We start from the raw sequence: 70082 nt of genomic DNA on the forward strand, positions 1-70082 counted from the left end.
GTGCTCTCCGGCTGCGCGCGCCACGGCCGCGACCGGGAGGCGCTCGCCGTCGTCGGGAGGATGCTGGAGCAGGGCCTGTCGCCGGACGCTGCCACCGTGTCCAGCCTGCTCAAGTCGGTGGCCAACTCGGGGTCCCTCGACCACGGCACGGAGGTCCACTGCTTCTTCCTCCGGCACGGCCTCGCGCCGGACGCGTACACGGGGACGGCGCTGGTGGACATGTACGCCAAGTGCGGCCGGCTCGACCTCGCCCAGAGGGTGTTCGACGGACTGGAGCACCGGAACCTGGCCACCTGGAACTCGCTCGTCGCGGGGCACGCGAGCGCCGGGCAGTTCGACAGAGCGCTGGAGCTCGTGGAGACCATGAAGCGGCACCGGCTCGACCCGAACGTGACCACCTGGAACGGGCTGATCACCGGGTACGCCATGAACGGGCTGAGCTCGCAGGCGATGCTGCTGCTCCGGCAGATCAAGGCCGCCGGCGTGGCGCCCAACGTGGTCTCCTGGACCTCGCTCATCTCCGGGAGCTGCCACAGCGGCGACTACCAGGACTCATTCACCTTCTTCTCCGAGATGCAGCAGGACGGCGTCCAGCCGAGCCTGGTCACCATGCTTGTCCTTCTCCGGGCCTGCGCCGGCCTCGCCCTCCTGACCAAGGGCAAGGAGCTGCACTGCTTCGCGCTGCGGCGAGCCTACGACGGCGAAGTCGTCGTCTCCACGGCGCTCATCGACATGTACGCCAAGGCCGGGAGCCTGACGAGCGCCAAGAGGGTGTTCGGGCGGGTCCAGGGCAGGAACCTGGTGTGCTGCAACGCGATGCTCACCGGGCTGGCCGTGCACGGGCAGGCGCACGAGGCGGCGGCGCTGTTCCACGACATGTGGCGGTCGGGGCTGAAGCCGGACGGCATCACCTTCACGGCGCTGCTCACCGCCTGCCGGTCCATGGGCCTGGTCACCGAAGCGTGGGAGTACTTCGACGACATGGAGGCCAAGTACGGCGTGGCACCCACAACCGAACACCACGCCTGCATGGTTGACCTGCTGGCCCGGCGCGGGTACCTCGACGAGGCGATGGCCTTCATCGACCGGTCGCCGGCCGACCACGGAGCGAGCTCGTGGGGCGCGCTCCTCACCGGCTGCGCGATCCACGGCAACCTGGACCTCGCGGAGTCCGCGGCGAGGCACCTCTTCAGGCTGGAGCCGCACAACTCGGCCAACTACCTGGCGATGATGAGCCTGTACGAGCAGCACCAGATGTTCGACGAGGCGGAGAGCCTCAAGTACGCCATGAAAGCAAGAGGAGTGGACGCGAGACCAGGGTGGAGCTGGACGCAGGCCGGGCGGGGCGTCCACGTCTTCGAGGTCGACGGCGGGTCGTCGCCGGCGCACCCGGAGACGGCGGAGATATACGGTGAGATGAGCCGGCTGGTGGCCCAGATCAGGATGGTCGGGTACGTGCCGGACACCGGCTGCGTCGCCTACGACGTCCCCGAGGAGGAGAAGGAGCGGCTGCTGCTCTGCCACACCGAGAAGCTCGCCGTCGTCTACGGGCTGATCCGGTCGGACAGGAGCCGGGCGCCCGTGAGGGTGGTGAAGAACACCCGGATGTGCAGGGACTGCCATGAGGTGATCAAGCACGTTTCGGCCCTGTGTGGGCGGCAGATCATCCTCCGTGATGCTTCTTGGTTCCACCATTTCGTCGACGGCAAGTGCTCCTGCGACGACTACTGGTGATCGAGCGAGCACCGGAGCACTGGTGATCAGATGATTATAGCTCAACTACGATCTTACTTTTCGGGCTAATTGACATGAGAATTGGCCATGTCTGCAAAAGGATCAGGGTTCTTGCATATTGCCATTTCTTACAGGGGAGTGCTCTGCGCCTGGACGCAAGCCTTTTTAAGAGGGGACTACGGCGCCCGCACCTTTCATTCATTGCGAAGCACTGTACATGAAAAGGAAGAGATGCATTCGGTGAAGATAATGGGAGGAAGAAGAAAACCAGAAAACGATTACAATCTTCCGAAAGATGATACAACACAATACTTCAGTACCTAAGAGCAATTCTAGCAGATTCCTCATATCTGCGATCACCACTCATCATGTCAGCACCGCTGGCCCACAGGGCAGTGACGGCCAGGGCTCGCCCCCGCTTCCCAGGCCGGTACGGGCTCGCAAGGTCAACAGGCGAGTGGTTGGGCCAGAGTGGGTGTAAGACGGCCCGGCCCAGGCAACCACTTACTTAACCACTCGCCCACACACTCACCAGCCATCCAGTGGATCACGGCGGCGGCACCGGCTCTCCACCTGTTCCCCTTCTCTTGTATGAACCCTAGATCGATTTGAGACCAAGTGTAATCGCTACCACTCTGTACTCTTGAGAGATCATTGCTAGTGGAATATACAGATCCTACCCTCGCTCCTAACATCTGGTATCAGAGACATCCACCACCCCTTCATCGCGCGATCTGGCGCAGTTCGTCAAAACTCGCCGCCTTCGCCAAGCCCGTGTTCAGATCGAGGCCATGGATCCGACCATGAAGGAGTACATGTAGAAGATCACAAGCTCCATCGAGGAGTTCCGTCTGGAGTTGCGCAGCAACACGGCGGCAATCCACGCGTACACCACCAAGCTGGACGATCTGACGGCCTGGCGGCCCGATCTGGAGCGCCGCATCGACCAGCTCGTCGATGCGGTGGCGGATCTGCAACAGGGGCGGCTGCCTGCGGCGGCAGCGCCTGGTGTGGCGGTCAAGGAGATCAGCGCTTCTGAGTCCAAGCTGGGCGCGGAACCTGCGGCGATCTCGCAGCCACACGGGTCCAAGGACCACGGCGACGCATTCCTTCACCGGGAGCAGGTGCTGGCCACGCCGCCAGCGCCCCTCCCGGGCACTGGTCAGTATTCCCTTCAGTCGCCCGGTCCTGTCGCTTCTCCCTTTTCGCATGCTAGTCAACTGCTCGCGGGTTTGGGGCAAGCCCACCCTTCTGTAGTGTTTCCGCAGTTTGCCGGCGAGAATCCAAAGCTGTGGAAAACATTATGTGAGCAGTACTTCAACATGTCTGGCATTCACTCCACGTTTTGGGTACCCATGGCTGCCCTCAATTTCTCGGGCGCTGCATCTATTTGGTTGCAATCGGTTCAGAACAAGTTGTCTGACTTTGATTGGGAATCGTTTGCTGCCTTACTCTGCACGCGATTTGGTCGAGATAGGCACCAACACTTGATTAGGCAGTTCTATACTATTTGTCAGACCTCTTCACTTGCTGATTACATTGAGCGTTTTGAATCAGTTATGAATCACTTGGTTTCCTATGCCGATAACACTCATCCTTATTTTTACCTGACTCGTTTTGTCAAGGGACTACGAGCGGACATTCGTGCGGTGGTCCTGGTGCAGCGACCGCCTGATCTGGATACGGCGTGCTCGCTCGCCTTGCTCCAGGAGGAAGTCGCGTGATGCGCCTATTCTGCGGCGTCACCGCCACCACCACCACGTGCGGTGGACACGGGGACGCAGCCAGGCGGGGCGTTTCCCCTACCGCCACGAGCGACACCGACACCAGCGGCGCCCGCAGCTGCTGATCGCCGAGGACTCGACGGCGCCCACGCAGATAATTCCAAGGTCAAGGCGCTCCGCGAGTATCGTCGCGCTCGTGGACTTTGTTTCAAGTGCGGCAAACGGTGGGGTGAGGATCACACTTGCCCCACCACTGTCCAACAGCATGTGGTCGAGGAGCTGCTGGAACTGTTCGGCATTGAAGCCGTCATCGACAACGAGCAGCAACCACCTCCGGAGATGGCGATGGCCATTTCCAGGCACGCTCTGACAGGCGACACCTCTCCGAGGGCATTTCAAGTCCACGCGTGGCTCCAGGGCCACAAAATCCTCATGTTGGTGGACTCGGGCAGCTCCACATCATTTGTTGACGCCCACTTGGCTGCTAAGTTGGAAGGAGTTGTCCCTTTGATTCGCCCAGGACGGGTCAAGGTTGCTGGTGGAGGAGAATTACAATGCAGTGCCTCCATTCCTCAGTGCAAATGGTTTACTCAGGGGCATGAATTTGTGACTGACATGAAAGTTCTCTCGCTGGGTACTTATGATGCGATCCTCGGGATGGATTGGTTGGAGCAAAACAGTCCCATGACTGTCGACTGGAAGGGCAAGCATATAGCAATTCCCTCACCTGCTGGGGTGGTGCACATCCACGGCCATCCTTCAGCTTCCTCATGTCCTGTCATCAACAATATGCAGTTAGGCAGCCTGTGTCATCAAGGGGCAGTATCCCACATGGTGAGACTGTACCAGGTCACTTTGGGAGATGGTGAAGCACAAGATGCCACTCCGGAGTGCATTCAAGTTGTTCTTGATCAGTATCAGGATGTTTTTGGAGAGCCAGAAGGGCTTCCCCCAAAGCGCAGTTGTGATCATCACATACCCTTGATGCCAGGAGCACAACCTGTGAACATTCGGCCGTATCGGCACAAGCCTGAGCATAAGACAGAAATTGAGCAGCAAGTGGCAGAACTACTCAGGCAAGGGATCATCAGGCGCAGTGCCAGCCCATTCGCATCGCTAGTCATTTTGGTAAAGAAGAAGGATGGAACATGGCGTCTCTGCATTGACTATCGTCAGCTCAATGCGATGACCACAGTACCCAAATTACCAGTCCCAGTTATTGAAGAGTTGCTCGATGAACTCCACGGTGCAGTATGGTTCTCCAAACTTGATCTTCGAGCAGGTTACTACTAGATCAGAATAGCTGAGGGGGTGAATATAAGACTGCCTTCCAGACTCACTCAGGGCATTTTGAACTGCTGGTGCTTTCTATGGGCTTAGTAGGGGGGTCGTCCACCTTCAATGGTACAATGACTGACACTTTACATCCAACACTCTGCAAGTTCATGTTACTCTTCTTTGATGATATTTTGGTCTTCAGCCGCACGTTGGAGGATCATAGAGAGCACCTTGCACAAGTTCTTCAACTGTTGCGTCGAGATCAATGGAATCTCAAAGCCTCAAAGTGTTGTTTTGGCCAGCAGAAACTATCTTACCTGGGGCATATTATCAGTTTGGAGGGGGTTGCTACTGACCCTAGCAAAATCGCTGCAGTGTCACAGTGGCCCACGCCATCTGATGCTAAGGAAGTGCGCCGTTTCCTCGAGCTTGCCGGGTATTATCACCGTTTCATGCGCCATTTTGGAATCATAGCACGGCCCCTATTTAATCTGCTCAAGAAAGGAGCCCCATTTGTATGGACCCAGGCAACAGAAGAATCATTCCAGCTGCTTAAGCAAGGGCTCGTTACAGCGCCAGTGCTTGCCCTGCCCAACTTCTCTCAGCCATTCATCATCGAGACAGATGCTTGTGATGTCGGTGTCGGGGCAATTCTGCAGCAACAAGGTCATCCGATTGCATATATGAGCAAGGCATTGTGTCCCAAATTCCAGGGTCTGTCCACTTATGAGAAAGAATACCTCGCGGTGGTCGTGGCAGTTGACCAGTGGCGTCCTTATCTCCAGCACAACGAGTTTGTGATTCAAACTGATCAGAGGAGTCTCACCCACCTTGAGGAGCAAAGATTGACCACATCTTGGCAGCAGAAAGCTTTTACTAAGCTACTGGGGCTCCGTTACAAAATCAGATACAGAAAAGGTGCAGAAAATGGAGGAGCTGATGCCTTGTCACAAGCCATGCATACTGACCAACTTCACACGGTATCATCTTGCACCCCTAGCTAGATGGAGGATATCATCAGCAGCTATAATGCTAACCCACATGCTCAAAAGCTGCTCGAGCAACTCGCTATCAGAGCAGATCCCAAAGGGCGATTTTCTCTGGAACAAGGCATCCTGAGATTTAGAGGACAAATTTGGCTCGGGGGCGCAACCGCTATGCAGCAGCAGGTTATTGCCGCCTTCCATGACACCCCGCTTGGTGGCCACTCTAGGTTTCCGGTCACATGGCGTCGTGTGCGTCGACTGTTCGCTTGGCCTAAGATGAAGACTCACATACAACACTATGTCAAATGCTGCCCGACCTGTCAACAGGCGAAGCCAGACCGTGCAGCCTACCTAGGGCTGCTCGAACCATTACCAGTACCCAAGGAATCCTGGGAAATGATCAGTATGGATTTTGTTGATGGTCTACCACCTTCTGGAGGAGTGAATTGCATTTTGGTCATTGTCGACAAACTAACTAAGTTTGCTCACTTTCTTCCGTTGGCACACCCATATACAGCTTTGAAGGTCACCCTTCTCTATATGAACCAAGTGTAAAGGCTGCATGGGTTCCCTGGCTCCATCGTCTCCGATCGAGATCCAGTATTCACCAGTCACTTCTGGCAGGAACTATTCAAATATGCAGGCACTGGCCTCCGCATGAGCTCTGCCAATCACCCACAGACTGACGGGCAAACCGAGCGGGTAAACCAGTGTCTAGAGACATTCCTTCGGTGTTCCACTCAAGCATGCCCGCGCCGTTGGAGCTTCTGGATCCCTCTGGTTCAGTTCTGGTACAATTCTTCGTATCACTCTTCCATTGGAATGTCTCCATTTCGAGCAATGTACGGTCATGAACCTCGGCAGTGGGGGATCACGGCAACAAGTGCCTGCTCAGTACCAGCTCTGCGCTCTTGGTTGGATGAGCACGCAGTGGTACAGGACCTGTTGCAGCAGCACCTGAACCGAGCTTGCCAAGTTATGAAACAGCAAGCTGACAAGAAGCGTTCGCTCTGGGTGTTTGAAGTGGGAGATCTCGTCTACTTGAAGCTGCAACCGTACATTCAGATGCCCGTCGCTCCGCGGGCATGCCACAAACTCTCTTTCCGGTTCTTTGGACCCTACGGGATCATCGCTCGTGTGAATGATGTTGCCTACAAGCTGCAGTTGCCGGAGCATGCCCAAGTGCATCCGGTCTTTCATGTATCACAGCTCTGGAAGGCCCTAATTCCAGGTATGCAAGTTTCCAGCGATCTTCCTGTTCATTCTGACATTCCTGCGGTGCCTGTGAAGATGCTGGAGCAGCGTTGGCAACGTCGCTGGGGGTCCATGGTGGAGCAAGTTCTCGTTCGTTGGTCCAACCCAGCAGTTGTGCCTGATTCTTGGGAGGACCGTGCAACGCTCCAAGCTCGGTTTCCAGCAGCGGAGGCTTGGGGACAAGCCTCGTCACAAGAAAGGGGGATGTCAGCACCCCTAGCCCACAGGGCAGTGACGGCCAGGGCTCGCCCCCGCTTCCCAGGCCGGTACGGGCTCGCAAGGTCAACAGGCGAGTGGTTGGGCCAGAGTGGGTGTAAGACGGCCCGACCCAGGCAACCACTTACTTAACCACTCGCCCACACACTCACTAACCATCCGGTGGATCACGGTGGCGGCACCGGCTCTCCTCCTGTTCCCCTTCTCTTGTATGAACCCTAGATCGATTTGAGACCAAGTGTAATCGCTACCACTCTGTACTCTTGAGAGATCATTGCTAGTGGAATATACATATCCTATCCTCGCTCCTAACACATCATATGGAGCGCACACTTGGCTACATAGGCCACGGCGGATGCATGCAAACACAAAGTCGTCATATGCAAAAGGGGTTTGCTAAATCTCGGTCGACTAAGATTTAGTGAAGTATCACGTGCTCGACCGTTAGACCAATATATGTTGAGATTCGCTCATTGGTAAATAATCTATTCTTTTTTGAGATAAATTAATAACCTGTTCTTGAAAGCTTGTGAAAGGATCGATGTGGTTGACTAGGTGCGGGTGAGAGGGGGTAGGAGACTACAAAAATAAGCTTAACTTCGAACTTTAGTGAATTGCAAATAAATTTGCTGCTGTAGATATGCAAATAGGTGAGCACGCCTATATGGCAAGCCTACAATCTATTAAGCAAGGCAACAAGCATACAAAGCAAATTCAAGGAAAAGTATGCTAAGAAAAAAATGTCTAAAACATTCGGGAATAACCCAAACGGTGTGGAACCTTGAATGGCTTGACTATCAAAATACCAGCTCTGCACAATGATAACAGCCTCAGTTCCCAACAAATTTAAATCATCAAACTTGAAAAGATCAACTAATTTAGCTTTATTTAGGAACCTCATCAAGTACCCATTCTTCACATGTTGACACTTGCATCTCCACTTCCAATTCCAACTAAACATGTTATTGAAGCCTTGAAGAAACTGTGTTGGGGCCTGTGGCCAGGCTTTCTTACATTAATTCATTGCTAGCATCTTCCTAGTCCATCGTATATATCATCCGGGCGACTGGGCATGCATACTTGTGATGTGTGCATGTGAGCGGGAGTGATTCAAATAGATATATACATGCATTACAAGTAGGATAAATTATTCTCTTTTATTCTAAAAAGATCAACATAACGAACAATGACTAGTGTCTCGCATTGCAATCAATGCACACAATGGTAGACAAAACTTGCATGACTTTTTCCTTGGCACATGCATTTGGAATCAAATATGCTAAGATAACCAATTGCCTATCTTGAATTTGAAATGGTAAACATTCTCAATTTTAAAGGAACGGGTAGAAAAAAACAAGTTCAAAATTTCCCTAGAGCATGCCCTCCTTCACATGGAATAAATGTAAGTACCAAGAGAAATGGAAAATCAAATGGAAAAATTATAAATATATGGATTCACCAACATTAAACCATCAATGGGTAACACAGTTCTAGAACAAGAGAAATCTGGATCATACAAATAAACTTCAAAGAGTTTAGTAATACATCAACGGACTTGATTGATAGCGTTTGAGAAAATTTTGGTTCACAAAACATGAGCATTTACAACATCCAATACGTCTGGATCTTCCCTGCAATGGGTGCAGTGCTACTTCCTCATCTAAACCCAAAGATCATTGTGTGCTTATCTTCAATTTGTTCCTTCCAGGCGGTTATCTGAATGCTAGCTTGCTGTTTGGGGCAATTCTTTGTCTCAACCAGGCTCTTTCTTATGAAAAGTATGGGTTAGTTGATGCGGCGAATGTTGTTGTTAATCCTCGCACCTCTAAGATGAACATTGTGGCTATATACAAATCGCTTGAAAATAGATTTTGGGTCACTCAATTTTTTTATGATTGAATTCTGCTTTGAAATATGTGTTTTTTAGTCTATTCTATGAGCAGTTCTTTTTTGACTGACCACATACTTGGGTCAGTCAATTTCCTACTGGGTTGAAGCCCATTATATGTGCCACCAAGCCCTCCGCTCTCCCCTTTTGTGTTTTTAATGTTTTTTCTTTTTTATGTGTTTTTCTTTTGTTTTTTGTTTTACTTTATTACTTGATTTTTTTGTGGGGGTATTTTTGAGATGTTGGGTGAGTATAATGTAGAGACGCAAATATTATACAATGTGTGCGAAATTACACCATTATATGGTTGTTGTTTACATACTACAAAAGGTGCAATTTTAGTGCAAAATTGTGTGCAAGTTCATTTTAACATTTTTGTCATTATCTTCTTAAAGAGTAATATCAATGCCACTAATTCATTGTTCCTTATAAAATTTTATGATTTTAATTTTGATTTAGTTATTATTTCATTTTAATTCTTATTTAAGGATAATACCAATGACACTAATTCATTCCTTCTTAGAATTTGTTTTTGCTAAAAAAAACACTATCGTATGCTTATTCTTGCATATTATAAAAAAGGCATGATTTTTTTGCATATTGTGTGATCGTAGGAAATTTTTTGAAATTACCGTGTTCCCCAACAAGTGTGTGATTTGTAACTTAAATCATGTGATTTTCTCAATTGTCGAGTTATCTTACTATTCGGCAGAACATGTCAAATCATACTAAATGGTCATCATCTATTTATACCAAACACTTTTACTTATTTAGATTTTGTTATAATAAATTAACTTTATTTTTAAAAATAGTAATCATATAATTGCAGTGATAACTTTAGAAAGTTTATTATTATACAACCAAAATGTCTATCACTATAAGTATACAAATGCTTAAGTAGAATATTATTTTATCATGAAAATTATGTTAAATCTTAATCTTCTAGTTTGGATAGAACATGCGACAAAATCACATCCATGTATAAAATAATTATTCCATTTAGGGTTAACAAGACAAAGCACCCTAGGAGCTCTCTTCTTGACCCGATATTTCAAAGTGTTGGATCCACCTTGGAGGGCTTAGATCAACACATGTGACACATGGCCATCTTATATGTATTGCAATGTGCTCATGTATGTTGTGCTCATTTTAGTATTTTGTGGGTATATTGATAGAGTTATGGTAACAAATATTTATAGATTAGGATTGTCCGGCTTAGTTCTAACCAACATGACATTCTACAGTGTATGGATCTCAACAAGTGTATGTCCTCGAATCCCTTCCTCTCATTTCACTAGTTGGTACTACTCGTTTCCTGATATTTCATGTTCAAATATCCCCTCTTCAAGTTTTTGCTATTAAGCTCAAGAAACTTACAAATTACGAGTTTATAACTTTGCCTCTAACCATTAGAAACCAAACAAACCTTCATACGTCATCACCAAGGTGTTGGCTTTGATTGCCTTCTTTGTGAGACGATCAAACACAAACTTGCAGTGGAGGAGTTCCACCTCTTCCTGCCCAGGCCAGGAATGGAGGCGCTCACGCTGAATTAACAACTCGTGGAAGATCTCCTAACATGTATGGTTGTGGCGACTTTGGCGAGCGTCTACAACCACACTTTGACGAAACTTCATGATACCAGCGACGTAAATATGGATGGCGACGAGGATCGTGTGGTTTCCTTGTGGAAAGCAGAAGAAGATGAAACACACAGGGAAGAGCTCAAAAAGGAGGCCAAGTTCAGTACACATCCCCATTGGCCCATGATCCCTACATGAAAAAACACAAGAAGTGAGGGGGGACTCCACCCTATCTTATAGGGGATGGGAGACTCGAAGCCGGGATGGCGACATGAACCTTTGTGCTATCTTCCACCCAGAAAAGAGCCTCACCATGCTCCCTACAATGACCCAAGGATTCCGAGTCAACCAGATGGAAGGCCCAAACATAATCTAATTGCAAAGCTTTCTTTCCCTCCTTTCATTTACGGAAAAAAACATACCAATCAAGCTACTAGCTAGATGCATCTACCAAACCTCCAAATTTAAAGCCCAAATACAATTCATAGCTCTCGAGAAATGAAAAGACAATAATTCAAATATGTCGTAAACAACCATCTGTTTAACAATGTTCACTACGATCCTTCTATCTCTTGTAATGTGCATTTAAGTTTGGAAATAAAAGCTTGGGGCATGGTAAAATGCATCATGTATCAATATCATCAAAACAATTCAGTTGTTTTCTTTTTGTGAATTAAGTTATATATTCTATGTTTAGATAGCAAGCAAGCTTCATAAGAGGACTAAAATATTGTCGAGAGATCTAGATCCAAGATGCATGGGTGTGTGAGAATTTTTTGTCATGTGCGGCAAAAGAAGCTCTTCTAAAATTGGCGATTCAGGCTTTACCAACCTTCTGTATGAGTTGTTTCAAGCTCACTAAGGGGTTTGAAGAAAATTACAACATCTATGTCCAAGTACTGGTGGGCGGGATCACTGGATAGGAGAGAAATGCATTGGCTGTCGTGGGATAAAATGGCCACATCAAAATTTAAAAGGAGGCATGGCGTCCGAGATCTTGAGGTTTTCAATGATGCTAGCGACTGTTGGAGAACCCTAAACCCTAAACATGAGATCTGGCATGATAGATGGACAGTTGGAACTACTACAATTGAGGCTTATATGTCGTTTGTCTGGCACACCGGTTCATGTGGTGGTTGATTTGATTGAGGAGGATACTGGATGTTAGAATGAAACTTTTCTTCGGGACATATTCACTCCTTGTGAAGCGATAACCATTCTTAATATGCCACGGCCGAGGATTATCTGATCTTGGGCATGGGAGAAATCAAGGTTATTTTCGGCAGCTCGTGGAATGATGGAGAAGATGCGAGCAAATTATGCACATGCATCAAGTTCATGGGAGGGGGGGGGGGGAGCTGGCGGGTGGAAAGCATTGTGGAAACTCAAGAATATCCTGGCAGTTTACTTAGGCTTAGGCTGGTCATAATGGTAGTATCATAGGTAGTATCATGCATGCCAACTAGGCAAATTTGATGAGTTGGCATAGAATTGAATGAAGAAAGAGAAGGTTGAATATCATATCATGATACTGTATCATATTAAATGGTGTGCTATACTATGTGTCATGCATGGCAATAAATGAAGTTAGCTATGATACTAACTTATGATATTATGCACTACGGATGTAGTATCATACTATTATATGATACTCGCCATTACGACCAGCCTTGGAATTGCAACTTGCAACGGCGCGCGGCATGTCATGCAAGATGCGATCTGTGCAAAAAGTATGTATCAGTCTCAGATTCCTTTGCCATTCAACTGCTAACTGATTGACAGTGGAGTGATCATCAAAACGGACTGTCAGCAGGAGGTGAAGCTTTGGCAATCTGGGAGTGACAAGTCTGTACGATACCACCACATCTTCAGTTCTTTCGACATTTCAAGGGTTCAAACTTGACTTCACTAGGAGGAGCCCTAATGCAGCTGCAGCAAGAGAGGCTGTTGTTCAAGTTCCTAGTACATGTCATTGTTTTGTGATCCCTGGTCGCCTGAGTGTTCCTATTCAACCGGATATCAACTCGCCTATCACTGAATAAAGTGCTTAGCGGGCAAATTCTCAACAACACCACCAAAAAAGAAGCTTCTTACGAGGTGTACGCACTAGCTAGATATATTCTCGCCAATGTACCACTGTATGTAACCAGCACCACAATTTGTATACCAGTTAACACCATGTACGGGAGTCGCCATCTAGTACCAGCCGCCAATGTACATACAACTCATGCAACAGAGAAAACATCCACATCCATCCAGCTGCTGTGAATTTAAAGGCTAACAACAACATGTATAACGGACGAATAGAAGCAATCAGATTTGATCGCCCGCCGCCTTGCTGTGCTGGAACTTGACGACGACGCAGGTGATGTTGTCGCCGCTCCCACGGCCGAACGCGGTCTCCGTCAGCTTCCTGGCCGCCGCCTCGGGGTCCTCCTCCATCTTCACGAGCGAGACGGCGTCCTGCGTGGACAAAAGGTGGACACACGGTAATGTTTTCAACAATGAAGATGTAGTGCAGTACAAATCTTCAGGAGACAACTAGGATAAGTGGCAGAAAAATCTTGTAGATGCAAGTACGAGTGTAACATAGTCAGATACTCCCTCCGTCCGAAAATACTTGTCATCAAAATGAATAAAAATTGATGTATCTAGAACTAAAATACGTCTAGATACATCCCCTTTTATCCATTTTGATGACAAGTATTTCCGGACGGAGGGAGTAAAAACTTTGTTATGTAAAGCACAAAAACTTGCTGCAAAACGTATGTTAATAATCCTCATTCTTGTAAAACCAGTAAAATGACAGTTAAAAAAGGTGCTTAATATATTATGCTACTCCCACTGTATCAAAATATTGAACTGCAAAAAGGTTTATATTTTGATACAGAGGAAGGATTTGGCTTTCACAATAAAGAAAAATGTCAGCAAGGTTAAACGAATTTATGCAACAATCAATCCAGATGTAAATGGCATATTGCTTTCTTGAATAGGGAATTATATCTTGTGTACTCCCTCTGTAAAGTACTCCCTCCGTCCGAAATTACTTGTCGCATAAATGAATAAAAATGGATGTATCTAGAATTAAAATACATCTAGATACATTCATTTCAAAGACAAGTATTTCCGGACAGAGGGAGTAATATAAGACTTTTTAGATCACTAAAGTGTTCAAAAATATCTGCACACTGCCATGATTTTGTGGACCACATATTACTTGCATGGCAATCATAACGAGTCCTGACTACTTGTTGTTCACAAATCACCACTCCGCTACGTATGTGCCATAAATCCAACTAAGCTCCTATGTCCAACTGAGTTTATTCTACTCTGGTAGACCTTGTGAACAAAGGGATACCTGCACCTCTAAACAAGTAATTAAGTAGATAGTAACTAACCTCATTTGGAACCACATCCCACAGCCCATCACTAGCCAAAATCAGAAACTCCATTTCATCATCTATTTCTTGATCCTGACAATTTAATAAAGGGTCACACAAAAAACCTTGATCACTGATAGTTTGACATATAAGCCATGAAACAGAATATATATGTGTGTTTTTTTTTGCTAGAAACAAACACAAAGTATACAAGCACAAGTTACCTGAATCTCTGGTTCCGCGACAACAAATTGCTTCAACAAGCGGTTGCCAAACGCCCGAGACATTGCAAGTACACCACCAACCCTCCAAGTTCCTGAAAAGCCAACTTGCTACTATCAGATTTTCCAAGCCCCACACTCCAAGAAAATGTTATTTCTTCTGCTAAATAAATAGATAGACTACCCAAATGTTATCCAAATATAAACATATGTAGTTCAGTCAAGTTGGTTCTTCTGTGATGGATGCATGACTTACCAGCCCACATAACAATCCCACCAGCACTCTCAATTCGTTTCCTCTCATCACTTCTGTTCGGCTTGTGATCATCAGAGAGTGCAATAGCTGTGGATAAGAAAACACTATTTTACCAACAATTCAGCAGTATATACATCTGGATTGTTAACATTCACACTGTGCCAAAGAAGTAAGAATGTCCCTTGGACATCGCAACAAGTATCAAGACCTCTGATTTGCTAAGCTTAAGGAACTTTTGTTAGTGAAATTTGGATGAGATCAAGAAATAATTTGGCAAGTCCCAAAACACCTCTGTGTGGACTAGATGTTAATCGAGTAATCTTATGCTATGCATATTCAAGCTGGTGCATGTCCAACAACAAACTTCATCAGAAAGCCAGGTTGATAAGAAATGAGCAAAAATTGTTCCAGAAAAAGAAAGAGTGATCAGTGGTGGTAAGTTGACAAACATGTTTCATGCATCTAGGTTAGTGTTTTCCACTATATTGGTTGCAAAATTATTAGACCCACTACATATTGATCATCATAAATATACCAAGTAACTAATGGAAAGCTATGATGTATGCCTTCCCAGAGTGTATGGCACCGATCTTTCCAATAATAAAAGATGATGATGACTGAACTCAGTAAAAAGAGACATGTGCTACAAATTTTCACAAAATGAAAAACGTCACTATTCTTAATTTGGTGGAAACTATTTAAAGTAATTAGCATTTCACAACAACCATTAATTTGCATTCATAACAATATAAACACCAAATGATATATAGAGAGAGAGTCCTCCAAAACAAATACTTGATTGCATCAACACCGTAACTAAACTCAACTGTAAAGTTAGTGCCCTGAACCATAGACCATCCTACTATTATTGTACAGTAACCATGCTAGGCCGTGTTGTGCATGTGCCAACAAATCTAGCTGAATCAAATACTAATCAATGTACAACACATAAGAATCAATCACCTTTGCCCGACTTTGATATTACAGCCCGAGAGTCACCTACGTTAGCCACGTAAAGATGATTTCCAAGCAGAACTGCTGTCGATGCAGTTGACCCATCATCTCTGTGAGTGTTGATTTCAGAATCCAAGAAATCTGAATCAGTTTTTTTATATGTTTCACCTGCGAGTTACCACTAATTAGATAGTCCACACATGAAATATCAAGGAAATGTTGGAAATAGCATTAACAAAATTATACAAGTTACTTTTTGAAAAGAGAATCTTACTTATTGCTAATTTTGTATCTGACATGAATTGTGGGTGTTTCATGAGGTTCTCAAACAAGTGCTCCTTCAAATACTCAGCAGCACGTGAACCCCCATGACCTGCAAGAAAACAAATGGTTTAGACAAAGAACCATTGAGAAAAGATAAGAGAAGTCTACAAGAAAAAAGAATTGCTGACCATCAAATATTCCAAAGAGATTTATTTGTTTATCATCAATTTTAGATGATTTTATGTCAAAGAAGTCTTCCATGGTTGCCCTTTTTCCTCTAAAACTTGAATATCCACAACTCAAACTTCCATCATCACTGCAAATCAGTCAAAATCCAAAAATGCCTGTTGTTAAAATTTAGAAACTTATAATTGCATGTATAAGACAAGTAAAATAATTTTGCAAAAACCCTGATAGCAGATGTGTATAGCCAAAAAGGCTGTCTAATCGAAGTACAGAAAATAATCTGTATATGTTAATAGAAATTAGATGCATGTATTTGAATTAGAAGTTGTATTTTTAATAGATATGTGGTGTATGCAATCAGCAACTTGAATCAAAAAAAGGTAATTTCCATTTTTCTCAAACTATCCAAGGAAGGAGATTGAAACAATATTCTTTAAATAGCAAGACCAGGACCAAGAAATAGAATCACTAGAACCGAGTATGTTTAAAGAAATAAAAATTGCACAAATTTTAAGAAGATTAAGAAGACACATCAAGCCATTTGGAAAGAAAATTATCTTTAGAACCATTATTTACGACTAAACCAACGTAATCGACAAGATAATTGCAGCTGTTACAAAATGAGTTCAAGATTTATGAAGTTCTGCATTATATAAAGTACATTTATACAAGGAAATAGCAAGCTATTCCAGAACCCTGAGACGCTTCATCTCTACTTTTGGGCCATGCATGATTCCAGCAACCACACTCTAAGCTGCTCATCACCAATGTGGAATGGACTGATGTCACAAGAGAGGATGATGGGTGTAAAAATGGGAGCAAAATGTAGACAAGTCACCAACTAAATGAAGTAGATGTGATGGACTAGTCATGTTACCCTAGAAAAAGGCATATGATTGCTGATCCCACAACAATTCCAAGCAAAGTTGGCTTGGTTGAAGAAAGTAATACTGAGTTGAGTAGTTGACCCACTTTGATGAAGACATACCAATATTCTATTTCTATCTAGATATTGCACGAGCATCTATAAGATCTGATGATGAAGAAATATTGTATTAACAGCAAATGTTCCTTTTCAAGACATCATTTCCCATATGACATGTTGTTGAATTTTTTGGAGAATAACTTGCCAAAATCGAATTGAAACATTTTAGTGAAGCTATATTATTCGTATGGCCAAAGAGTAGTTCCATAGAGTACTGTAGAATTTAGACGTATCTCGGTAGCATGTTTTATCATTCTCAGTCGAAAAGCAGCTCCTATAATGTTTCTGTCAAAATAATAATAACGTATTTTCCTCTTTCAGAAGATGGCATATCTATGGAGAGCAGACCATGAAAACCAGCAAGCAACCACCTGTTAACGCCTTAACGGAAAAGATACAACATTATGCTTTGCAGCACAATTATGCCATTCACTGCTCTTTGTCTAAAAGCGAGCATCCACTACTCTTTAGCAGAGGCATGTGTGCATACTATGCAACAGGTTCACTGGACGCTACTGCCAGTAGGAAAAATCGCACAAGAGTTTTCGAATTTATGTTGATTCCATAAAATTGATGTCCTGGTTCATCCCAAGTCGGGAACAATACATAATTCTAAATAGGGAGAGTACTAGAATATTCCGGCCAGAAAAGGGCAGCGCGGACGTATTGGCAAGGTACACCCGCTGCCTTCAGTATTGAATCTAAATTGTCGTTTACCGGTATTTAGTGAAGCATGTATTTTCATTAAAGCATTTCTTTCTATTTTGCATGGGACCAGCCAAAAACCGCACGTAGACTTCGGCTCTAAAAAAATCTATGGTGGTGCCAAAACCGGTAGAGCTAGTCGAGCCGTAACCAAACAGACCTTCATAATCCCACAGAGTAACCACCAAGCTAACAAACTGCACGCAAAACTTCTTCCAGTTATGATCCTGAATGCAGCATATTGACTCACAGAAAGCTACATTCTGCATCACAAACACATGGTCATGCAATTACGTCCTAAGCTCTACCACACCGCGTTGCATTAAATACATCAGAACACAAAGCTGCACATGTAGAGCATTTGAATCAAACAGGCCAACGGTACTTCGCGCCAGCCAACAATACCGAGCATCGCAATCTGCGAAGCAAATGAAACCGAGGAGCGAGCGAGAATTATTACCTCTTGCAGCCGCCGCTCATGTAGCCGACCTCGTCGACCCTGTCCCTCTCCCTCTGCCTCTCCTTCTCCTTCTTCTCCTTCTCCAGGTCCTGGTCCTTGGGCACGACCAGGGCGGGCACGGCAGCGGCCACAGCATGCCCTTGCGTCCTCCTCGCCTGCTCCGGCAGCGCCAGCACCGGCGACGACGACACCTCCTCCTCCTCCTCCTCCTCGGACGAGTGCTCCGAGTCCACCATGGCCACGGCCGCAGCCGGCGACACGTCCATGCCGGCCCCCTCCTCCACCTCCATCCCTACTGCTGCTGCCGCTGCTGCGGAGGACACCTCCACCTCCATCTCCACCTCGACCTCCACCTCCACGACGCCGGCCCGCACCTCCCGCTCGGGCGAGGAGGCCTCCTCCTCGACCTCCCCCTCGCCCTCCTCCAACTCCAGCTCCAGCTCCTCCTCCAGCGGCTGGTGCGCGGGGGTGGCCCCGGGCTCCGCCATCGCCTTCCCCTTGGCCCGGAACCGGCGGTACTTGACCGGGTGCCGCACGCCCAGCCGCTTGTCGCTCCCGGGCTTGGACGGCCCCGCCCCTACTGCCGCCTCCCCCTCCCCCGCTCTCGCCGCCCCCGCCTCCGCTACCACCGCCGCCGCCGCGGACGCGTCCGTCACCGCAGATGCAGAGGGCGCGGGGGTATCCGGCGACCTCTCCTCCCGCTGGTGCTGCTGCTGGTCCTTCACGGCGCCATCGTGAACCATGAGCCAACCGCGGAAACCCTAGAAGCGGCACGCGCAGAGCTCAGATTCAAATCCGCATCCGACGAGCGAGCGAGCGAGCGATCTCGGGGCGCTCACCTTCGGGCCGGATCCGATCGGGCGGTCGGGTCGGGGCAGATCAGATCTACGGGGCGCGGCGGCGGCGGCGGCGGGGTGGGTGGGGGCGGGGTGGGGGGCGTGAGCTGGGGTGGGGGGTGGGGTGTGGAGTGATCGGAGCGGAGTGTCGCTGTGTGTGCGTGAGGAGGAGATGAGAGATGAACAAAAATGGAGGAGAAGCGGCGTTGCGCTACGCCCTCCCTACGCTCATGTATTTATTTATTTCTTTCGTGTATTTCTTTACGTATTTTATAATGTGTAGTACGTATTTATTTATTTGATTGTGTAATTTATTGTTTTTGCGTTTGTGTGTGCGTGGCGAGGGCGGGCGGCCGGGAGCGTGGTCGCTGGGGTGTGGGGCTGGTTTGTGCGGGTCGAGCTGTCAGTGGGGTGGAGTGGATTGGTCCCGGTGGGGACCGAGGAGTGAGGAGGAGCGTGCGTGCTCGTGAGTCACGGGTGAAACGTGGGCTGGTAAGGTAACTCTGGGTGGGCTACGCAGGAATGTCAGTGGGCTTTGAAGACGGATGAGCCACGCACCCCGTTTCGGTTGGTTTTGCTTTGCAGGCGCGTCTCCAACATTGGTTGGTTGATGATGTTCTACCAGCATTGCGTGATTATCTCCAACACAACAGGTGTTGCATTTCCTTAGTTGGATCTGCTCTAGCACACAGTTGTTGCTTCCAGCTTTTTTTTAGTCATCAATCAGTGTGATTCGTCATCATCCGAAGAAAAAAAGCAGGCGTTATACCTCTTCCAACAACATCGATGAGTATGAACATCTCCCCAATCGCCAATTCCAAGAGCTCCACTCGATTTACACATTGCCTCCACCACCAACAGTGGCTGCTGGTGCAAAGAGCATAGTGAGGGACGACCTCTAGCAGCCTCAAATCTAGGCAATTCTAGCGATCAACCCTTCGACAACCAAAGTCGCGAGGAAGAATACATGAAGAACGAGAGCAATCTCCAGAGCCGATTTGTGCAATAAAAAAGGCAACCTAAAAAAACATCACTAATCCTATGGCAAACACACCCTCCTTCCTCCATCCCCGACCGCCTGCGAAGGAGGGAGGGAGAAGGGTGGTCGGTGTTTACATCACAGAGTCGAACTCCTCAAGCTATAAGATACATTATGGAGGAAAAGGAAAAGAGGACGCAGGGGCGTGCTCGAAAAGCTCTTTCAATTAAAGCATCCTTTTTGTTGTAACTTTGATGATTAACATCCCCTTGTCTAAGAAAAAAGGAAATGGATGTCTATGACTTATGGGTAGGAGGGACTTATGGGTAGGAGGACGAGAATGAGCCAAAACAAATAGACGGGCTGCGACTTTGATACTAACCCTGTAAAGTCCGGGGTGATAACGAGCCAGGAATGATAAGCAAGTTAAAGATGGAATTGCAGTCAAACATGTATCGACACTAATGCTTCTTCGAGTTTGTTTCGAACATTCGACAAAAACACGCATGTTGAGCTAGATGTTTCATTCGTCATCTGATATCACCATTACATTTGTTTCCCGTGACTGCAGTATCATAAACAACCATCGCATAAGTTTTCTTTGTTTTCGTGTTTTCTTATCTTGGTACTGCTGATTTCACGTTTATTTCATAGGAAGACTACGAAGACAGAGTTTGTTCTCTCGAGGCGTGGTTTGAACAAACATCGCATAAATTTTTGGTTCCTTTCAAATAGTGACCATAATTTTGATGCTCCTCTAAAGAAAGTGTGACATTCTAGGGTCAAACATAAAGTTTCACCATTCAAAAGGGGTGGAAATATAAGACCCTTTCCAGATTTGGAAGAAATGGGGAGGGGATAGAGGGGGAAAGGTTTTCGGGGGTATAAATACCGGGAGGGGAGCCCTCGTCTCGTCTCTATCCCCTGCGCCGTTCCCCTCTCCCTCTCGTGACGGCTGCGCGCTTGAACCCCACACCCGCACACCCCCGCGCCGGACCGGACGAATCGCGGCGGCGGAGGCGGCGGCGGCGGCCGAGGGGCGGGGAGAGAGAGAGACAGGCGGCCCGGCGAGATGAAGTACGTCCTGGTGACCGGCGGCGTGGTGAGCGGGCTCGGCAAGGGGGTGACGGCCAGCAGCATCGGCGTCGTGCTCAAGGCCTGCGGCCTCCGCATTACCTCCATCAAGATCGGTACGCGCCCCGCCCCCTCCCCGCCCTCCCGCGCCCCGCTCCGGCGACAGAGAGACTCGGTACCGCCGCCGCCGCCGCCGCCGCCGCCGCCGGCCCGATACGTTTCTTTAGATTTCTTTTCCCCTCTTTTCCCGGGTTCGTTACACGGGGGCCGTCCTAGATCGAAATACCCCGGTTTTCGAGGGGATTCTGCCGTCCCCGGGTAGGAATTTCAGGCGAGGCCCGTCCCCCGTCCCCGTCCGCATTGGGGGGCCGCTGCTGGCGCGGCCCTGGGATTTTGAACGGTGCTGAACAGTAGCAGCGGCTTCACCCGGCACCGGCCAACCTTTTATTTCGCATGCCCGTGATTTGTCCATGGATCATATATTGACATGAATCAGGAAAAGGATCAAGAATTAGCCGGGCCTGGTCATCAGTGCTGCTGTATCTGAAGCTCCATCTGAAGGGTGCAAGGTGGCCAGGATAAGTTTAAAGAACCACCACTAGGTTTATCCCTCCATTTCTTGTTTCTGTGCGTTCCGGAGGGATTCTCGATGCGTTGTCGCAGCGCCACGGAGGCCCGGTTTAGATTTCTACCATTCCTTCCAGCATCCAACCATCGGCGATACACGGAGGGTACACGTTGGATAAACTCGGATTAGTTTGTTTATGCTATTCATCGTTTGATAGTTATTGGTTTCTAGTTAACTACACCCTTCTTTCTCTTGGCTCCTTGTGGCTATATTATTGTTTATATTATTGCCAGGAAGAATCATCATTTCGAGTAATTTTTGTGTTGTAGCGTTGGGGCAATGCTACCTATTGCCTGCCCAGATGCTTTGACTGATTACTTCTGTTCTTGCAAAAAAAACTTCTGTTCTTGCAAGGCTGGCATTTTCTGATTGTGTCACTCAAATGTGCAGATCCTTACCTTAACACTGATGCTGGAACCATGTCTCCTTTTGAACATGGCGAAGTGTTTGTTCTAGATGATGGTGGCGAGGTATTGGAATCTGCTACATGACTAAGTCATCGATGTTTTAATGCTGGCACAGATCTGTTCATTTGATATAGCCTTAAATCGTTGCAGGTGGACTTGGATCTCGGGAACTATGAGAGGTTTCTAGACATTAAGCTGACACGCGACAACAACATAACTACTGGAAAGATCTACCAGGTGTGCAACTACAACCTACCACCCCCCCCCTGCTTAATGGCAATGTCAAACTATAGCTGGGTCGGATAATGTTCATGCTGAATCATTGGCTGTATTTCAACATCATTGCAATGTCTTAATCTTAACAGTATGACTTGGTCATACAAGGTCATTAGCTTCTCATCCACTTTCTTTGTTACATAGCTATCAAACACTATTTAATTTTAAGCTTTCTACATTTTGATGTTGACATCTTGTAACAGCTTACAGGATATAAAAGACTTGTTTTCTCATCCACCTGTATATTGAATGCGCAGCATAACTTATACTTAAGCATATGAGTATGTGAGAAACTGAGAATAGCGGCATGTACAACATGTGCATTTGTAAATATGTTTGTAAAAATTGCAAAATAGTCTGATCTTGCTTGTTTGTTTAACTTGATATTTTTTTATGGCAGTCTGTTATAAATAAAGAAAGAGAGGGAGAATACCTGGGAAAGACTGTGCAGGTGCAAGCCACTTCCTCCAGACTCATCTTTTCTTTTTCTTACTTGAAATTGGCAACTTACATTGAACATTTCTTGGGAATCTAATATGATCAATCATGTTTTTCCTTTAATTAAGGTTGTTCCACACATTACAAATGCAATACAAGATTGGATTGAGCGTGTTGCAATGGTCCCTGTTGATGGCCAGGAGGGACCTGCCGATGTCTGTGTTATAGAACTGGGTGGCACTATAGGTGCAAGAGATAACTTTTAACATTTTGTTCATTTCTAAGACTCTTTCTTTGCTTACAATTCATTTTGGAGTTCTAATCTTCTGTCTGTAACTTAATGATGTGCTGCAGGGGATATTGAATCCATGCCATTTATTGAAGCTCTAGGTCAATTCTCCTATCGTGTTGGTAAGGAACTTGCATCTTACATTAAAAAAAATCTTCTACATGGTGGTATGAATATCATTATTTCCATGTTCTTTATTTATTTGCCAGGTGCTGGTAATTTCTGTTTGGTACATGTCAGTCTGGTTCCGGTATTGAATGTTGTCGGTGAGCAGGTAAGTAAACTTCTTACTTCTCAGTCAATTCATAATGCCAGTCTTCCCTTTGCTGATTGTGGCTTGGTGTTGTGACTAAGGCACTAAGCATAACTAACATCATATTTAATATACTTTGTTACGTATGGCTTGCTGTTATTGTAGAAAACCAAGCCAACTCAACACAGTGTACGTGGTCTGAGAGGACTTGGTCTCACGCCAAATATGTTAGCTTGTCGCAGTACTAAGGTTAGTCAATGGACCTGTCCAACTTACCATGTGTTCTGACCCGTATTGATTTATTAACTTCTCATGCTTTATTGGTGACAGGAGCTAGAGGAAAATGTGAAGGAAAAACTCTCCCAGTTTTGTCATGTGCCGGTATTGAAATTGTCCTTTTCTACAACGGATAATATGTATGTGCAGCTGATCACTCTTGTTGATAATGGATTCTTTTGGTTGCAGGCCGCTAATATTTTCACCCTATATGATGTTTCGAACATTTGGCACATCCCTTTGCTGTTACGGGTATAGCACATCTCATTATTTATGTATAAATGTATGTTTTTCCCCATGCACGATGTACTATATGATATTTTCGTTTTCCATTTCAGGACCAGAAAGCACACAATGCTATTCTTAAAGTTCTGAATCTTGAAAGGTTTGTTTTCATGTACCTTATTGAGATTTTCTTCCAAAGATGGCATGCTGACATGCTATCTGAATCTTCTTTCCCATGTTTGCAGCGTTGCTCAGGAGCCGAAGTTGGAGGAATGGGTGGCAAGGGCTACTTTATATGACACCCTACAGGATGAAGTTGGTTTCTGTTTGTCCTTTACAATTGTTTTATCTGTCTGGAAACCTTTACTTAGGCCCAATTGTACCGCACTGTTGTTTCAGGTGAGGATTGCCATGGTTGGAAAGTACACTGGTCTGTCTGATTCGTACCTTTCTGTGTTAAAGGTGAGATGATCATTGTGGTAATTGTTTCAGTCTTGTTGTTAAATCTCGTTATTACTGTCCAACATTTTTTTCTGCATTTTTTTGCAGGCTCTTTTGCATGCTTCTGTCTCTTGCCGCAAAAAACTTGTTGTAGATTGGGTTGCTTCCACTGATCTTGAGGATTCAACTGCCTCTGAGGTTTGAACTACTCGTAGTATGTAGTTTCCTTAGTCTTTAACCTGTACTGCATTTCCTTACCTGTCCGTGGTTAAATTTTATAGGCACCTGATGCTTACAATGCAGCGTGGAGTTTATTGAAGGTGACGAGTATATGCCCTTAAATGTTGCTGAATTTACAATTTTGTACTTGTCTGACAATTTCTTACTCCAGGGTGCTGATGGCATTTTAGTGCCTGGTGGCTTTGGGGACAGAGGTGTTAAAGGGAAAATGATGGCTGCTAAGTATGCCCGTGAAAACAATGTCCCCTATCTTGGCATATGCCTTGGGATGCAGCTTGCTGTTGTAGAGTTTGCGCGCCATGTCATGAAATTCCCTGATGCGGACAGCACAGAATTTAATCCCAATACGAAGACCCCATGTGTTATTTTTATGCCAGAGGTAATCTTCAAGCGCACACACAACACACCACCTCCACCCATAACCTTACTTGCAGGGGAAACTATTTATCTGCGGACCTGTGGCATTTTTTCTGTATCGAACATATTGCATTTAGTTTTATTTTGAAAGTGGAAACCGCCTTCAAGCTCACATATGGTTTCTTACAATTTAATAATATTTCTTTTTTAGGGTTCAAAAACACATATGGGTGGGACCATGCGCCTTGGATCAAGGAGAACATTTTTCAAGGTTACTGACTGCAAATCTGCCAAGCTGTGAGTGCAGTGCATGTTCTCTGTCATAGTTATCTGTGTTGGCGCTACTGACCATGTTGCCTACTCATTAGTTTTGTTTTGTTCACTTAGCTATGGTGGTGTCAACTTCGTAGATGAGAGGCATCGTCACAGATATGAGGTCTGTATAATATTTGCTCAGCCACATCGATGCATAAATGCTTTGGATGCTTTTGATCCCTTTTCTGACCGCATTCATTGTTTTGTTTTAAAAATGATGTCTGCAGGTAAATCCTGATATGGTGCCAGCATTTGAAAATGCCGGACTTCAGTTTGTTGGCAAGGACGAGACTGGACAGAGAATGGAGGTATGTATAATAACAAAACCAATAACCTTGCCTGTGCTTCACCATGCTAGTTGATTCACCATTATAACTACTATTTTTCTAGATCATTGAAATACCTGATCACCGGTTCTTCGTCGGTGTCCAATTCCATCCGGAGTTCAAGTCGACGCCTTCAAAACCTTCACCTCCATTTGTCGGTAAGCTACTCGACTCTTACTGGAAATTATCTTGGTTCGGTGTGAAGCTACAGCAAACACTGACAATCTGCTCAACCATCCACACTTTGCCTATACAGGACTAATCGCCGCAGCATGCGGGCAACTGGACCAGGTGCTGCAGGACAGCTGCAACGGCCATGTGGTTGCGGCTAAACACAAGCTCGGCGACAGCTCCTCGACGCCCCTAGTACACCAGAACGGGCACGCGCAGAAGCAAGCCAACGGTGGTGTAGCAAATGGAACCTGCCATGCCAACGGCAACGGCAGTACCCATGGTTAGCGCACCCCGTCGGTTTCGCCAAGGGGATCATCTCGCCTGTCTTCTGTGGTCCTCATCGTCCCGTCGACTGCGACAACGGCTGAGCAACTTATCAGCAGGGCCGGCGGCCCTACAAGAAGGGCGACGGTCAGAGCCTAGGAAAAAAAATAGAGGACTAGCATTTCATACAATGAGCACCTTGTATAGTATTAGGTTCTGTGCTGATATGCAGCCGAATGTTTTTGATCCTTGCGTATGGACTAAATAATAAGCTAGACATCTTAGAAAGTTTTAGTTGTTGTCGAGACAGAGCCTGGGTGGTTTGGGTGTGTACTTTGATTTCCTTTAAGAAACTTATGGTTACTGTTTCTTCCCAGTTAAATCCAGTTTCTTTCTCTGTTTGTAGTTTGTAGAGCTAACTAAGATAAGCTTCTTTGCATTCAAATTAGAAGTATTTGGGTCAGTCACATGGCAGTACAGCACTTTTTAAGTCGTTTCAATATGTTTCTTGATATTTTCATAACAGTTTTACATAAAAAGAACATCCAAGCCAAAATATTCTTATAATAGCATAATTTACTCGAGCATTATTAATCTACTAGTAGAGTGCCCGTGCGTTGCCACGGGCTTCTGAAATAGTTTGTTGAAGTCACATAAAGATAATGCATGCTAAATATCGCGTGTAGAGACAATATAAAACGATCACAATTGCATAACAATTGAAGTCCAATTCACTTGTAATGTAAACTCATAACAAGATATCAAATTGAGAACGTATATGTATAAAGTAATGATTCAAATAAAAATATATTACATAATATTGAGATCTACTTGATGCGCTTAAGAAATTCTCGTACAATATCAGGCAAGTTGTCTTTAGCTATATTTGCACGATGTTTGAGCAAGTATAATAAAAACCGCTTCCTCAACTCATACCCATCCTGCAAAAGCAATATACATAGTTAGGACGAATACTTCACATGAAAGATTTAAAAACATGTGTAACGCACAATACTCACCGCACAAACCGATTGCACAAGGTCTTTACCGTTTCACCACATCATAAAATGAAAGACATAAAAACCTGACAAATCCCTGCAATTTACTAAATTGTTATTGTATTAAATATGGTGATAATAAAAATAAATGTTTGTATGATAAATTTATTACCCGTCTATGCTCGTTGGAATACCATTAGGAAATACACGTTCGCATTTTGATATATCAGAATGCCATCCTGGTTGCTTTATTTCGAATGCTTCTTTGAATTCCCTCGCAAAACTTTTTAATTTCACTAAGTGCCTCAAAATTTTCATCTCCGTCGTTTGTATTGTACGAATAGAATCCAGAATAGATACATGACATGCCTCTTTTTCCATCAACCGATGGATTCATATAGAAGATAAATCTACAAGTGGTAGGTATTACAGACAACAATAAACCATGACAAACAACGAAAAAATACCTTACTTACCATGTTGCACGATATTTTGTTGTTGTCTATCTCATGCTAGCTATCAAACAAAGTTGCCAACTTCTGAATAGTTTCCTTATCGCAAAAACTTTTGACTCTCGTGTTGAATCCCACAGCATGGACTGAGTAAAAAAATACTGTTTAAAAACATGTTCATACTAATGATGTTGAATGAAGAATTATGATAACTTACACAAAATTGTAGATCCATGTAGTGTATTGGAGGGTCTGTGAACAATACTCCCTCGTCACATGCCAGAATACGCACAACAATATTGAAACAATCATTGTCCATAGACTGCTCCATGTTAAGTATGCTTTGAAGTTTTTTGAGACTTAAGCCCATTGGACGGGGTGTCGAGCTTCGGTCCCATTCTTTTCTGAGAATTGGATGGTAAGAATAACAACAGTGTATACCGGCACCTTACATATTGATAAATGATACTTACTCCAAACACTTGGCATCATCAATGGACATGATATAGTTGCAAAGGCCGATAAGCAATTCACATTGATCCGTGGGCATGTTGGGGATTGGGCTAGGATGTTTGTCTTTAATGTCTGGTTGATGGTATATTGGACATCATTTTAGCTTATTCAGTTCTGAATCGAGCAAAATGATAACTAATTTTCGTCGAAAGTGCTTGATATCCTCCTGCAAGATATACAAAAAATCGATATAACATTATTCCAATAAAGTAATGAGATAATGTATAAAAGGAAATACCTGGGTGAACTGATCTGTTAATACATCTGCTGTCCAATATTCCATAAAATTTAGCATAAATAGTCCACAAGATGCGCTATAATATCATAAAAAATACTTCAGAATATCACACATCTGAATCAAATAAATAGACCATTTCAAAAAAAATTGTGTTCATTATACCCACATGGCTTGAATCAACTAATAGATACAGTGCGACATTTTACTATCAATATGTTATACTATATCATATTTTTATGTTGATGAGTACCAAAGAAAATAATTTTCAATTTGTGACAAGTGCTTACCCATCCGTTTGTTTTGCCTCTAGGAACTGTTCTACGACATTCCATTTTGTAACATTGAGATCAGACCACTCATGATCTTTATTAAACTCCGGACTTTGTTCTCCAAGTTTCAAACGATTCTCAAGTCCTAGTAACTATTTTATATATGGAAAGTAGGTTATGGCAAACAAACATATGTCAAGAGTACCAAAAAAGAATAGTAGTTACCGTAATAGTAAGGTCACTCCGATTGATCCGAGAACCCAGCGAGTCCAATACTTGAATCTCACGTTTTTGGGCATTGACGACTGCCAGATACCAATGACTCTGCTCAATGTTAATCGGAATGAATAGCTGGTGTAAAAATCATATAAGTTGTAGTCGTAATTAGATATAAATTATAACAAATCATTATACACATGGATTAATTAAAAAAATACATCATGATAAGCATGGATGATGAGGCGAGACTAACCATATCTTTTTGTACATAAGTATTAACATGATGTACGATGCGGCGATATTTTGATGGGTCTATATATCTTTCTCCATCTTCTTATATCTGGCCAGAAACGAACGTGCTAATAATATATACCTTTCCACCCACCCTGTCTCGTAGATGGTCGTGAGCCAGCATGCAATATATGTAAGCATTTATCACCTGCAATTCCATGTATGAATTATATCTATGTTTTACACGATATTATATATTGTTTATATTAATAATCACAAATTTTATGCAATTGGTCTTACACCATCGTGTAAGAACACATCATCCTTCATAAGACATTGCAGATCATCGTTTGATAACAAGGCATCTACAATGTCCACGAATATGGTTTTCTTGGGGGCAGACATGATTGATTCGATGACTGTAATATCTCTAGGGGTACAAACATAGTCTGTCGGCATTATTATTATTATTATTATTATTATTATTATTATTATTATTATTATTATTATTATTATTATTATTATTATTATTATAGTGCCTGATCTATCTAAGTAGTACAGAGCTGATTCGGCTAACGCTACAGATCCGTACGGGACAGGGACACCTAATCGTGATTATTTCCAACAGAGGACGGAGCAGGGGCCGAGCCAGCGTATAATTTCTGTGCATTGCAAAAGGAGAAAGAAATGTAACCAACCCCTTAGCCAATAAGCATGACTCAAGAAAAAGTATCACCGCTTATCCTCTTTCTCATCCTCACTAATGGTGGTGGTGTTTACTTGATCATAACGCCTTCGAATGTGCTCAAACCCACGATAATTAGCTCGATCACCACATGGCCACTTGCCAAGCGCAAGGGGATGTTAAACACTTCCAAAAAAATCATCAGAGTGTATGTGCGGGTCACCCTCCACGGGCTGCTTTTATCCTCTAAAATGAAATTAACCTTAATTCATTATCCCATGGAATAGTAATGCTAACCTTTTGTGATGCTTCGAATTAAGAAAGTGACCTCATCTCTCCTTCCTCCTAACATCTGTACCCCTTGCCATAAACCAGGAACAGATGATTATGTGACTTGTGATGGTTCATCTGTCTTTCTTTTGTGTGCATCTTTTTTGGATTGTACATATTCATATGATTCTATTACGGCTCAAATAATCAAAAAGGTATCATAGGAATGCCACCCATAAATTTCAATAATAGATTTCTTATGCTCCTAATTTTGTATGAATTTAATCATCTAATTCATACACATAGGACTAAAAACCTAAATGATAGTGCCATACTTCTGCACATAAATTCACAAGTTAACTAACACCAGGATCAACGATAAGCTAAATGAGATCAAACTTGCATTACCGAGCAGTTCAGAGCTGGAGAGTGTACATTCCCTGATGCTTCTACCTTTTATCATGTTCAAACATGTGCATTCCAATGTACGGAGGACTCAATGAACGTGTGTTTATGGCAAAGGGGGCTTCAGGGCAGTGTGCAGGAGGCATGTGGATCCCTCAATGGCGACGTGCGACAACAACCGAGATAGATGCAACAGCAGCATGAGAGAGATGCAGCAGCAGCGGTAAATTTTCTTGATGTACATGGTGATAAAAACACAAAACAATTACTGGTTCGTATTCATATTTAGGTCCATTTCAAACGGCAGACAGAACACAATTTTTTTATGTACAGAGATATTCCAAAAGGTTCAGTATTATATCGGAAAAGGGACACAGACGAAAGGAAAATATACATATTGAGCAGATTTTACAGCCAGACAAGCACCAGCAATAAAATTGATGCCTAATGAAAATGTTTTACAACCTTCATACCAATCCACAGTGAGAGAACATCTGGCAACCACAAAATCCATAGGAAGAAACGATCAAGAGAACATCCAGTAAAAAGGATGGCTCGCATCTCTTGTCCGATTGGTGCAAAGAAGAGCAAGGGATTGGTTTTGGGGAGCAACTCACGGAAGTATATCTGCATTCCCGATTGGAGCAACTTAGGGGAGTATATCAGCTTCAGCATCAACCCAATCGCTCCATCAGGCATACCTACAGCATTGCCCCGATTCAGATGCAAGCTTATATGTTGTAACACAAATTTGAAGAAACCCCTGAATAGAATAAAAGGTTCTACTCTTCACAAAAGAGCTGCATGATTTTCTAACCATACATATAAATCAACAAATATTTGTTGTAATGGAATTTACTATCACATTTGCGCTACCACCATCAGAGCAGAGCAACAGGCGCGGCTTGGAAATCAAAATAGGTACAATAACGATCACTAAGAAAAGCAAGAACATATATATTCAATGTATGCCTGCAAAAGGAAGGATATCGATATGACAGAAATTCAGCAGTATAATATTATGTTGGACTTCAATGTTTAAGGTCAAAATTCTATAAGCTGGCTCTTATTTTACATAGATAAAAATGTCTAATTATTCAGATAGTGTAGCTTAAAAAAATGAATTCTATAGTACACTCCAGCACCACATGGTTCATTCATAGTTTATGGAGCACTAACATCAAGGCTACCTAGTGTGTTTCCCAAGAAAATCTCTCATCATACGGGATGTTCACTAAGTATTTCATATGCCCTTTTTTTGGTAAGATAAAGTCAAGGGGTGAGGGGACAGCTCAAAAGCAGGAGATATGGTAAGTACACGCTGAACAGAGCACTAAAATAGCAATAGTTAAACATGCTATAAATAATACTCGTATTTCAAGCTAAAACATGAAGCTTAACATAAATCTACTAAGTAATAAATTCAAGCTATGGTTAATTAAACTACCTTGCAGAATAAGGCCATTCATCATCCTGTTGGATCCTTGCACATTTAGTCTTCCACTTGCAGCATTGACCCTAAAATCGATGTGTGATGAGATAATCGGCACCGACAACCCACCAGAGCTTATATTTATTCCAATGTTACTTCTGCGCACAATGTTTGTAATACATGGACCCAAAGCTGGGTTTCCAGGAACATAATTTCGATTACCACTGGTGGCCAAGTTTGAGGATAAACCTTGAATGGTACCACCCATATTCATTCCACTTCTAAATGCTTGACCTCCACCAACATTCATTACTCTACCACTGACACCTGAATGTGCATGAGGAATCTGCAAAAGAAAAAATAATACCAAAAAAGTAAAAATCATCATCCTCCACATGAAACCAAAGCAAGAGTATGTTATAATTTATCAAGCCAACAAAATTGTTCCTTAGATTGCAAACCAATTAACATGCATATTCATGATGTTGAACGTATATAAATAACAATGCCGCAAACCTCCACAAAGGTGGGCATTCGAACCTGAGAATGACAACAGGGAGGCTGTTTGCAGCAAATCTCCCAGAAATGCTCCCTCTGGGTTGTTGGACCCCAGATGATGGAACGCTACTCTTCACAGCATTCCTTTTTGCAAGTGATCCAGGAATATTTTGGAAGACTATAATTTCCATGAATGTTGTGCAGACCTGAAAATGCAGAAAATGATAAGAGATAAAAACGTTTAATCAATGGGCGTTGCACTATGTCAATGCGCTAACCGAGTTAGCGCACCATATGCTCACCAGAGTGATGAAAACCTTGAAATAATCCAGATTGACCGGAAAAGGATGTTGCAAATGGTCACTTGGACGAGTCTGGAAGGTTCGATGTGGGATGTGGAACTGTTAAGATTAAACTACCAAGGAAGAAAGCATCAAGTTATCAAGACAAATAATAACAAAAGATAGTAAACAGACAAAATTGGAAAGTGTATGTGCACAGTGAATCAATGGTAGTCCAGTAGAAGGATAAGCAAGTACATTCAGCAAAATGGACATTGTTGACAACTGAAAAGCAAGTCAACACTCAAGGTCAAACAAATTAAATTACTCATAAATATTTAAACCAGACAAATTAAATTGAACTCTCTCTCTCTCTCTCACTTAATTCAGGGCATTTCATTAATATATGTTGCTCCTTTCAGTTCAGGGCCTTCCTTTTCTTGTGCCATCACACATGCCACCTAAGTTGATATGGCTGAAATACGTGCCATCACACATGCCACCTACATAGAAATGGCTGAAACACCATTCTAAGGAATACATTACACATAAGCTTGATGACAGAACTACTGCCAATGTAAAATATTTGTAAGCCTAATTGAGAACTATGTTAGAAAATAAAATAAAATAAAATTGTCACTATTGTATTATTATAAAACAAAATTATCACTCGTGTTCTTGGTAAACACGGTGAGATGTAAACAGTCAATGAGATTATTAGAAGTGATAACAATGGAAATGCACAAGAAGTGCAACATATTAACAAAAAATTTAGAGCAAGGACTGACATGACGATAGGAAAAATGAATCAATGAGGTTATTAGAAGTGATAAAAAAAGAAATGCACAAGCAATGCAAAATACTAAAAAGAATTCTAGAAGGTTTCACATGACTATGGACAATTGATTTTTGCTTTCAGCGAATTTATGGAGACAACAGGTGGCTCTGAGCTTGGCAACCTAGCATGTACTGAATATATCTCTGAATGACTTACTGCAAGTGTGTGTCATTAAAGTAACGAAATTTTTCTTCACAAGCTTGATTCCTGATAAACAAGGGCCAATTCATTAGACTTATGGATAGAATATAGACCAAGTTGATGCAAAACATTACATATTACAACACCGCTGCCACTGCAATTCAGGCAACTCCTTGTGTGCAGCCTTGTTCTTCTGTATCTGCAACAAGTTTATTTGGTCCACAAATTGTTTGGCCGAATGCACTCATCAACACACAGGCAAGCTAGAAATCTTCGTATAGGGGGGATACCTTCTTCCTACATGAGATTAAAAAAATGTACATCAGACTTCAAAGCAAAACGATCCTCGGCCATCGAGAGAATCAAATTTCAGAGGACCACCAGGGGCCCCATCTTGTTGTGACTGGTAGTGAGGAGCAGCCTCAGAGTAGCGTCATGTATCATAAAAATCATGCTTGTGGAGTGAAAACAAACAAACTTGCATCATAATCTGCTACCAACTGTACACTGCATGTTACCTACAAAGCAAACTGAAAGAAAAGTATTTCTTGTTTGAGAACCGAAGAGACATGCACGCATATCATGGTATGAAAAGATAATAGAGTTGCAATCTGATGCAATCATCAAGACAGGTTTGAGTGTCGTGAGGATGGAGTCAGAGCTTCACGGCCACCTGAAGCGAACAAGTGCAGTCGTATTGGATTTAACAGGAGCCGGTCACCATCACCATACAGCAAGAGATGCAAGCAATTGGTCGCGGGACCCATGCAGTCCCGACCATACATGCGATCGCAAACCTCGCAACATTAAGATCAGAACACAAAATTTGAATCAATTTGGTCCCCTTGTCCTGAGAGAATGAATGAATGAGCTTACCACATCTGAATCTGTTGTTGCCGCTGCAAGTCAGGCTTATAGCGATAGAACTTGCAGCCCCTGCTAAACAAGAATGACAGCCCCTTCCACTCTGAACCCATTGCACAAATCACAATTACACCCCACTCCATGAACACATTTAATTTGCATTCCGAGGTGCCGGATGATGCCGACGGCAAAGGGGTCGTGGCCGTAGATGATGAAGCAGAGGTCGGCGCTGACGAAGTCCATGAAGGCGCCGAAGATGGCCACTGGGTCCTGCCCTGCCATGTTGGCATCGCCGGGGAAGCCAGGAACGCATGGTTGGCTCTCGTTAAATCAGAAACATTGTGTCAGTTATAAAATCCATGCAAAACATTACTTGACGATTCTTTGAACAACATGAGAGCTAAAACTAAGTTCAAGTGGCATCTATTCAAAAAATAATGTTCAGTATTGATCATGAATTGTTAAGCAAAAAGTAAGGAGAGCATGACAATGTTAATAAACAGCGACAGCGAACACACACACGCATGCTCAACAGCGTCAGGAAGCACACACATCAGCAGGAAGCACACACAGCGGCAGGGCACATCACGTACACATGCTGGGTACAAACGAACAATCTTAGTACACAAAAAATAGAGCAAGGATAAATAAGTTTGCTTTCTCAAGAAATAATTAGGGCTCACAGGAACTTCTCAACGTGCTTTTGTTGCACATTCTCTGATAAAATTTGCAGTGACCATTGCTTTGCTTTGAGACTACAGAAAGCAAACACAAAGCGAACAGAAAGTGAACATACTTGTTCCACGCCCTAACGGCGCTCCTCACTGTAAAAAGGAGCCCCAGGACCATGAACGATCAATCTAGATATTTATGTTACCTTCTAAAATCAAGGCCCTCGAGTTTCTTGAGAGCGGACTGTTTTTTAAAACCAAACCAGCACTCAGGTAGATAGAAACCATGCTATTGTTGGGGAACGTTGCAGAAAACAAAAATTTTCCTACTCGTTTCACCAAGATCATCTAGGAGTTCATCTAGCAACGAGTGATTAGATGCATCTACATACCTTTATAGACCGCGAGCGGAAGCGTTCAATAGAACGGTGATGATGTAGTCGTACTCGACGTGATCCAAATCACCGATGACCAGCGCCGAACGGACGGCACCTCCGCGTTCAACACACGTACGGAACAGCCACGTCTCCTCCTTCTTGATCCAGCAAGGGAGGGAGGAGAGGTTGAGGGAGATGGCACCAGCAGCAGCACGACGGCGTGGTGTTGATGGAGCTGCAGTACTCCGGCAGAGCTTCGCTAAGCACTATGAAGGTGGAGGAGGTGTTGGAGAGGGAGAAGGAGGCAACCAAAGGCCAAGGCGTTCAGGTATGAAGTCCCTCCTCTCCCCCACTATATATAGGAGGGCCAAGGGGGGGGGGGTGGCCGGCCCTAGGAGATCCAATCTCCTAGGGGGTGCGGCGGCCAAGGGGGGTTTCCCTCCCCCCCAAGGCACCTAGGAGGTGCCTTCCCCTCCTAGGACTCTTCCCCCTTCAAACCCTAGGCGCATGGGCCTATGTGGGGCTAGTGCCCTTGGCCCATTAGGCCAAGGCGCACCCCCTACAGCCCATGTGGCCCCCCCCGGGACAGGTGGACCCACCCGGTGGACCCCCGGGACCCTTCCGGTGGTCCCGGTACAATACCATAACCCCGAAACTTGTCCCGATGCCCGAAACAGGACTTCCTATATATAAATCTTTACCTCCGGACCATTCCGGAACTCCTCGTGACGTCCGGGATCTCATCCGGGACTCCGAATAACATTCGGGTTACTGCATATACATATCCCTACAACCCTAGCGTAACTGAACCTTAAGTGTGTAGACCCTACGGGTTCGGGAGACAAGCAGACATGACCGAGACGACTCTCCGGTCAATAACCAACAGCGGGATCTGGATACCCATGCTGGCTCCCACATGCTCCACGATGATCTCATCGGATGAACCACGATGTCGAGGATTCTATCAACCCCGTACGCTATTCCCTTTGTCTATCGATATGTTACTTGCCCGAGATTCGATCGTCGGTATCCCAATACCTCGTTCAATCTCGTTACCGGCAAGTCACTTTACTCGTACCGCAATGCATGATCCCGTGACCAGACACTTGGTCACTCTGAGCTCATTATGATGATGCATTACCGAGTGGGCCCAGTGATACCTCTCCGTCATACGGAGTGACAAATCCCAGTCTTGATCCATGTCACCCAACAGACACTTTCGGAGATACCCGTAGTCTACCTTTATAGTCACCCAGTTACGTTGTGACGTTTGGCATACCCAAAGCACTCCTACGGTATCCGGGAGTTACACGATCTCATGGTCTAAGGAAAAGATACTTGACATTGGAAAACTCTAGCAAACGAACTATACGATCTTGTGCTATGTTTAGGATTGGGTCTTGTCCATCACATCATTCTCCTAATGATGTGATCTCGTTATCAATGACATCCAGTGTCCATAGTCAGGAAACCATGACTATCTGTTGATCAACGAGCTAGTCAACTAGAGGCTCACTAGGGACATGTTGGTGTCTGTTATTCACACATGTATTACGATTTCGGATAACACAATTATAGCATGAATAAAGACAATTATCATGAACAAGGAAATATAATAATAATGCTTTTATTATTGCCTCTAGGGCATATTTCCAACAGTCTCCCACTTGCACTAGAGTCAATAATCTAGTTACATTGTGATGAATCGAACACCCATGGAATTCTGGTGTTGGTCATGTTTTGCTCTAGGGAGAGGTTTAGTCAACGGATCTGCTACATTCAGGTCCGTATGTACTTTACAAATCTCTATGTCTCCATCTTGAACATTTTCACGAATGGAGTTGAAGCGACGCTTGATGTGCCTTGTCTTCTTGTGAAACCTGAGCTCCTTGGCAAGTGCAATAGCTCCAGTGTTGTCACAGAAGAGCTTGATCGGCCCCGACGCATTGGGTATGACTCCTAGGTCGGTGATGAACTCCTTCACCCATATTGCTTCATGTGCTGCCTCCGAGGCTGCCATGTACTCCGCTTCACATGTAGATCCCGCCACGACGCTTTGCTTGCAACTGCACCAGCTTACTGCCCCACCATTCAAAATATACACGTATCCGGTTTGTGACTTAGAGTCATCCAGATCTGTGTCGAAGCTAGCGTCGACGTAACCCTTTACGACGAGCTCTTCGTCACCTCCATAAACGAGAAACATTTCCTTAGTCCTTTTCAGGTACTTCAGGATATTCTTGACCGCTGTCCAGTGTTCCTTGCCGGGATTACTTTGGTACCTTCCTACCAAACTGACGGCAAGGTTAACATCAGGTCTGGTACACAGCATGGCATACATAATAGAACCTATGGCTGAGGCATAGGGGATGACGCTCATCTCTTCTATATCTTCTGCCGTGGTCGGACATTGAGCTGAGCTCAATTTCATACCTTGTAACACAGGCAAGAACCCCTTCTTGGATTGATCCATATTGAACTTCTTCAATATCTTATCAAGGTATGTGCTTTGTGAAAGACCTATGAGGCGTCTCGATCTATCTCTATAGATTTTGATGCCTAATATATAAGCAGCTTCTCCAAGGTCCTTCATTGAAAAACTTTTATTCAAGTAGGCCTTGATGCTGTCCAAGAGTTCTATATCATTTCCCATCAACAGTATGTCATCTACATATAATATGAGAAATGCTACAGAGCTTCCACTCACTTTCTTGTAAACGCAGGCTTCTCCATAAGTCTGTGTAAACCCAAACGCTTTGATCATCTCATCAAAGCGAATGTTCCAACTCCGAGATGCTTGCACCAGCCCATAAATCGAGCGTTGGAGCTTGCACACTTTGTCAGCATTCTTAGGATCGACAAAACCTTCCGGCTGCATCATATACAATTCTTCCTTAAGGAAACCATTAAGGAATGCCGTTTTGACGTCCATTTGCCATATTTCGTAATCATAGAATGCGGCAATTGCTAACATGATTCGGACGGACTTCAGCTTCGCTACCGGTGAGAAAGTCTCATCGTAGTCAACCCCTTGAACTTGTCGATAACCCTTAGCGACAAGCCGAGCTTTATAGATGGTCACATTACCATCCGCGTCTGTCTTCTTCTTAAAGATCCATTTATTTTTATGGCTCGCCGCTCAACGGGCAAGTCAGTCAAAGTCCATACTTTGTTTTCATACATGGATCCTATCTCGGATTTCATGGCTTCCAGCCATTTGTCGGAATCCGGGCCCGCCATCGCTTCTTCATAGTTCGAAGGTTCACCATTGTCTAACAGCATGATTTCCAAGACAGGGTTGCCGTACCACTCTGGTGCGGAACGTGTCCTTGTGGACCTTCGAATTTCAGTAGGGGCTTGATCAGAAGTATCTTGATCATTTTCATTAACTTCCTCTCTAGTCGGTGCAGGCACCTCAGGAATATTTTCTTGAGTTGCGCCATTTTCCGGTTCAAGAGGTAATACTTCATCAAGCTCTACTTTCCTCCCACTTACTTCTTTCGAGAGAAACTCTTTCTCCAGAAAGGACCCATTCTTGGCAACAAAGATCTTGACTTCGGATCTGAGGTAGAAGGTGTACCCAATAGTTTCTTTTGGGTATCCTATGAAGACGCATTTTTCCGACTTGGGTTCGAGCTTTTCAGGTTGAAGTTTCTTGACATAAGCATCGCATCCCCAAACTTTTAGAAACGACAGCTTAGGTTTCTTCCCAAACCATAATTCATATGGTGTCGTCTCAACGGATTTCGACTGAGCCCTATTTAAAGTGAATGCGGCAGTCTCTAAAGCATAGCCCCAAAAGAAAGCGGTAAATCGGTAAGAGACATCATAGATCGCACCATATCTAACAGAGTGCGATTACGACGTTCGGACACACCATTACGCTGAGGTGTTCCAGGCGGCGTGAGTTGTGAAACTATTCCACATTTTCTTAAGTGTGCCCCAAACTCGTGACTCAAGTATTCTCCTCCACGATCTGATCGCAGAAACTTGATTTTCCTGCCACGTTGATTTTCAACCTCACTCTGAAATTCCTTGAACTTTTCAAAGGTTTCAGACTTGTGTTTCATTAAGTAGATATACCCATACCTACTTAAATCATCAGTGAGAGTGAGAACATAACGATAGCCACCGCGAGCCTCAACACTCATTGGACCGCACACATCAGTATGTATGATTTCCAATAAGTCGGTTGCTCGCTCCATTGTTCCTGAGAACGGAGTCTTGGTCATTTTACCCATAAGGCATGGTTCGCACGTGTCAAATGATTCATAATCAAGAGACTCTAAAAGTCCATCAGCATGGAGCTTCTTCATGCGTTTGACACCTATGTGACCAAGGCGGCAGTGCCACAAGTATGTGGGACTATCATTATCAACCTTACTTCTTTTGGTACTCACATTATGAACATGTGTAGCATCACGTTCGAGATTCATAAAGAATAAACCATTCACCATAGGAGCATGACCATAAAACATATCTCTCATAAAAATGGAACAACCATTATTCTCAGATTTAAAAGAGTAGCCATCTCGAATTAAACGAGATCCCGATACAATGTTCATGCTCAAAGCTGGCACTAAATAACAATTATTAAGGTTTAAAACTAATCCCGAAGGGAGATGCAGAGGCAGCGTGCCGACGGCGATCACATTGACCTTGAAACCATTCCCGACGCGCATCGTCACCTCGTCCTTTGCCAGTTTCCGCTTATTCCGCAGCCCCTGCTTTGAGTTACAAATGTGAGCAACTGCACCGGTATCAAATACCCAGGAGCCACTACGGGCACTAGTAAGGTACACATCAATTACATGTATATCACATATACATTTTGTTTTGCCGGCCTTCTTATCCGCTAAGTACTTAGGGCAATTCCGCTTCCAGTGACCGCTTCCCTTGCAATAAAAGCACTCAGTCTCGGGCTTGGGTCCATTCTTTGGCTTCTTCCCGGCAGCTTGCTTGCCGGGCGCGGCAACCTCCTTGCCGTCCTTCTTGAAGTTCTTTTTACCCTTGCCTTTCTTGAACTTAGTGGTTTTATTGACCATCAACACTTGATGTTCCTTTCTGACTTCTACCTCTGCTGATTTCAGCATAGCAAATACTTCAGGAATGGTCTTTTCCATCCCCTGCATATTGAAGTTCATCACAAAGCTCTTGTAGCTTGGTGGAAGCGACTGGAGGATTCTGTCAATGACCGCATCATCCGGGAGATTAACTCCCAGCTGAGTCAAGCGGTTATGCAACCCAGACATAGTGAGTATGTGCTCACTGACAGAACTATTTTCCTCCATCTTACAGCTGAAGAATTTGTCGGAGACTTCATATCTCTCGACCCGGGCATGAGCTTGGAAAACCATTTTCAGCTCTTCGAACATCTCATATGCTCCATGTCTCTCAAAACGCTTTTGGAGCCCCGGCTCTAGGCTGTAAAGCATGCCGCACTGAACGAGGGAGTAGTCATCGGAACGTGCCTGCCAAGCGTTCATAACATCTTGTTCTGCAGGGAGAACGGGCGCGTCACCAAGCGGTGCTTGTAGGACATAATCTTTCTTGGCAGCTATGAGGATGATCCTCAGGTTCCGGACCCAGTCCGTATAGTTGCTGCCATCGTCTTTCAGCTTAGTTTTCTCTAGGAACGTGTTGAAGTTGAGGACTACGTTGGCCATTTGATCTACAAGACATATTGTAAAATATTTTAGACTAAGTTCATGATAATTAAGTTCAACTAATCAAATTATTAGTGAACTCCCACTTAGATTAGACATCCCTCTAGTCATCTAAGTATTACATGATCCGAGTTAAACTAGACCGTGTCCGATCATCACGTGAGACGGACTAGTCAACATCGGTGAACATCTTCATGTTGATCGTATCTTCTATACGACTCATGCTCGACCTTTCGGTCTTCTGTGTTCCGAGGCCATGTCTGTACATGCTAGGCTCGTCAAGTCAACCTAAGTGTTTGCATGTGTAAATCTGTCTTACACCCGTTGTATGTGAACGTCTGAATAAAACACCCGATCATCACGTGGTGTTTTGAAACAGCGAACTGTCGCAACGGTGCACAGTTAGGGGGAACACTTCTTGAATTTATTGTGAGGGATCATCTTATTTACTACCGTCGTTCTAAGTAAACAAGATGCAAAACATGATAAACATCACATGCAATCAAATAATAAACGTGACATGATATGGCCAATATCACATAGCTCCTTTGATCTCCATCTTGGGGCTCCATGATCATCTTGTCACCGGCTTGACACCATGATCTCCATCATCGTGTCTCCATGAAGTTGCTCGCCAACTATTACTTCTACTACTATGGCTAACGCGTTTAGCAATAAAGTAAAGTAATTTACATGGCGTTTCTTGATGACACGCAGGTCATATAAAAGAATAAAGACAACTCCTATGGCTCCTGCCGGTTGTCATACTCATCGACATGCAAGTCGTGATTCCTATTACAATAGCATGAACATCTCATACATCACATATAGATCATTCATCATTCATCACAACTTTGGCCATATCATATCACAAACCACTTGCTGCAAAAACAAGTTAGACGTCCTCTAATTGTTGTTCCAAGTTTTACGTGGCTGAATTAGGGTTCTAGCAAGAACGTTTTCTTACCTACGTTAAAGCCACAACGTGATTTGTCAACTTCTATTTACCCTTCATAAGGACCCTGTTCATCGATTCCGCTCCAACTAAAGTAGGAGAGACAGACACCCGCCAGCCACCTTATGCAACTAGTGCATGTTAGTCGGTGGAACCGGTCTCACGTAAGCGTACGTGTAAGGTTGGTCCGGGCCGCTTCATCCCACAATACCGCTGAAGCAAGAAAGGACTAGTAACGGCAAGAAAGTTGACAAATCTACGCCCACAACAAATTGTGTTCTACTCGCGCAAGAAGAACTACGCATAGACCTAGCTCATGATTCCACTGTTGGGGAACGTTGCAGAAAACAAAAATTTTCCTACTCGTTTCACCAAGATCATCTAGGAGTTCATCTAGCAACGAGTGATTAGATGCATCTACATACCTTTGTAGATCGCGAGCGGAAGCGTTCAATAGAACGGTGATGATGTAGTCGTACTCGACGTGATCCAAATCACCGATGACCAGCGCCGAACGGACGGCACCTCCGCGTTCAACACACGTACGGAACAGCCACGTCTCCTCCTTCTTGATCCAGCAAGGGAGGGAGGAGAGGTTGAGGGAGATGGCACCAGCAGCAGCACGACGGCGTGGTGTTGATGGAGCTGCAGTACTCCGGCAGAGCTTCGCTAAGCACTATGGAGGTGGAGGAGGTGTTGGAGAGGGAGAAGGAGGCAACCAAAGGCCAAGGCGTTCAGGTATGAAGTCCCTCCTCTCCCCCACTATATATAGGAGGGCCAAGGGGGGGTGGACGGCCCTAGGAGATCCAATCTCCTAGGGGGTGCGGCGGCCAAGGGGGGTTTCCCTCCCCCCCCCCAAGGCACCTAGGAGGTGCCTTCCCCTCCTAGGACTCTTCCCCCTTCAAACCCTAGGCGCATGGGCCTATGTGGGGCTGGTGCCCTTGGCCCATTAGGCCAAGGAGCACCCCCTACAGCCCATGTGGCCCCCCCGGGACAGGTGGACCCACCCGGTGGACCCCCGGGACCCTTCCGGTGGTCCCGGTACAATACCATAACCCCGAAACTTGTCCCGATGCCCGAAACAGGACTTCCTATATATAAATCTTTACCTCCGGACCATTCCGGAACTCCTCGTGACGTCCGGGATCTCATCCGGGACTCCGAACAACATTCGGGTTACTGCATATACATATCCCTACAACCCTAGCGTAACTGAACCTTAAGTGTGTAGACCCTACGGGTTCGGGAGACAAGCAGACATGACCGAGACGACTCTTCGGTCAATAACCAACAACGGGATCTGGATACCCATGCTGGCTCCCACATGCTCCACGATGATCTCATCGGATGAACCACGATGTCGAGGATTCTATCAACCCCGTACGCTATTCCCTTTGTCTATCGATATGTTACTTGCCCGAGATTCGATCGTCGGTATCCCAATACCTCGTTCAATCTCGTTACCGGCAAGTCACTTTACTCGTACCGCAATGCATGATCCCGTGACCAGACACTTGGTCACTCTGAGCTTATTATGATGATGCATTACCGAGTGGGCCCAGTGATACCTCTCCGTCATACGGAGTGACAAATCCCAGTCTTGATCCATGTCACCCAACAGACACTTTCGGAGATACCCGTAGTCTACCTTTATAGTCACCCAGTTACGTTGTGACGTTTGGCATACCCAAAGCACTCCTACGGTATCCGGGAGTTACACGATCTCATGGTCTAAGGAAAAGATACTTGACATTGGAAAACTCTAGCAAACGAACTATACGATCTTGTGCTATGTTTAGGATTGGGTCTTGTCCATCACATCATTCTCCTAATGATGTGATCTCGTTATCAATGACATCCAGTGTCCATAGTCAGGAAACCATGACTATCTGTTGATCAACGAGCTAGTCAACTAGAGGCTCACTAGGGACATGTTGGTGTCTGTTATTCACACATGTATTACGATTTCCGGATAACACAATTATAGCATGAATAAAGACAATTATCATGAACAAGGAAATATAATAATAATGCTTTTATTATTGCCTCTAGGGCATATTTCCAACAGCTATATGCATACCACCCTAGAACTACATCCTTTTCTTGCATTTCTTCTAAAACTTCTCCAACAACATTTATCTTGTTCAATGCCACACGGCTGGTCATTGGAAGGAAACATGTGAGGTTATCCGGCTTAATATTCTTCACCTTCATCTCCTCAAAAAGGCTACGGATATTCTGATGCTGGCCTAACTTCATGCAAATGGACATCAAACTGTTGATGAGGCAGAGTACTGGCTGAGATGCCAAGTTCGTCCATCTTGCGATAAAGGTCTGGAAACTATCCTGTGTAAACCACCAATAACTGCGGTGTTGTGTATCGACAGATGATGAGCACCTTCGAAGAACACTTTAGGAGTAGAGATTACTCAATTAACTATGATTTAGCAAAACTGGAAGGTTATCATCAGCATGTCCTGACCTGGTGCCAGTTTCGGAAGTTTCTATAAATATTGGAAGATATAACTGACATGAAGCAACATCAGGTATTCCCGTAGTAGCAACCTGCAATTATAGAAACAACATAGTATTATGACGTTGCATCACAATATGAAGAGTGCCATCCTTTCTGGAGCTACAGCAGTCCTGAATCATTTAGTACTATATCTATCTTTTGAGTTCATCGTCAGTCTTCTTCAGAAAAACATCACAAGCCCAACAAAAGCTTCATCTTCCACCAAAAGAGCACTTGCACCGTTGCCTTGCTAAAATGCTTCAGATTTGTTAACTTGATTGCTGTAGATTACCACACTGAACTGAAATAAACCAAAATAGGACAGACGAAATTAATATTTCAGGCGTCAAGTTAATAATCATGAAGAATTAGCATCTCTTTGAAGATTGTCCAGAGTGGAGTCAAAACAGATTTTGTTCTAGATTGACACTAAACATAACAAACACTTTTTTAAAAGCGTAATCTCGATAGTGAGAAACATCAGAAAGGGCATTAGACGTGTACACATATAGTCTTAGAAATATGTAACACCGGTAGTTCTCAAATTAGTCATTGCAGGAACTTTGCATTATCTGTTCACCGCGTCTACAATTCGACATGATTCATTAATTAAGTTGGCAGTTTTTAAAAGAGAATTGGCAGATGATTTTAACCTCTTACAACTTCTTGCTAATTGTCACCGACTAACAATCAAACAAAGACCTGCACGGTGCTTAACCAATAGTAATTCAGCAAATTACATGTTAACTGAAGCATCAAATTAATTGACAGATTCTTGCTCATGGTCAAAGACTAACAATCAAAGTAAATTGCCAGCATATGGATGCAGAGGCAGTTGGTTGTGGCGCCTTGGACCTCCTGACCCTGGGGCAAACGAGGTCTGAGTTGGTCCTCCAGCCGTCATACACAAAAGCTATGCGGAAATCAACTGTACACATGTGGTCCGACACATGAATGAATCTCCACGAATGAGACGAGCAGGTTAACCCTAAAATCAGATTCTTTGCCCAAAAAATCAATTTGACAAATCCAGCAATGGTAGCAGAGGGGGAGGGCTGGGCATCTTACTCGTGGACGTTGGTCTCAATAACCTGGCAGACGAAGAGGGAGATCATGGAGGTCTTGCCGGCCCCTGACTGGGCCTGGGCGATGATGATTGGGATGACGGCGCGCTGCTGGATGGATACGCCATTGACGACGGCTGGATCTGGAGGGGAGGTGATGGCGCACTGCTGGATGGATATGCCCTCGACGACGGCCGGATCTGGAGGGGAGGTGACGGCGCGTGCAGAGGCCACGCCCGTCGTGGTGCTGGTGGAGACTGCCGGGCGGCGGTGTCATAGGAGTGGCGGCGCATGGAGAGATGCAGCCGGCAAGGGCGTCCATGGCGTGGGGTGGTGCTACATCTCGTGGAGGAGACGGAGTCAGGGAGAGATGCGATGAATAGGAGGGGTTGGCCCTGAGGAGAGATGACTCGACACGTTCGGTCGGGAGCCTGGCCAGCGTGAGCTGCTCCCTCCATCATCGCTGCCGTTTGGAGAGGTGGCGTGGCCGCAGCCGACGCATTCATCGGCCACGGCGAGGCAGACGAGCCCGGCGACGAGATTTGATTCGGTGGGCGGCTGCGTCCTAGGGAGGGAGACGAGAGCGGGTTAGGGATAAGGCAGATGAGTCACTCGGGTTTTTTTTTGTGCGCATGCGTGGGAAAGGATGTAAAAAAACCAAGGTGAAATAGCGTGGTGGAAGAGGATGACGAAAAAAAATCGGACGAAAATGGTGGGACGAAAATAAAATCCGGAACGCACCTACCAACTGAGACATTAGGAGTAGAGATGAGCATGTTTGGTTAATATCCACATATTGCCAAACTTTGCGACAAATGTGGCAGTGGCTTGTGGTTTGTTTGTTTCACTATCATAGTTGTGCCATGCCACACTTTTTTTAGCAGCATGCCCTACATTTCATAAGTACATATTTATTTCTAATTGTGGCACACTTGACCACTTTGTGGCGACCAATTTGTTCACCACACCTTTTGTGGCTTGCCACGAATTAGAAAGAAAAGTGTAGTGAAGTCTAGCTATCTAATAAACACGCACATTTTTTTGTTCTTTTTTATATATGTTGGTCACAAATGGTTATAGCTTTTGTTAAGTTTTTGTAGTGCATGTAATGTAGCACGATTTACATCTGTGAAGTATATATTTTTTTCACACTTCTCGAGGGACAAGATGGTGTATGGGTAACTTGTTAAACAAAATTCTTGTTCTAAGAAACATAGAACTCAACTTTGCCTCGCATGCTTTGAATTTTTCCTTTGTTGACTTAAAGTGCTGGCAAACCAAGATATTTTGCCTCAAAGTCTCATTCACCACTTTAAAGTCTGCTTCACCTCATGTTGGATCGCGGGATGAACATATATACCAAACTAAATAAAATAAAGGATTTCTCGATGGGCTGACTTTTTGGCTAGTGAGGTTAGGGTTTACAGGGATTTATGGGTGGTTTTTATTTACATTTTAATCATCCTGTTTCGTTTGTATCAAGTCAGTGCGGCGTCCGGAGCCGGCGTGAGGTTTATGAGAAGTGTCGGAGGTTTGACTCTTCTGCAATTCACTCTACCGTGACGGCTTCTTCTCCATGGCGCTCATGTTACCGTGATCCTGATAACGCGATTGCTCCCGCGATGTGATGTAGCGGCGCCGGCCCTTCGACCAAGTCGAGTGGGTGATGATAGTCCTCGCGCCATAGGGATCTCGTTGCGGTTTTTAACTCTTTTTTCCTTGGGCTTTCACGCAGTCACACCTGAGGGTTTTTCTATCTACAAAGAAAATGAATGTTAGGACCAGAATCCCATGGCCGAATCTTTGTTTCTATTTTGATTTGAGATAGGAGTACATAAATAAAAATGTAAAATGAAGATACGTTTATTTCTATTTGCCGCTTCCGCGTGGCGAAAGCGGCTAACGGATACCCCCAACGCGGCGAGAGCCCGCTAAACTGAACAGATAACGTCTTTCACTCCACTCCACTCTGCCTGCGCTCCCTCCAATGGCGACCCCCGTCGCCTCCCCGCTCCTCCTCCCCTCCCCGGCCCCCCTCCCGGCCCCAACCTTCCCGCCCCGCCGCCTCACCGCCACCCGTCGCCTCCTCCTCGCCCCTCCCCCGCGCGCCGGCCGGCCGCGCCTCCGCGACCCGCCGCCGGCGCCGGTGGAGGAGGCCGCCGCCGCCGCGGCCGTGGAGGAGTACGAGGCGCCCCCGCTCAGGCTCCTCGACCCGCCGCAGGAGGAAGAGCCCTACCCCGACGAGGTGATTTCCCAGCACTGCACTGTGCCGCTCCCTCCCTCCCTCGTTATACGTTGCTGACGCTGCTTGGGCAATGGTGTTTGTGTGCAGATGGAGGCGGCGGACCCGGACTTGTACCGGATCGGGTACGCCCGGATGATGCGCGCCTACGGGGTCGAGTTCCTCGAGGGCCCCGACGGCATGGGCGTCTACGCCTCCCGCGACGTCGACCCGCTCCGCCGAGCCAGGGTGAGCCGCTCGCCGCCATTTCCCTTCCTTTCCCTGCCAATCTCCATTGTTTCAAATTGGACACACCACTTGCATTCAGTGATGTGGAATTGCACAATGTTGACTATAACTGATGGGCTCCAATTGGACACACCACAGTGAAATGCCCATGTTGCTGTTTGAATGATAGATTAAGTTTAATTGCACAATGAGTCAATGATGTGGAGTTTTCTTCACTGATGTACTAATTCCTTTTATTCTGTACCAGGTGATAATGGAGATTCCATTGGAGCTCATGCTGACTATAACTAAAAATCATCCTTGGATGTTCTTTCCTGACATTATCCCACTAGGACATCCTATATTCGACATTATCGAGTCAACAAATCCCGAGGTAAATGGATGAGCTGTCCACATTGTGAAAACGGAAATGAAACTATTGTTTTCCCCCGGGTTTCTTGTGTGTTTCATGGGCAGCTCTGCTATACTCATCAGTTTGTTAACCACTTGTGGGGTCCTTGCATCAAATAATTTTATTTGTTTGGTTATGTGAAACACCTTGGAAAGATTCTAGTTCCGATGTGTTGAAGCTGTGCTTTTTTATGTTTGTTCTTCGTTTCCATATTTTTTATGGTGTAAATTTCTACAGCATGAGTGCTGACGAGCCTGCGTAATTGAGACTCCAGAGCAATTTTACTGCACATTCCTACCATATGCCTGCGGGAAATCATCCTTACTGTTAAATTGGAGCAGAGGGAATTATATCATTCTCAATACTTGCTGAATCCTGTTTTCTCCGTTCATTTGAGTGTCAAAGCTTCAGTAATCAACACGGATGTAGACTGCAGACTAATGTGATTCGTATTTTCTTGCAGACAGATTGGGATTTAAGATTAGCCTGCCTTCTTCTCTATGCATTTGATGTAGAAAACAACTTTTGGCAGTTATACGGTGATTTTTTGCCTAGTGGTGATGAATGCACCAGCTTGCTTCTGGCACCGAAGGTACTCTATAGCTAACTAAACGTAACTCCTGCTTTGACTTTCTTTTCAGATGGAAGCTTCTCACAACTTTGAATTAGTTTGCTTATTTACCTGCCTGGGTTGCAGGAGGATCTAATGGAACTGGAAGACGAAGATCTGTCCTCAGAGATGTTAAAACGCCAGCAGCGAGCAGTTGATTTTTGGCAGAAACACTGGGTACAATTTTGTGCTATTTTATCCACTTTGCTGGCTTGGATACCTCTAACACTCGCTTGATGGGTAATATCCAGCACAAAGCAATCCCTCTCAAGCTAAAGCGGCTTGCCCCTGACCACGAAAGATTTCTCTGGGCATTGAGCATTGTTCAGTCTCGCTCTTTCAACTTGAATATGAGAATGGGAGCTTTCATTCAAGATGCAAATGTCCTAGCTCCTTATGCCGGTACTTGTTTAATGTTTATTCTTCTTTCACCCTTTTACTTATTTTCAGTCTGAAAATCAGCAACAATAAAAAAATCTTTTAGTAAATACTTGCACTTTTTTGTTTGTATCGGTGAATACTGTATGATTGTTCATTATTTCATAATTCTGGTATATGAATTGGTTTGAAATCGTGGTCGCAAAATTCAGAACTGCAAGCCTGAAAGATGACTTATGATTTCTCTTTTTGCTCCAGATATGCTAAATCACTCACCTGATGCTAACTGTTTCCTGCATTGGCGTTTCAAAGATCGAATGCTTGAAGTTATGATTAAGGCGGGGCATGCCATCAAAAAAGGAGATGAGGTACTGTTTAAAGAGCAGACTGTACACAAGCTGCAGATGCACCTTGGCTGCAGAATACTTATTTTACTTTCCAGAGGGCCAATCCTTGTGCCTTGATAGAAAAATGTTTTATAGCCCTTGAAAGGGGCAATCTTTGTATTTCATGGTCAATTGCTTGTGTCCCCTTCTTTGCTTTTTTGAACTGTCGCTTAGTTAGCTAGCTGCTTCTGTGTTCGCAGCCCACCCGGGTTCAAGGATTGGCCTCCTGTGATGCTTGGTAATTCTTTTAAATGAAAAAAGGCTCAGGCCTTAGGTGGTAGTGCCCATAGGTTAAGTTCTTTTCATCATTTACAAGTTTAATTGATAATACAGTGTTCTATTCAGTCTTAGTTCTTCGCATGGCCTTATTCTGTTAGACTCGACAAAAGAGTATGCTATTCTCGCAGTTTCTTTTGTCCCAAAAATTTGAAATCACTTTTCTTAATGCAATCTTTATATTCGACCATTCACAGATGACAATCGATTATATGAGTGCGGTGAACAGCACGTTGATGCAAAGATATGGCTTCTCATCACCAACGGTAATCCATGCCTTTGAGTTTAGTTATTATTTTCTTGTATGCAAATTCTGTGGTGAAGTTACTTCCCCACTTGCCAACAAGACTAAGGAATACTTTCTCAGTTGTATTTGTATCTCTAGAGATTATAATCCTTAGAGGAAACAACTCTAGCATTCAGACATGCCACAACTTGGCATTATTACAGTACCTCTGGTGCATAATCTTTCAAACTAACGTGGCCTTTATGTTCACAATAAATTCTGTAGAACCCCTGGGAACATATAAACTTCTCGAGCCCTGCCAAGATTCACCTGGATTCCTTCTTATCGGTCTTCAACATAGCTGGCTTGCATGATGAGCTGTACCACAATGGTAGGAAACACAAAATGTTCTTATTAGTCATTTCGCAAAGAAGCTGCCTTGATTCACAACATTTCGATCTGAATTATCGTATTCATATCTGCTTGCAGTTGCATTGACCTCAGGGGAAAGCACCTTTGTCGACGGAGGAGTGGTGGCGGCAGCGAGGACTCTGCCGACATGGTCGGACGGCGACCTTCCTGCCATACCGAGCGTGGAGAGAAAATCCGCTCAGGCGTTGCAGGAGGAGTGCCGGAAGATGGCGGAGTCTTTCTCGACCACGATCCGACAGGACGAGGAGATTCTAGGTAATGCGCTTCTTGGTTCCCACTAGTATTTATTCACTTTCTTCTTGGTGCCTTTTCTGACACTGAAGCTGGGCTGTTTTGTGGGTGTTGCAGATTCCGACGAGCCTATGAGGAAAACACGCGAAATCGCGATCAAGTACGTGGAACCAGCTAACGAATATTATCCTATGACACTGCAACCATGAAGTTTCTCTCTGGGCACCAGCATGCTATATCATCATCAATCATTTTGTCCCTTGACCACTGTCTTGGTAACAATTCTTTACGTTGTCGAATGCACAGGTACCGTTTGCACCGGAAGCTGCTCTTGCAGAAGATCATCGACTCGCTGGAGATCTACCAGGATCGGATTCTGTTCTAGCTAGATGTATAGTCCTGGAGGGTGCCGGTGTACCTGTATCGAGCGAAGACCGTACCAGGTCTAGGTTTCTAGTGTCCCAAGTGTTCTGAAGGGCGTTTGCAGCACCACCACACCACCCTTAGATGATTTTGAAGGGCTTGAGAAGCCTAGGTTCATACTACATAGTAGGTTACTACTAGGTGACAGTAGGAGGATCCCAGAAAGATAATGACAAGTGTCAAGTGTCGCCAAGGCATGTCGGAGCTGGCACCATTGCTGTTGGAAGAGGAGGGATTCACAAGCACATAGTTGCCCCACCTGTCAGGATAGGTAAACGCGTCTCGATTTCTCGAGCAACGGGTTACCTGTTCCATTTTAAATGTGATTCATGCTGATGCTTCCGTGTAAGATATCATCTGTGCAAAATGGAATAAGCAAAGGCATCAACTTAATCGACGCCGATCGATACCAGGTTTGTTCGCATTAGCGAAGGCCGCTTCTCTTCTGTTGTTCTCAAGCTTGTTGTAGAATGTTAAATGGGGTAGTACAAGGTATATAACCTGCAGTATGTTAAATGGCTGTTGTTTCTGCTGCTGCTGCAGAATAACTGTTCAAGAAAGTTAATCTTCGTCTCCATGGTGCCCCACTACGGAAGAAAAAAAGAAGTGTCTATGTTTTGCCGAGTCCTTTTTTCGGCCTTCGCCGGATCTTTTATGCACTCAGCAAACAATGTTTTTCATGCAGTGCCCAGACGTTCCCTGCTCGGAACATCTCATATGCACTGCGCTCTAGTGGTCATGGCGTTAGCGTTGCAGCTCCAATTTTGCGCCACCCGCGGGTTAATTACTCCACCAGTTAATTCACAAACTGTTATGCATATGATCAGTAGTGATCTAAACGCTTTTATATATTTTCTTATAGAGGGAGTACATTGTTTGCTTCCTAATATGTGCCGGCAGCTTCATAGAATCATTTTTATTATCCATACTTACCCCCACAACGTACCAAGTTGAAACTCGTGTGAGGTTTTCAGCTTACCATTTGTTCTCATATCATATGTAAGCATGACTTTAACTATATTGATATTTTCATTAACTTCCAAATAACAGAAATGCGACACCGATCACTCCGGCGCTACATGTTCTTAACATGTGTCTTCTTCACAAAAAAAGTGTAGTAAAATAATAAGTACATCTTCTCGCATAATCTCTTGGAATTATGGACTTCACCCCCTAGCTAGGTCAAGCCCCTATCTAGAAAGTTGCAGCCTCCGCTCTGGCGGACGGCCTAGAAAGTTGGACACCACGCCAACTCGCAAGTCTTCATGAGCAACCCATTGCATTTTCCACTTCTTCTCCGGGTTTTTTTTCTGATTTCATGGGCCCAAGATGGTGTTTGCCGGAACAAGTGGTCAAGCAGGTCACCGCAAAATATGGCCCGCATTCCCATCCAAGTGCCCAAGTTCCAAGCGCAAAATAAAAACAAATGTATTGTGAACATTGGATGCTGTTTATGCGGACAAGTTTCACGAAGTACTTGCTCAACCAACCTCGCTTTGACTCAACTCAAATGAAGTACAAAATGAACTCAACCGTAGTGCAGTGAGTCAGAAGCAGAGACATAGCTTAGACGCTCGCCAAAGTCGCAAAGAGCAAACTAGTTTGCACGCACATCGAGAAAAAGCATGCATGGATATCCACATAAGCATTTGTCAATAAGAATGTCCTAACTTTGGCGAAGGAGCTCATGAATAAATTGATAAAATGTAGAAGGCAAGGGGAGGTTAAGAAGCTTGGGATGGAGGGGTGATGGAGGTCAGAGAGAAACTAGGAACGGAGGTTGATCAAATAATATCTAGGTGGGGAGATCTAGATATGATATTTGTTGTGTTGCATTGAGCTATAGCCTTGCTTACCTATGAGGTTGCCTTAATTCAACAAAAATACAAGTTTTTTTTTGGGGGGGGGGGGGGGGGGGGGGGCATTGGCCCCCCCTCTCTAACAATTGTTAATTTGCTTCTCAAATATCTCGGCCTTGAGTTTACGGGTATATATGGCTTGCTTGCTATATTGATTTACCTGCATTAAGGCTGCAATCAAATGAATGGGCTCATCACTCGAGGCACTCAGCTGGAAATTCCTTTATCATGGAGTTGAACTCTATTCAGAGTACAAACAGTGGGATTGGGGAACCATGCCGTCTTGGTCCAAGGTTTCCTTGGTGGCTCAAATCACAAAAGAATATCTCCTCCTTTTTATGTCTGATGCCAACATAGACCTCTCCATTCTCCAGCAATAACATTAGTGGCACATTACCAGCTATTGTTACACGGATGGACACACTTAAACTAGATCTAATCTCATTCAATTGAATGGTTCAGTGCGACCTCGTAATAAAATTGATTTGGATCTCTCAAGAAACTCTCTACCAGGGCCTCTACCATTGAAGTTTCAATTTCACACGACCAATAATTGGTTTTTTCTACTTGGCAACCAATTCACAGGCACTAGTTTGGTTCCTAACATCATTATAGAATTATCTTTCATATCTTGACACTGGAAACAATATGGTAACATGTCAGTTCTCTCGATGTTCAGAAAATTCGCATTGTTGCCGCGAGAGAGCACATTGTTTCTTGACATCCTTGAAATGGCCTGATTTTTTTTCGTGGCCTTGCATGACCAATTCAAGGCACCATGCCTTGGGTTTTCAACAAGTTTTGCATTTTCTGAAGTTTTCACGGTGAAAAAAGGTTGATAGATGGCTGGACGTGTCGCGACATGCAAACGGTGTCGGAATTCGTTCAAACCTAGCATGGATGCCCAACATGGGCATGGCCACCTGATTACAAAAGATGTGGTCATTTATCCATAGTCTAAAAAACCACAAGTTGAGAGAAGTGTGCTATCCTAGGCCAGGACAGGTGCATCCGTGAGTATGTAGTTTTTCCTAATTTGAATGCTTATGTTATTTACATCAATATCAATCACATGAACATTTTCTTTTTGTCATAACCATTTCTTCAAATTTAAAAGCAATTTTGAATTTTAATTTTTGTATGAAAAACTTACAACCTTGAACACCTTTTCCAAAATTGTTAAAAAATACCCAACAATATAGAACACAAATTGCAAACCATATGGTTTATCAAAAAATTATCAACATTTTTTTGGAAATGCAAGAATTTTTTAAATCTGTGAACAAAAATTCGAAAACGGGAACCTTTTGTGAAATTCTGGAATATTGAAAACAAGGACATTTTTGGGTATTCCAAACAATATTTCAATATTTTGAACAGGTTTAAAAAAGAATTATATTTTTTCAAAAAGTAAAAAAATGAATTAACAAAAAATAGAAAAGAAATAATACGCTTAGGCCTTGCCCAACTGGGCGACAACATCGCTCCAGTCGGGCACCTGTTGGAAAAAGTTCATCGATTTAGAAAGAAAATGTTCATGGACACGAAATTTTTCGCTGATTTTCAAAAACAGTTCACTAAAAAGAGTTCTCAACTCCAAAAAATAGTTTGTGAATTTGAAAAAGAAGTTTATTGAATTTGAAAAAAAATTTATCAAAATTTTAAAGAAGTTCATAAATTAAAATAAAATCATGGGTGTTGATAAAAAGTTTGTAAAAGTTGAAAAGAGTTTGTGCATTTGAAATACATTCATGGATATGAAAAAAGTTCACAAATTTAAGAAAATGTTCATGACTTTGAAAGGTTCATGAATTTAATAAAAGTTCATGATTTAAAAATAAAATTCGCGAATTCTAGAAAAGAAAAAAAAGAAAGAGAAATAAAAACAGAAGAAAAAAGAAAAGAAAACCAAATAAGAAAGCAAATGTGTGTGTTTTAAGCATTAAAAAGGGAAAAGAAATAAAAAAAAGACACGTCGAGTAAGATGTCCCACTTGATTACTACAGTTGCACTTAACCCAGGAGGCCAGAAGTTTGAATCACTTCACCACAGATTCTTTTGTGGTTTATCAGGAAAAAAAAATGGGCCAGTCCAGGAGCACGCGCGCGGGGGATGGAGGGGGTTTGCACTGAATAGGATCAGGGTGCCATGAGGAGATCTTTCGGAGCCTCCATGCCACTCACTCTTTCATTGAGCGTCGATGCAGGAGTTTCAAGCACACATATGCGCGGCTGTTGTTTGTCGCGATCAATTCATAAACTACTCCCTCTGTAAAATAATATAAGAGTGTTTAACGTATTTAAACACTCTTATATTATTTTACAGAGGGAGTAGTTGGTAATTTCATCGCTTGTCGTACTGGGTTTACATGACGCTTTTGCGCTGGAATCCATCACATGGCGTGAAGTGGCGGAAGGCTGAGGCCTTCATAACTTCATAATTGCTTTTGATGCTAAGCATGTTGTTCTTGATATTGCTAATGACAGTCATGGCAGGTACTGACTCGATCATCACCGAGGTCAAAACCAAGGCGTCAAACTTTACAGGCAACTTTGTGTTTGAAGGAAGTGCTGCTAATGGTGAAGCACATTGTCTAGCTAGATTTTAAACTTTACATGCAACTTTGTGTTTGAAGGAAGTGCTAGTAATGGTGAAGCACATAACCTAGCCAGATTTTTATTATCTTTAGATCAGGGGCGTCATGTGTGATGTGTGGCTGATCCTATTTGTATCCCACGAACTGTGGTTTATTATGAATAAAGTTGGTTGTTACCCTAGAAAAACGTACAAAAGAGGTACGGAGAGATCTGGTCCGTTGATGTTTTTTAAAGGGTTGTACCGAACATAACTTCAAATTTGCGGTCAACGTCCAACCCTAGATAGTCAAAAGTGCATTCAGATTCCAAACTGAACGAGGAAAAACTATATGCCCCTATCTATCACCATCGGCCGGAATCTTCTTCGATCCAGAGACAAGAAAGTCTTCCCTTTCCCTTACTCCGAGGCAGCTGTGCCCACAAACTAAACTAAAACTTGAGTGCTGCCTTGCTGGCCTGATGCCAAGTGTTGCCACAGGAGCAGATAAAGGGTGCCAATTTAAGGGCCAGTCGGCGGTTGTTTAGCCACAAATCATTGCAAGTTTGGTTGCCGCAACCCTTGGCCAAAAGGCGAGCAAAAATAAATAATTACTCCCTCGGTCCAAAATAAGTATCGCAGTTTTAAACTAGTTTTAAATTAGGGTTAGTTCAAAACTGCGACACTTTTTATGGATCGGAGGTAGTATGTACTATGATTTTCCATTTTGGCAAAACAAAACTCGCAATTTCGATCGTGTAGGATTCATTCGGTTGGCTGGTTGAAACCCAAATTCAGCTTCAGCGGGCATTGCAACTGATACGCGTAGCAAACCGAACAATTGCGACAGGACAGTTCAAAAACCCTCTGAACCAAACATACTTCAGCAATGTGCAATGCAGTTCAGTAAGTAGTAGCAATTGCATCTGTAACATTGGCGAAAATGGCGCCTTTTGTTCCCAAGGAAACAATGCTGGCACTCATGTAAAAAGAAACAAAATCAGCACACGCCAGTACTCTGCTAGGTATAGCAAGGAGCTGATCTTCAAGGTCGCAAAAACGGAGGATTTGCAAGAATGGGAGACAAAAAGAAAAGACGCAAAACCGCAGAATGAGTGAGCAGAGCACAAATGGGGCAGAAAGAATGAATGTCGGGCTATTTTTATTCATAGAAACAAAGAAAGAAAGAAATGTCAGCATGTATATGTATCACATCAGCGCCACATGGCCCTCCACACGACATGAAAATGACAACCTTCCTACCAGATTACATCAACATCCTTCTCAACTCAAATGGAAACTGGCCTGGCGCCAAAAACGGCGCGACCGTTCGTTCCCCCGCAGAATAACCAATCCTCCAATTTTTGTTTGCTATAATATGACTTATGTACACGTAACGAAGAAGCCGGCGCTCGGCAGGCCTCTTCTTATCTCTTCCTCCTCCCTCTCTAACAATGGCATATGCATCTAGAAATATGTCAGGGGCTTTATTTTTTTCTCTGAGAAGCGTCTGTCTTTCTACGGCGCAGAGCAGAATGAATGTATGGAAATGGTGGCAGAGAGCAGAGTTGCAAGAGATGAAAGAATTGCTCAAGGTTGATGCAATGGTGGGTACTAGTGATAGTAGGAAATGAGGGAGCCTAAATGATCCAAGAATAGGTCGAATGAAGGGTCAGGACTCAGGACTAGCAACAGGATGGGGGGTGATGGCAAACTCTTTGATATACAAAATTTAATTTGGTTCATGCTCAATGGAGGCTGCTGAGGTGCTGTGGAGGGGCTGATTCTATAGAAAAAATGTGTTGGTAAAATGCCGGCAATCGACCGGGGGAACTCTATGCATCAAAGGACTAGTATGGGTGCCACTGGTATGACCTCCTCAAGAATTGGAGACAGCATAGTGCCTCACTGAATAGCGTAAAACGTGTAAGCTAGGGCAGATCATCTCTTTCACCCGTGCGCCATCCTTGTATATCTTGAATGTCGGGACTACGCGCACATTCTCTGCCTTTGCTATCATTGGGCTCTCATCAACATTTACCTGCAAGTTTGCATATGCAAGGGATCGGTTAGCAACTTGGAAGACTTTGTAAGATGTGGCATACTGTAATAGTAGTTGATATATACAGAGAGAGAGAGAGATGTTAGGTTTATTACCTTCAGAAAATTCACCGAAGGGCACTCGGAACAAAGAGCATCCACTGATGGGGTAATCTGTGCACACTGCTGATTCATTGTTGCCATGAAGTAAAGAACAGTCACCCCTGAAAGTGTCCATTTTCATCAGTCAGGCCATCTTGAGAACCGAATACAGACAAGTAAGCATATGCAAGAAAATCTTGATAACTCTTTTAAGTATAGAACTAGGGCAAAGCATGAGGGTAACTGAACAATACTAGCATGATTACGGACATGAAAAAAAAATTTATAACAGCTGAGGAAAAACTCACCGGGCGAATGTATAGCAGCTCGGACTTGCTCTATGCTGGTAACTATCTCAACCTCTCCACCAAACTTCATATTTGATACCTCCTCACCACGGGTTGTCTTCAGCGCGACTTGGGCATGGAACAATGACTCCGCAACCTCCGTGTCGCCAGGAAGCTCCTTGCGAAGCACCTCATAGTCTCGCACACAATCAGCCCAACGCTCAAGCTACAACAATGCCAACAGGGAGGTGTCAAAAGCATACTACTAGGTGAGTAACCAGGACCATGTCATGATGTCAACGTGTGCAGGTTGCTTACCTTTGCATAGGACGCTGCCCGCCTTAAGAGAGCTTTTGTGTAGCTAGGTTGGATCCTCAGCGCCTCATTGCAATCCTCAACGGCTTTCGCCCACCGACCTAACTTGGACCAGCAAGCTGCTCTATTGCAGTACAACACTGGATTTGAGGACTCATGCTTGAGCCCTTCACCATAGGCGATAGATGCCTCGGCAAACTTGCCCGCCTTAAAAAGGTCATTCCCCTGAGCTCGAGCCCGTGCTACTAGCCTCATGTTATTCAGGATCAATCCAACCTCTGCATTTGCAGGATCAATAGCTCTAGCCTTCTCAGCAATGCCAATAGCTGCATCAAACCTGCAGAAACCGACTTTCAATGCTTGTATCGGGAAAGGAAAATGATCGTAGCCCATCGGTGTTTTATAGAATGTACCTCCCAAATGCCATGTTGACCTGGGCTTGTACAACATGTACATATGAATCAGCTACCATGCCTGACAGTTTGGTGGACATTGAAGATAGGGATGCACTGTCCAATTTCAGCAAACCCGTAATAGTCGAATCGGCCTCCTCTAGTTTGTTAAGCCGGAGAAGCGCTTCGGACCTCATGGCAAGGAGCTGCATAAGAAACATGGGTCCATTGTTAGAAACTGAATTCTGACGCTGACCACAAAATGACAGTGTATCTTCATAGGATGAAAAATGTCACAAGCTATAAGGCCAGAGAGGTTACCAGCTGAGAGGAGTCTGCTCCGTTGGCAATGGCGGCGTCTGCTTCCCTCAGCGCGCTCTTCCAGTCTCCGATCCTCCTCGCGTCCATGCATTTCCCCAGATGGCTCTCCACCTCATAAAGTTTCTGCCACTCGGCAGGGTCGGACAGGTTCGCGTTCCCGGCCAGCGTAAGCTGCCTCCTTGCCTTCTCAACCATCCCAAACCTGCAATGCGGCCATCAGAAATGCCATTTCAGTAACAATTCAAGCGCGCGATTACCACGCATTGACACCACCGGCGTTAACGTCGGATCGAAACGATCAACTAGGACCACATTCTGGTCTAAATGCACAATGCGCAATGCAAATAAGCACTCCATTTGAACCGCATTCTGCGATGCGAATTCGCGAAGCGCGTTAAGAACACATTGATTGACTACAATAAACCGACAAATGATGCAATCTTTCTTTTCCATTCTTCGCGGCATGCAATTAATTAGAGAATTCAAATGATGTAATCTTGTAGCTGGCTATCTGCAAGATCAAAGTTTTTGCTTTGAAGACAAGCAAAATAGCAGCTGCTGCTGATGTACTATCTGCAAGGAAGTGCTTAGCACACAAGCAAGAGTGGGAAGCAAGGCGAGAATACAAGATCTGTGTGGACCAATGGCTTCGGGGATCCGACGCAATGCAGCTGCGGGAGGTATGCATGGAGGAGCGGGTCTCACCGGAGGCAGAGCGCGGCGAGGCGGCCGTGGGCGCGGCCGCTGGCCGGGTCGAGCCGGACGGCCTCCTCGCAGTCGCGGAGGGCCTCGGCGAGGCGGCCGAGCCCGGTGAGCGCGGCGGCGCGGTTGCCGCGGCACGCGGCGCTGTCCGGGCAGAGCGCCAGGGCGCGGTCGTAGTGCCGCAGCGCGTCGCCGTACCGGCCCTGCTTGTACAGCTCGTTCCCGGCCCGGGTGACCTCCTGCAGGCTGTCCGGCGGCGCCGGGAAGCTCGCCGGGGACCTCGAGGATCTGCCGGCGAGCGGCGCGGCGTCAATGCCGCCGCTCCTCGCGGGGGCCATGCCGCCCCGCATGATGCTGCCGTGGCCGTAGTGGCCGGTGCCGGATCCGAGCACGTCCGGGCGCGCGCGCGGCCGGGGCGCGGCGGGCGCCGGCGCGACGCGGCCGGACGAGCAGATGTTGCCGGTGGGGAGCGCATTGGTGAGCGGCGAGCTCGCCGTGCTCCCGCCGCCACCGCCCCCCGAGCTGCCGCTCCCGCCGGAGAAAATCAGCGGCCCAGATCCGGAGCGCCGGTGCCCGGGCGGCCGCGGCGGGTTGCTGCTGGCGCTGCCGCTGCCGCTCTCCGCCGCCAGCTCGCCCGAGTGGCTCCCCCTCCCGCTCACGCTCCGAGCGCCGCCGCCCCTCCCGCCGCCCGCCGCCGCATTGCACAGAGCCGGCGACTTGGCCGACCCGGCGGACGAGGACGAGGACGACGGCGTGGCCCGCAGCCGCAGCGGCGAGACCGGCGAGCCGAGATCCGCGAACACGTCCCGCTTGGAGTCCGGCTTGTCCCTGTCCACGCCCCCGCCCGCCTCAAGCGTCAGCCGGCGAACCCGGTCGGCCTCCGACGACGCCATGGCCACCCGCTCACCACCAGCGCCGCCCCCTCACCGGCCAAGCAGGCATGCAAGAACACGCCCGACCGAGCTAGCTAGCTAGCAAGACGAGCTCCAGAGAAGCACGCACGCACACGCGAGCCCAAGCAAGCAAGAGTCAAGCGCGGTGGCGGTGGCGGTGGGTCGGAGCGGTCATGGAGAGGCCACAGGGGGGTGGGGGTGGGGGTGGGGTGGGGTGGGGGGAGGAGTGAGCTGGGAGGAAAGGAATAGAAGAAGAAGAAGGAAGGAAGGAAGGAGGGTGGGTGGCGTTGAATCAGCGCCGGATTTGTATTGATTTATAAGTAAACTCTGAGCTGTAATTTTCATCTTTCTGTGAAACCATAATCAAGGTAGTATCGATTTTGTTATTAGTGCGATTAAAAATATATATTAGTGAGATTTAAAATATATTTTGTTTTATTTCCTTGCCTTTTACATTTTGATTCTGTAAGTGAAATTAAGAGTATTTTTATTTCCTTTCCTTTTTCTATTTTGATTTTGTGGGGGGAATTTAAAATATAGTATTTTTATTTCCTTGCCTTTTCTGGTTTGATTCGGTTTATAGTACTCAATTAAAAAGAGGATCTTGATAGATCCGGTTGTCATAGCCGTTTCGAAATCCATGTACGTTATAGTTTGGCGCAATGCGCACTTTCATCAACCGTTATATATTTTCCTACCGAATGCGTCATTTAAATCTTATCCTGTTTGGATGATTTCCATAGAAAAAAAAGCATAGAAACAAGGGTATCATAGGAAAAATTTCTGTAGATGCATTTGGTTTGTAGGAAATGCGTACACGATTTTTATAGAAATATTGTTCATTTTCTTTGTTTGAAGTAAATTACAAATCCATTCAAAGTTTTTTTTACGTAGGAACGAGACACGATAATTTCTGAGAGTGACACAGTCATCCTATCAAATTTTCATACTACTAATAATTCTTACGTTTTGGTTTCCTCCAAACTAAATGAGGTTTGCTACTGACCTCATGATCGACAAAGCTAGTTAGTGCCACATTGGCTACACAACCCCGTGAACGAACATATGCATATTCAATTCGAGTGAGAGTGTCAGTCTTAATTTGCACAATCTGAAATTGTCCAAATGATATTGTTTTAACAAGGTGAAAGTTCATTTTTTGCAGGTTATCCATACTTGAAAATAGGTATACCGGGGCATCAGGACGATGGGTGCCACTATTTGAATTTGGCCACACGGGGTTTATGCAACCGGCTTAGTTTAGTGGTTTGGTATATTATCAGTTTTTTTTGTAGGGAGCCTTCGTGTTTGTTCTTCTTTAGAGAGTCTTCGAGTTTGGTTTGGGGCGTGGCACCGTTGCCCCAGGGTAGGAATAATGCACTCGCACCGTTTCGTTGGTGTGTTTTCACCAGCAAAGGGCATGTGGAGCTGTCTTCGATGTACCTCTCGAGACCTAGTCGGATTACGTTTTCTGTGGATTCGCCCGACTTTTATCGTCAACGTGGTCTTTCGAGTTTGTACATGCCTTTATTGATGTTTTTTTTCTCCAGGGTAGTGGTTTGTTCATATATTGCGGCCGTCTTTGTCTCATGTTCTGCATCGACGACTTCCCGACCGTTGCTTCTACAAGCTCCCGGGTTTTAAAAAATTTGCTGCCCCGAGGCGAAGGTCTAGAGGCGACATCGAGCTATGCTCACGGCGCCACAGGATGCATCCCAGAGATTTTGAATGTATTTCTATTTTTCTATAAGGGCGCGCTTATAAGGACCCAGAATGCCAAACATGATTTAATTTGTATTGCTATATAATAATTCAATTATAGTCACACACTTTACAAATTTTTGATTTGATGCATATAGAACAAAACACTATCCAGTTCCATATAGTTTGACATCCAAACATGATTTGGTGTTGAAACTTCAGTGAGTTTCCATGAGCTAATCCAATGGGCATCCAAACAAGTGAATTCGTATTCATGTTTAGTTTCCTCGTTGAATTGTTCAATACGAAGGCTTGCAGTACAGACATCCAAACGCAGTTCTATAGGATTCAATCATGTGAATCAAACGACAAATGTAGGGAAAAATCCTAAGGATTCTAACCCTTCAAAAAGTCCCACGGAATTCCTTTGAATCAAAGGAGCCCTAGATTTGAAGTCTCGTACCTTTCTATTTTCATTCCTTGGCTGTAATTACCCCTAACCAAACATGCAGGGAAATTAATTGTTCCCTGCGTAGGCATGCATGTCTTCATACTTTGGATGTTTTGCTTGAGGAAACTAATCGCCATTGGATTTTTGTTTTATTGAGATTATCGGCATTGGAATTCTTGTGGCGCCAGGTGTAATACTCCCTTCGTCCGGAAATATTTGTCATCAAAATAAATAGAATATAGAATGAGACGTATCTAGATGTACTTTGGTTTTACATACATCTTTTTTTATTCATTTTAATGACAAGTATTTTCGGACGGAGGGAGTATACTCCTATTGCCAGCACGCAAGATTCCATGGCATAATCCATATTCTCATTTCGGTTCCAACGGCCATCTGCTACCGTGCGTAATTAGAGTTGTCTCTCTCGATCGTCCGTACACGTGTCGGTGATGGATCGGGATGCACGCTGGCTACGCGTATACTGCTATAGCTGAGCTGGCTTCCATATCGAGGCCTGTAAATCCGCTTCCATTCCGTTTCTGGTCGATACGCTCCACATATGTCCCCATCCGACGAGCCGGCGTGTAAATGCACGGTTGCACGCGCTGACGGGGACCGAGGAGGGTAGGTATAGGCGTCTACGTGGCAGCCTGACCTCCACGTCATCTGCACGAAGGTGTGCTCGGTTCGTGGATGACACGCATGGTTTTCTCCTTCGGCGTCTTAGTCGTTGTGGGGTGCCAGATCTATAGCTCGTTGACGTGTCTGGAGTGTTGCTTCGGTCTGATTCGTTCGACGGCAATGGCTTCACTTTCGGTGAGTGAAGCCACCTTAAAGGTCCGCAAAGCTGCATATCAACGATCGATGGAGCTGCGTTGAGCTCGGGTGAGGAGGTGGTTCGTTATTTTTTTCTTTGGTGACTGATGTGGTGGTGCTGGTGGCAGATGACGGACGCTGGTGTCGGGCTCAGTGAAGTTCTGTTATCTTTTCAGTTTTGTTATGCCGATCCTTGTATGACTTGTACTTTATTCTTTATGATATTAATGAGACACATGTTGCCGTGAAAAAAGGTACTTGTATATATAGATCGGCATCGTCGGTCGGATATACGTACGTGACGAGATGGCGCAACGTAGGAGTACGTACGCACGCATGAGTGGAAAGCACTTGTACACATTTTCTTCTTCTTCGAATGCTCCTATTCTAATTTGGATTTGGACGGATCATATTCTAGCTGGCGTGCGTACGTGATTACGTGGACAGTCTCTCGGTCCAGCTGGGTACATACGTAAATATATTGGGAATTTTTACTATGTGGGTTATTTGATCCCGGGGATGGTAAACCATGGCAATTTTTCTTAGGATTCATTTAGCATAAATATATTGGGAACACCGCCTATGAATCGGTTCCTTGAAAACGCTTCTCCCTTTAGTCGATTCCCCCTCCTTTCTTCCTCCTCCCCGTCCCACCGTCCCTGTGCCGCCCTGCCCACGTTTGCCTCTGGCGACGCCGCAACGTCCAGCTCGTTCCGGGCTAATCTTCGTCGACGACGCCACGGACGACCACGACGCCCCTTTTTCCGGGCTAACGTGAGTGTTTTATACTTCGGGCGAACATTTAGTTGTTCCTAGTCATTTTCACAACAACAAAAAACACCCTCACAAGATGGCATGTCATTCTGTTAATTTGTTTTCATATTCGCACGTTAAAATTATTTGAATCAAATACGTAGTAAATATACTGGGAACACGGCCTATGAACCGGTTTCCTAAAAAATGTTTCCCCCTTTAGTCGATTTCCCCTTCTTTCTTCCTCCTCCCCGTCGCCTCCTTCCTCCCTGTCCACCATCCTTGTGCCGCCCTGCCCACGTTTGCCTCTGGCGACCCCGCGGCGTCCAGCTCGTTCCTGGCTAAGAGCATCTCCAGCCGTTCGGCCCCTCAGGGCGCGAAAAAGAGCGGCCTGGGGGTGAGCCGGCAGTATACTCGGCACTGGGGGCGGTTGGGCACCTAGCCGTCGGCCCCCAGGTCGCCCCCAGGCGCCGATTTCGGCCCAGTGTTCGGCCCAATTGTGTCCGAAAACGACCCGATATCTGCGTGAGTCGGCCCATACTCGGCGCGGTTCGGCGTGTTTCGGCGTGAATTTTCACATACAAATAGAAATCAATTAGTTCGGCATGGTTCGGCGTGTTTCAGCGTGTTTCATCACATAAATCAAATAGTTCAACAAATGATTCGGTACAAATTATATAGTTTAACAAATAAAAACTCAAGTTTCATCACACGTCATTCCCGCGTCGCCCCGGCCTCGCCCTTGAGCCTGCATAGGTGCTCCACCAGATCGTGTTGCAGTTCTTGATGCACCTGTGGGTCTCGGATCTCCTGACGCATATTGAGGTAGTTAGCCCAGGTTGCCGGTAGCTGGTGATCAACTTGGGCAAGAGGATCCTGCCTATAATATGGTGATCAACTTGGGCAAGAGGATCCTGCCTATAATATGGTCAGTGTCAAACACTGGCTCTTCCTGCTCGCTCTCAATGATCATGTTGTGCAAGATGACACAGCAAGTCATGATCTCCAACATTTGATCTTTCGACCAGGTCTGAGCAGGGAACCGGACAACAGCAAATCGAGATTGGAGCACACCAAATGCCCGCTCGACATCCTTCCTGCAAGCCTCCTAAACCTTCGCAAGCCAAGCATTCTTGCCTCCTGGCACAGGGTTTGAGATGGTCTTCACAAATGCCGACCATCTCAGATAAATGCCATCAGCTAGATAGTACCCTTTGTTATACTACCGCCCATTGACCTCGAAGTTCACCGGAGGAGAATGGCCTTCAACAAGCTTGGCAAAGACAGGGGAGCACTGCAGGACGTTGATGTCATTATGAGTTCCTGGCATCCCAAAGAAAGAGTGACAAATCCAGAGGTCCTGTGTGGCCACTGCCTCAAGTACCACACTGCAAACCGGCTTTGACGCCTTTGTACAACCCCTGCCAAACAAATGGACAGTTCTTCCATTTCCAATGCATGCAGTCGATGTTTCCAAGCATCCCAGGAAATCCTCTTGCTGCATTCTATGCTAGGATCCGAGCAGTGTCTTCCGCATTGGGTGTTCGCAAGTATTGCGGTCCAAACACTGCCACCACTGCCCTGCAGAACTTGTAGAAACACTTAATGGTGGTGGACTCGGCCATGCGCTCATAGTCGTCGAGTGAATCACCGGGAGCTCCATATGCAAGCATCCTCATAGCTGTCAAACACTTCTGGATTGAGGTGAATCCAAGTGTGCCGGTGCAATCCATCTTGCACTTGAAGTAGCCGTCAAACTCCCGGATGAAATTCACAATCCTTAGGAAAAGCTTTCGGCTTATCCGATAACGGCGCCGAAATGTTTTCTCACCGTGCAATGGAGCGTCGGCGAAGTAGTCCAAGTAGAGCATGCAGTAGCCTTCCAGACGATGCCGATTCTTTGCTTTCACCCGCCCAGGCGTCGAGCCACCTCGCCGCGGCTTTTCACTGCTCGCGAGCAGGCCGGCGAAGGCGGCGAGCACCATGAGATGCTCCTGCTCCTGGACGTCGGCTTCGGCTTCCTCCTCCAGCAACGACGCGAGCGCCTCCTCATCTTAGGAGTCCATCGCCGGGCCGGGCAAATCACCGAACACCTTGCGGGCGAGGTGGGCGCAAACCTGCCGGTGTACAGACCCTGCGCGGCCGAAATGCCGGAAAAGTTGCTCGGACGGCGGCGGAGAGGCTGCCTCGGCGAAACCTCTTCCTTTTTTCGACGGGAAATGGTCTATCTAGCTGCGGTGGGCGGTGGAAGACACCGGGATCGGCAGGGTGGCGGCCTAGCGCAGGGGATCAGAGGCGAATCTGGGCGGGTGTCTTGACTTTTCGCCTGACAATGTAGCCCCAGGAACACTTTTCCCTTGCTCCGGAGCCCCCGAACGCCCCCCCCCCCCCCAATGCGCCGGTTCGGCCTGCAAAAACGGGCCGAGCCGGCCGGCCGAATTCGGCGTTCTGGGAACGCGACTGGGGCATTTTTTTGACGCCGGCACGAAAAAAACGTCTGGGAAAGGCCTTTTGGGGGCGCGGCTGGAGATGCTCTAGTTTTCGTCGACAACGCCACGGCCGACCACGACGCCCCTTTTTCCCTAGCCGCATGAGAATACACTAAATTGAAATAACTTGCTTTCGGTTTGCCAACCTAGCTGGAAATATATATAACTTGTGTGTACGTACGGCGGCATTGCTGTATTTTCGTCCCTCCCATGGCAAGCATGTGCTTGTACATGCTTTTCCTCTTGTCATTTTGTCGCCGGCTTGAAATCCCCTCGACCGGTTAATTTGGTCGGTCGATTCTTACGGGGCTACAGCATATTTCTGGCTCATTACAGGACACAATAATGGATGGCATCTCCTGTCTGTCTTTGGACTGGTCGTATATACTCTCTTCCTGCCTAATTGGACCGGTCGTATATACTCTTCCTGCAGCTGGCAGAGCAGGGCAGGGCCAGTTGATTAACGAATCATCATGGATGCCTGCAGTGATCAACAGGAAAACAACACTGTTTTCAGATTTGGGGATCTAGAGGAATATTATAACACTAGTACATATAATGCGTATAGTACTGATGATGCAGATGCATATGAGTTGATGCAACTAGGTATGTGTGTTCCAAAATATAAGACGTTTTTTAGCTTAATACTTTTTTTTTCAATGGGTGAGTCGGACAATAACTGTCTGTATACGTGGATGAGACGGCCGATGCCTTCTTCGGCGCACGCGACCACCCCCCGCACCCACACCATGTCAAGCCTCCTCCCTTCACCTTTGTCGGCGGCGTTGCGCCAGATGGACCATCCCTGTCTGGCCATAACTTATCGTTCTCTAGCTCGAATGTTTTTCTTTGGGACACGTTTGATAGCCCGCATTAGGGTCTCCAAGCCCCGCTGGATGTAGTTTCGGGCCGTTTGGTTGCTTCAGTTGTATCGTAATCTTGGCCCATACGAACATTAAAGCAGATCGGGGTCAAGCTCTGGAGGAACGTTTGAATCGGCCATTTTTTTTCACAGCCAGGCCCGAGCAATGCAACTCGAGGCATGTGGGCATAGGCGGTTGCATGCGCGAGGCTACACGCAAGACGTCACGTTGTTTCCCGAAGCACCGCCATCACTCCCATCACCCTTCTCTCATCGCTCAGTCTCCCCTCTCTCCCCTCTCACACCGGTGGCGACGAGCACAAGATTCGAAGGGCTAGCAGCGACAACGAGCATCGGAGCAAAGATCTGGACGGCGAGCACCGGTGTCATCACCGCACCGTCAAGAGTTTGTCAATGGCAGTTTGTCCTCTGTCTTCGATGGCATTGATTTATACCATGCCCGCATTCGATTTAGCATGGCGCACTCCATTTAGGCATAAAACCTACCTCTCAGCTTTGATTTGGGACTTGATTTAGGCATATCCGATTAGGGATTTAAGCGGTTCGAACATGATTGAGTAGGTTTTTTATTAGGAGGAAGGGGTTAAATCAAGGTTACATCCCTTCAAATCCAACCCGACAAGTAGTAGTTGCGACGAGCCTGGAGGAGCTTGGACCAGCGGTAGCCTTGAGGTATGTAATAGTCAACCTCAAAGAGCATTGTAGGTTAGCCAGGCTTAGGAGCCCCGACCACCATCTCCACCACTTCCTCGGTGTTGCCGACATCCTCTATCTCCTCCGCTTCGCCATTGCCAACATCCACCATATCCTCCAAGTGCAGTAGACTTTTTGCATACCTCCATTGATGTTTGTAAGGGCATATTTTTCCCTATGTGGTTCTGGTGATTGATGACAATGCTTTTGCGGACTAATCGTGTGCATTGAGCATTTCAGATATCTCATGTCCAGGCACAAGACGATTCGGTGCCCTCGGAGCCTACTGAAGATGGCGTTTCTCTACGTTTCCTTTCGGTGGATTTGAGTCATAGGAAAGTCGTACTATTAAGAGGAGATCCGTTTTGGAAAGGTTAGGGTGGAATCAACACGTACACGTCTGTCCCTTTGCACCACCTTTCCTTTGCTTCTTTGGAGCACCGACCGGTTATCCGTGTCTTTGCAAAATGAAGGACTCCAAGTGGTATTGTGCTGTGGCATGCGGTAGTACTGCTCAAGGGAGTAGTAGTACCGCAGAGGCTCACGGTAGTACCGGCCAGGGACGCGGTAGTACCGCGCAATGCGGTAGTACTGCTCCTAGGACGCGGTAGTACCGTGGCTTCTGGCCCAGCACAACTACTCACGCGGAAGTAGGGGCGGATGTAATGTTTTAGATCCGCGCCCTATGCGGTAGTACCGCTCCCTGGATGCGGTAGTACTGAGTCGGAATTTTGCACAGATCGAAACTCAACAGAAGTAGTCACGGATGTAATTTTATTCGTTCGTGCCTTTCCAGCCTAGTCGAACCCTGCCTTGCGGTAGTACCGCAAGGGCGCGCGGTAATACCGCTCCGGCGGTTCTACCGCTCGTTGCATCAATGCAACATGGCATCGTCTGGTCTCTGCCGTGGGTGCGGTAATACCGCACCGCTTAGCGGTAGTACCGCATGTGTGGTGTGGTAGTACCGCATGTCGCGTGCTGGATAAGTGGGTAACGATTGGATTTGTCCTCCCACTATATAAGGGGAGTCTTCTTCTCCGAGTCAACCACCTCTACTCCCCCAAGCTCCATTTTCGCCCGATCTCTCTCCTTAGCCAATCAAACATGTTGATTTTCTAGGGATTGGTTGAGAAGGCCCCGATCTACACTTCCCCCAAAAGAAATTTGATTCCCCCCCACTAATCCCTTGCGGATCTTGTTACTCTTGGGTGTTTGAGCACCCTAGACGGTTGAGGTCACCTCGGAGCCATATTCCATTGTGGTGAAGCTCTGTGGTTTCGTTGGGAGCCTCCAATTCGGTTGTGGAGAGAGCCCCAACCTTATTTGTAAAGGTTCGGTCGCCGCCTTCAAGGGCACCAATAGTGGAATCACGACATCTCGCATTGTGTGAGGGCATGAGGATAATACGGTGGCCCTAGTGGCTTCTCGGGGAGCATTGTGCCTCCACACCGCTCCAACAGAGACATACTTCCCCTCAAAGAGAAGGAACTTTGGTAACACATCCTCGTCTCCACCGGCTCTGCTATTGGTT

At 45.6% G+C, this 70082-nt stretch overlaps 5 protein-coding genes, 1 long non-coding RNA gene and 1 other non-coding gene across 11 annotated transcripts in view; 4 read left to right on the forward strand and 3 right to left on the reverse strand.

Annotated features, from left to right (window-relative positions):
- The window catches only part of LOC123148965 (pentatricopeptide repeat-containing protein At4g01030, mitochondrial-like), a 2891-nt gene extending 933 nt beyond the window's left edge, over positions 1-1958 (forward strand). The window contains exon 1 of the mRNA XM_044568503.1: positions 1-1958. This exon is cut by the window's left edge and continues 933 nt beyond it. Within this exon, the coding sequence (XP_044424438.1) occupies positions 1-1734 (1734 nt within the window). The 3' untranslated portion in view covers positions 1735-1958.
- A 10822-nt stretch (positions 1959-12780) lies between these two features.
- On the reverse strand, positions 12781-19062 carry LOC123148973 (probable protein phosphatase 2C 52). The gene is made up of 9 exons (XM_044568512.1): positions 18914-19062; positions 18075-18835; positions 15927-16054; positions 15749-15847; positions 15484-15642; positions 14521-14607; positions 14268-14359; positions 14062-14136; positions 12781-13126 (listed from the first exon to the last, which is right to left on the reverse strand). The coding sequence occupies exons 2-9, from the start codon at positions 18815-18817 to the stop codon at positions 12977-12979; spliced, it is 1533 nt and encodes a 510-aa protein (XP_044424447.1). The 5' UTR covers positions 18818-18835; positions 18914-19062; the 3' UTR covers positions 12781-12976.
- Positions 19063-20796: 1734 nt separating this feature from the next.
- Positions 20797-26254, forward strand: LOC123148983 (CTP synthase). Of its 3 annotated transcripts, XM_044568527.1 has the most exons (21): positions 20798-21079; positions 21982-22061; positions 22149-22235; positions 22675-22725; positions 22841-22958; positions 23067-23123; positions 23211-23275; positions 23420-23503; positions 23585-23635; positions 23720-23782; positions 23869-23915; positions 24001-24070; positions 24155-24217; positions 24305-24394; positions 24478-24516; positions 24588-24815; positions 25005-25090; positions 25181-25229; positions 25336-25416; positions 25499-25592; positions 25691-26254. In XM_044568527.1, exons 1-21 carry the CDS (start codon positions 20962-20964, stop codon positions 25891-25893), a joined length of 1824 nt encoding a protein of 607 aa, XP_044424462.1. In that variant the 5' UTR covers positions 20798-20961; the 3' UTR covers positions 25894-26254. The 3 variants fall into 3 exon arrangements, 2 of the variants coding, with proteins under 2 accessions (XP_044424456.1, XP_044424462.1); XR_006474305.1 differs by lacking the exon at positions 25691-26254 and having other exon boundaries at positions 20797-21079; positions 25162-25229; XM_044568521.1 differs by having other exon boundaries at positions 20797-21079; positions 24001-24217.
- A 4236-nt stretch (positions 26255-30490) lies between these two features.
- On the reverse strand, positions 30491-34987 carry LOC123149005 (uncharacterized). 3 transcript variants are annotated; one of them, XR_006474308.1, is made up of 7 exons: positions 34016-34987; positions 33477-33639; positions 33358-33408; positions 32385-32497; positions 32125-32288; positions 31600-31930; positions 30491-30853 (listed from the first exon to the last, which is right to left on the reverse strand). It is a non-coding gene; the product is annotated as an uncharacterized lncRNA (long non-coding RNA). The 3 variants fall into 3 exon arrangements; XR_006474307.1 differs by having other exon boundaries at positions 31600-31670; positions 31834-31930; positions 33477-34987; XR_006474306.1 differs by having other exon boundaries at positions 33477-34986.
- LOC123152304 (small nucleolar RNA snoR35) lies at positions 32385-32462 on the forward strand. The gene has a single exon (XR_006476104.1). It is a non-coding gene; the product is annotated as a small nucleolar RNA snoR35 (small nucleolar RNA).
- A 12430-nt stretch (positions 34988-47417) lies between the features above and the next one.
- Positions 47418-51689, forward strand: LOC123149018 (protein PLASTID TRANSCRIPTIONALLY ACTIVE 14). Its single transcript, XM_044568549.1, has 12 exons — positions 47418-47699; positions 47787-47924; positions 48172-48297; positions 48779-48907; positions 49013-49102; positions 49177-49327; positions 49562-49671; positions 50163-50231; positions 50477-50582; positions 50681-50878; positions 50972-51014; positions 51161-51689. The coding sequence occupies exons 1-12, from the start codon at positions 47442-47444 to the stop codon at positions 51237-51239; spliced, it is 1497 nt and encodes a 498-aa protein (XP_044424484.1). The 5' UTR covers positions 47418-47441; the 3' UTR covers positions 51240-51689.
- Positions 51690-56848: 5159 nt separating this feature from the next.
- On the reverse strand, positions 56849-60977 carry LOC123149028 (TPR repeat-containing thioredoxin TTL1). The gene is made up of 7 exons (XM_044568557.1): positions 59873-60977; positions 59168-59369; positions 58868-59052; positions 58458-58791; positions 58161-58365; positions 57868-57974; positions 56849-57751 (listed from the first exon to the last, which is right to left on the reverse strand). Exons 1-7 carry the CDS (start codon positions 60760-60762, stop codon positions 57590-57592), a joined length of 2085 nt encoding a protein of 694 aa, XP_044424492.1. The 5' UTR covers positions 60763-60977; the 3' UTR covers positions 56849-57589.
- Positions 60978-70082: the final 9105 nt, after the last annotated feature.

Source organism: Triticum aestivum, chromosome 1B (assembly GCF_018294505.1).
Source record: "Triticum aestivum cultivar Chinese Spring chromosome 1B, IWGSC CS RefSeq v2.1, whole genome shotgun sequence".
Lineage (NCBI taxonomy): Eukaryota > Viridiplantae > Streptophyta > Magnoliopsida > Poales > Poaceae > Triticum > Triticum aestivum.

Coding starts and splice junctions, on each gene's coding strand:
- LOC123148973 (XM_044568512.1), bottom strand. CDS start 18,817: ATGGTTCACGATGGCGCCGTGAAGGACCAGCAGCAGCACCAGCGGGAG. Junction 14,608..15,483: donor AATATCAAAGTCGGGCAAAG/GTGATTGATTCT, acceptor TCTTATCCACAG/CTATTGCACTCTCTGATGAT. Junction 14,137..14,267: donor TCGCGGAACCAGAGATTCAG/GTAACTTGTGCT, acceptor TTAAATTGTCAG/GATCAAGAAATAGATGATGA.
- LOC123149018 (XM_044568549.1), top strand. CDS start 47,442: ATGGCGACCCCCGTCGCCTCCCCGCTCCTCCTCCCCTCCCCGGCCCCC. Junction 49,103..49,176: donor ATTTTTGGCAGAAACACTGG/GTACAATTTTGT, acceptor GGTAATATCCAG/CACAAAGCAATCCCTCTCAA. Junction 50,583..50,680: donor TGATGAGCTGTACCACAATG/GTAGGAAACACA, acceptor ATCTGCTTGCAG/TTGCATTGACCTCAGGGGAA.
- LOC123148983 (XM_044568521.1), top strand. CDS start 20,962: ATGAAGTACGTCCTGGTGACCGGCGGCGTGGTGAGCGGGCTCGGCAAG. Junction 23,276..23,419: donor TGAATGTTGTCGGTGAGCAG/GTAAGTAAACTT, acceptor CTGTTATTGTAG/AAAACCAAGCCAACTCAACA. Junction 24,395..24,477: donor AGGATTCAACTGCCTCTGAG/GTTTGAACTACT, acceptor TAAATTTTATAG/GCACCTGATGCTTACAATGC.
- LOC123149028 (XM_044568557.1), bottom strand. CDS start 60,762: ATGGCGTCGTCGGAGGCCGACCGGGTTCGCCGGCTGACGCTTGAGGCG. Junction 58,792..58,867: donor GTCAACATGGCATTTGGGAG/GTACATTCTATA, acceptor CGGTTTCTGCAG/GTTTGATGCAGCTATTGGCA. Junction 58,366..58,457: donor GGGCAGCGTCCTATGCAAAG/GTAAGCAACCTG, acceptor GCATTGTTGTAG/CTTGAGCGTTGGGCTGATTG.